At 46.7% G+C, this 72,089-nt stretch overlaps 1 protein-coding gene and 1 pseudogene across 2 annotated transcripts; both read right to left on the reverse strand.

Moving 5' to 3' along the window:
* Nucleotides 1–782: 782 nt before the first annotated feature.
* Nucleotides 783–57,626, reverse strand: LOC147109565 (polypeptide N-acetylgalactosaminyltransferase 11-like). 2 transcript variants are annotated; one of them, XM_086003626.1, is made up of 12 exons: nucleotides 57,430–57,626; nucleotides 51,656–51,962; nucleotides 50,705–50,828; nucleotides 43,400–43,566; nucleotides 42,994–43,125; nucleotides 41,454–41,547; nucleotides 41,090–41,207; nucleotides 40,542–40,694; nucleotides 32,899–33,123; nucleotides 18,643–18,747; nucleotides 7,868–8,005; nucleotides 783–2,008 (listed from the first exon to the last, which is right to left on the reverse strand). In XM_086003626.1, exons 2-12 carry the CDS (start codon nucleotides 51,924–51,926, stop codon nucleotides 1,877–1,879), a joined length of 1,659 nt encoding a protein of 552 aa, XP_085859752.1. In that variant the 5' UTR covers nucleotides 51,927–51,962; nucleotides 57,430–57,626; the 3' UTR covers nucleotides 783–1,876. The 2 variants fall into 2 exon arrangements, with proteins under 2 accessions (XP_085859752.1, XP_085859751.1); XM_086003625.1 differs by having other exon boundaries at nucleotides 41,454–41,703; nucleotides 57,430–57,622.
* On the reverse strand, nucleotides 8,013–8,781 carry LOC147109566 (DNA-directed RNA polymerase III subunit RPC10 pseudogene; annotated as a pseudogene).
* Nucleotides 57,627–72,089: the final 14,463 nt, after the last annotated feature.

Below are 72,089 nucleotides of genomic sequence, written 5' to 3' on the forward strand. Positions count from 1 at the left end.
AGAGCACAGTTAAGAGTCACTTTGGTATGGCACTGGAGTTACAAACCGCAAGAACGGCAGGTTTCCTTCCACAAAAGGACATTAGTGAACCAGTTGTTAATTTACAGCAATCCAGCAGCTTCATGCTCTCTTTTACTGATACCAATTTTTTTATTTCCAAAAAACTGAATTCAAATTCTCAAACTGCTAGGGTGTTCTTTGGATTATTAGCTTCTGGATTACTACCAGTAATATAACCACTACACTACTGTACCTCTGTGACTAGCACACCACTGGAGCAGAAAATTCAAGAAAGGTTTGTGAATGAAACAGTTCTTAAAAGTCTGTTGAACCAGCTTTAAGCACTTTATGGGGGAATTTCCTCTGGTCATTCAATTAGTGGCATCACAGCAGCAACATTTCTTACATTTTCTAGTGAAATCGTATAAGCAGAAGAACAGGTTTACAATTTTGTTAGAAATAGTGACCTGAGGCAATCCTCCTGTTTTTATTAAGTCATTATTGCACGGTGAACAGAGGAAATCCTCCTCCTGCATTTACCAAGTCACTAAGACAAAGGGAACAGAGGAACTCCTCTTGCCGTGTTAGAAAAGAACTTACAGGGCAGTAACATTAGAAACATCACTGGTATTTAAACATCAGTGACTGAAGCTTTCCACAAATGCAGTGCGGTTTCTCCCCCCATTTTGAGAATCCGGCTGAGCTAACATATAATTTGGGTACAAATTGATGCTGCCACGCTCACTGCTCTTGAAGCAGACACCACTTTCAAACAATGTAACTGCAGCATAAGCTATCTTTATTACTATCTAGTACAAATGTAGTTTTAACTTAAATCTTTATATACATCCAATTCAATATTAAAATAAGTCAACCCTTTAACAGGGTTTTCACAACAATCTATTAAGAAATTCAATGTTGCAAACCTGCAACCAAAATATTGCTCCCCAGTTTTCATGAGCTGTTCCACCAAATGATACCATAAATAGTAATGAAGAAAATCAGAAATTCAACATGTCACATCAGAATTGGTACAGTCCATTCAGAAAAAGGGAAGCAAGTGCAATTTGGACATTTTTAATTAGTAATTTCTTTTGAGAATTTTAAGTTAATTTGTACCAAGTTGAAACATGATTCCCTCCCCCCCCCCCCTTTTCCTTTATGCATGCTTTGGTACAGCCACTCTGTGCTATCTCGCCCAAAATGCCATTTATTCTTCATGCATTAGTCCAGATGAGGAGTTTTGGCAGACTATTCAACTGTGGGAGGTATCATAGTCAAATCCGATCCTGTCATTGGGCGACCTCCACAAGCACACACACTTTCCAACTGGTTAGGAGTCAGTGAAGCAGGAACCTTGACTGATTTTTCCCATCTCTAGCCCAGAGGAAAGAGGCTGAGTGTAACCCCCCCTACTGCCACCAAGCATGAGATCACCAAACTCAGCACAGACTAGGCATCAAACCTAGAACCTGGTCTGCAGGACTTACCTCACTAGGCAGTGCATATACCACCCGAATCACTGGGGGAAACTCATTTTAAACTACGGATACATGATGTGCCTCTAAATTACCATCATACTCGGGGCAGAGTAAATTGGACCTTTTTCAAAATAAAAACATAAATAACTCTTTATTCCATATTTTTCACAAAATTAAAACTTTTCATCTCAATAATTGTAAAAGAGTCTAATGGAGAAAATAGTCAAAATACTTTGATAAAATTACTATTTACCTAATTAAAAGTGGGTAGTTCTACCAACATCTCTATTTCAAACATTAATTGCTATCCTTTCTATGCCTACACATCTTAGGAATCAGTCTCAAGAAGTTGTTTAAACTGCTCCACATGAAGCATTTTAGTCTGTTGCTCAATATCAGTTGTCCAGCTTCCACTGCTGCGATCTGGAACCATCACAAATTGCCATGGCAACATAGCCTTTAGGACTATCCGGATCTATCACCTTCAGGCACTGTCCAGCCGATACCTGATATAAAGAATTGCTTACCTATAAAAACAAAACAAAGATTACAGTGTAAACTTTAGTTTTAAATAGACAGCAAGTCTTTTCAGACCAGGGCATTTGGTCTGCAGCATCCTGAAAGTGTCTCTGGGACTTCTCACATATTCCTGCTGTGAAAATAGATCTAATTCATATTACCATTGGTATGTAAAATGGCAGTAACATGGTCCTGCATTCTTCTGCAAAAATTATTGTACTGTTATAAAACTTCAATAAATATTAACAACTTGCATTTACATAGCACCAGTAACATACAAAAACATTTCAAGACACTTCAGCCGGAAGGAAATATTAGAGGTGGTGACCTAAAGTTTGGTCAAAGGGGCTTTAAAACAGGTCATAAAGAGGAGAAATAGGTGAAGGGGTTTAGGGAGGGAGTTCCAGGGCTTGGAACCTAGGTAGCTGAAGTTACAGCTGTTAATGGATGGGCAAAGGGAGAGGGATGTATAATAGGCCAGAGGAACAGAGAGTTCTGGGGGTGGGGGGAGGAGGGGGCATGGGGGTTGAGGTCAGAGATAGGTAGGGACAAGGCCATGAAGGAATTTAAGCACGAGGATGAGAATTTTAAATTGGGGGCATTGGGAGACCCAGAGCTTGGGGAATCCGAAGGCAACAGTGTGGTGGGGGAGGGAATGGTCAGAAAAACCATTGCTGGAGATGCTCAAATCAATCAAATCAAATCAACTTTTATTGTCATTGTTAGTGCACAAGTGCAGTACAACGAAATGTAGGCTTGCGGCTCCCGAGAGTGTACAATTTGGATTAGGACACTTAAACATTCAACATACATTTATACATTTGGCTTGCAGTATATTAGCATAAATATGACCATAATAAAGTGCATTGGCAGATGTGCAGGCTTTAGTGTTTATTTGTGGAGTTCAGTTGGATGACAGCCTTGGGAAAGAAGCTGTTCCTAAATCTGGTCGTACGGGTGCGAATGCATCTGTAGCGTCTTCCAGATGGTAGGAGGGCGAACAGACTGTGGCTGGGGTGGGTAGGGTCTTTGATGATGGACCGTGCCCTCCGTAGGCAGCGTTTCTGATATATATGCTCTATGGTCGGTAGCCGGGTGCCGGTAATGCGTTGGGCAGTTTTGACTACCCGCTGCAGGGCTTTCCGGTCATGGGAGCTACAGCTGCCATACCATACCGTGATGCAGTTTGTCAGGATGCTCTCTATAGTGCAGCGGTAGAAGTTAGAGAGGATCAGGGGTGACAGATTACATCCCTTCAGCCTCCTCAAGAAATATAGGCGCTGCTGGGCCTTCTTCACCAGAGAGGAGGTGTTGAGGGACCAGGAGAGGTCTTCCGTGATGTGGACTCCGAGGAACTTAAAGCTGGCCACCCTTTGCTCTGTCAATGACTGGAACCAAGTGAGGGCAGTCGCACTGAGCTGGACAATGGAAGCGAGGCGTTGGAGGAGGATGGTTTGGTCAACTGTTTCAAAGACTACAAACACAGAGGGTGTTATTTGTGACTTTGATTAGGGCCGTTTTGGTGTAATGGCAGGGTCAAAAACCTGGTTGTAGAGATTCAAACATGACGTTACAGGAAAGATACGCATGGATTTGGGAGGCAACAGTACGTTCAAGGAACAAGAACAGAAAATGCTGTAAACACTCAGCGGGTCAGGCAGCATCAGGAGAGAGGAATGTTTCAGGTCAATGGCCAGAACTGGAAGATGTTACAGGTGAACAACTTATAGGAAAGTAAGACTAATGTTTCAGGTCAATGGCCAGAACTGGAAGATGTTACAGGTGAACAACTTATAGGAAAGTAAGACTAATGTTTCAGGTCAATGGCCAGAGCTGGAAGATGTTACAGGTGAACAACTTAGAAAGAGCAACAGAGCCACTTAAAAGGATGTGGGGACAAAAACCGGACCTGGGATTAGGTGGAGTACAGGAGATGGTTTAAATGACAGAAGTGATAATGGTGGAAGACAAAAGGAGGCAATAATGAGAGAAATAAATCATGCATGCGAGATACAGAAGATGCGTAAATGGTTTATAGCAGAGGGGGAGGGCATCTTGGAAAATCTGGCAAAGCGGATAAGGCTCCAGTAGCTCAGGACTAGTGGAAGGAAAAGGCAGGTGGACACCCATCCCAAGCACCAGCCCAGAACTTCCCTATTCCCAGAAGCACTGGTGTACCATCATACATTAATAGCACCTGCTTTCCGAGAGTGTGGGCTGTGGTTAAGATCTGAAGTTGTTAAAGTCAATGTTAAGGCCAGAGGCTGTAAAGTGCCTGGTTGAGAGATGAGATGCTGCCCCTTGAGCTTCCATTGAGCTTCACTGGAACAGTACAAGAGACCAAGGACAGAGAAGTCAGAGTGGGAGCGTGACGGAGAATTAAAGTGGTAAGTGACTGGAGGCTCGGGATTGCACTTGTGGGTGAAATGGAGGTGTTCAGCAAAGCGATCATCCAATTCCCCAATGTAGAGAATATCGCATCGTGAGCAGCGAATACAGTATACTATGTTAGGAGTAGAAGTAAAACTCTGTCTCACCCTGACATAGCGTTTGGGGCCCTGAATGGTGGCATGAGTGGAGGTGAAAGGGCAGGTGTTGCATCTCCTGCTCTTGCATGGGAAGGTGCCAGGGCAAGGAAAGCAGGCGTTAGGGATAATCGAGGACTGGACCACAATGTCACAGAGGGAGCAGTCCTTTCAGAATGCCGACAGGCAAACGAAGGAGAAGATGTGTCTAGTGGTGGGGTCGAATTGGAGGTAAAGGAAATGGTGGAAAATGATCCATCAAATGTGGACTCTGGTTGGGTAGAAGGTGAGGATAGGGGAATCCTATCATGGTTCTGGGAGGGAGAAGGGCAGAAGTTTGGGAAATGGGACAGATAAGGTGGGAGTGCCCTTTCTACCAAGTGGCGGGGGATCCTCAACCGAGAAAATAAGAGGACATTTCGGAAGCTAAGGTGTGGAAGGTGGAATTGTCAAAGTAGATGTGATGGAGATGGAGAAACTGGAAAAAGGGAATGGAGTTCTTACAGAAAATGGGGTGGGAAGAAATATAATGGAGGTCGCTGTGGGAGTTGGTGGACTTGTAGAAAATATTAGTAGGCAGTTTATCCCCAGAAATAGAGATAGAGAAGTCATAGAAGAGAAGGGAAGAGTCAGGGATTGACCACATGAAGGTGAGGGAGGGATGGAAGTTAGAAGCAAAACTAATTAAATTTTCCAGATCAAAGTGAGAACAGGGAGCAGTACCAACAACACAGTTATCTATGTACTGGAAGAAGAGATCAGGGAGGAGACCCGAGTAATATTGGAACAAAGAATGGTCAACATATCCTACAAAAAAGTAGGCATAGCTCAGACCCAAAGTGACTCCTTTTATTTCGAGGAAGTGAGTGGAGTTAAAGGAAAAGTTGTTCAATGCGAGAGCAAGTTCAGCCAGGTAAAGAAGGGTGGTGGCGATGGAAATTGGTTTAGCTGCTGTTCAAGGAAGAAATGGAGGGTCCTCAGCAATGTTCCCTTTAAGCTGTGAGGCTGCGCAGCGCTCTGGAGGTCCCGCAAAGCCGGCTCACCAGCTTTTAAACAGAAAAACCGCGCATGCGCGGAATTTTGAATTGGCTGAGCAGCCCATTAAAGGGGCCGTGTGGCCCAAAAAAATTAGAGGGAACATTGGTCCTCAGGCTGTCCTGGTGGAGATGGAGGTGTGGAGTAACTGATCATCCAGTGAAAAGGAGATGGTCAGGGCCAAGTAACTGGAATCTGTTAAAGCGGCAGAGGGCGCCAGAAGAGTCGTGCATGTAGGTGGATAGGCACTGGACAAGGGGAGAAAATATGGAATGGAGATCAGAGGAAATAAATTCTGTGGGGCAGCAACAGGCTGTACGGAGTTGGGGGACTCAAAGATTGGAGGTCATGGGGTGGGGGGAGGGGGGTTAGAAGATCTCCAGGGATGATGATGGCTTGCTGTTCAGTAATGGGGCCATGGTCCAGGGAGAGGTAGGAGAAGTTGTCAGAGAGTTGGCATTCAGCCAGCGCTAGATTCATTCAAGGACTGTGAAGAAATGGAGGCTGGATATGGGCGGTAGTTTGCAAGGGTTATGGGGAGATGGGAGATAAACCAGAGAAAGGTGCAGGTTCAGGGCCAGAGCAGGGAGGAACCGGGGAAGGGGATTATTTGCCTTCATAGGCAAGGGGAAGGGAAGCAGCAGAGGACAAGTGAGAGGGACTGAACAAGGTAAAGTGCTTAAAGGAGGTGCAGGTACCAGAAGGAGAGACCAAGGTGTTATGTGGTAATAAGGGCCACACCACCAGTGCGCCAGTTTGGGCAGGGCAGATGGTGTAAAGTATAGCCAGGTATGGAGGCGCCAATAAAGGGCAAGATGTCACCACCTGTGAGCCAAGTTTCTGTCAAAGCCAGGATGTCAATGCAATCATCCACTATTAGGTCATGGATGGCAAGTGCCTTGTTCACAAGTGAATGGACATTCTGGAGGGAAATGCGGAGAGGGGCGGTGATTGTTGATCCACTGGCAGAGCCTGGGAGACAGTGGCATGTGAGCTGAGCAAGATGGGAAGGACAAGATGGTAAGATTAACCTGGCAAACTGGGTGGGAAAGTCAGCAAGAGAGGCTTGTGGGCTGCTGCTTGTAAGGAAACGGTGATGGTTACCTCAATAAACATAAGAAACAAGAAATAGGAGCAGGAGTAGGCCATATGACCCCTCGAGCCTGCTCCAGCATTCAGTAAGATCATGGCTGATCCTCGACCTCAACTCCACCTTCCCACCCGATCCCCATATCCCTCGATTCCTTTAGAGTCCAAAAAGCTATCTATCTCAGCCTTGAATATACTCAATGACTGAGCATCCACAGCCCTCTGGGGCAGAGAATTCCAAAGATTCACAGCCCTCTGAGTGAAGAAATTTTTCCTCATCTCAGTCCTAAACCCCCCCCTTATTCTAAGACTGTGACCCCTGGTTCTAGACTCTCCAGCCAGGGGAATCATCCTCCCAGCATCTACCCTGTTATGCCTCTTAAGAATTTTGTATGTTTCAATGAGATCACCTCTCATTCTTCTAAACTCTAGAGAATATAGGCCTAGTCTACTCAGTCTCTCCTCGCTGGACAACCCTCTCATCCCAGGAATCAGTCTGGTGAACCTCTGTTGCACCCCCTCCAAGGCAAGTATATCCTTCCTTAGGTACGAAGACCAAAACTGTGCGCAGTACTCCAGGTGTGGTCTCACCAAGGCCCTGTACAATTGCAGCAAGACTTCCTTACTCTTGTACTCCAACCCCCTTGCAATAAAGGCCAACATATCATTTGCCTTCCTAATTGCTTGCTGTACCTGCAGGTTAACTTTCTGTGTTTCCTGTACAAGGACACCCAGGTCCCTCTGAACACCAACATTTAATAGTTTCTCACCATTTAAAAAATATTGTTTTTCTATTCTTCCGACCAAAATGACTAACCTCACATTTCCCCACATTATACGCCCATCTGCCACCTTCCTGCCCACTCACTATATCCCTTTGCAGACTCTTTGAGTCCTCCTTGTAGCTTACTTTCCCATCTAGCTTTGTATCATCAGCAAACGTGGGTTCATTACACTCGGTCCCTTTCATCGACCTGAAACGTTAACTCTGTTTCTCTCTCAACAGATGTTGCCTGACCTGCTGAGTATTTCCAGCATTTTCGGTTTCTATTTCTAGTATTCAATGGTGGGAATCAAATACACTGTGCCATTGCATAGTTAGTTCAGTTACACTTTTTGTTAACACAAGAAACTATGAAGCCATTATATGGAAATAAGTCTGTGCAGACATCATACTGGTAAAATGTAAAAAGCTTTCAGGTCAAGAACTAATCTTACCCCTAGAGTCCACTGTTGTGACCCTCCACTGCCGTGACATTTCATAAGACGAGGAGAGTCTGATGAATGGGTTTCAGACATGTCCAAACAAAGAAGGTTGGCCAGAATCAGATCATGTTCTTCATTGTAAATCCAAACCTGTAAGCACCATCAACGAGGATTGATGGAAAGCAAAAAACACACAATATCTCTGTATAATGTCAGCCAGACTTTTAACAGTAACATGATAGCAGGTGATCAAGGAGACTAAAATAAATGAGCATAGGGTGTTCTGACCAGACAAATAACAAACAGCTGAGAAACTTACACAGTAGTGATGGAAGTAGCAAGTTCTTATGCAATGATTTCATTACACTCAGTTGATAATCAATAGATTCTAGCACACTGAACTTGATAAAATAAATTCTGTCATTATATTGGGTATGTGTCTAGTTTATCAGCTCAAACTCAACAATATTTGAACTAAAGGGAGACATTTAAGCAGTGGAAGCAATCAGGGAAGAGTCAAATGGCTGAGCCCTCATGTCAGATGTTTGAGGGATGATGTCAATGCCCACTCCCTGGGTTGCAGCACTTTTAAAATGTGGCCGCCCTAGGTTCATTGGCAGATCTAATCTATCACTGCATGAAATATGCCTGTGTACACATTTCTGTTCTAGATTAAACATTTTCTCCAGCAGCAGCTCCACCCAAATTCTTCCAGTTTGGGATATATTTTGTTTGTTGCTTTGCAGGTGTTTCTAGATATCGGCCTTGCTTGTTTGCACATAGGAGCAGGTGTGGCATGCAAAGCAGTTACATTTGTGCCCATCCTCCACTATCAGGACTTTGCTGCAGGCGGGAAAGAAAATCAGCAACGTTTCAGCTGTGACCTCAGTTCCTCCCGGATACGGCGGTCTCGAGTCTGGCGCCAGTTACTGACTGGTGACCTTAAGTGCTGGTTGCAACATCTTTTAAAGAAAAGGATATGCTGTTTTATAATGGCAGGAGTGTTATACCATGTAACGCAGTGCACTATACAAAAATTAGAGTGTTTATTCCTTCATAGCCTTGGTAAGGGACACAAAGGGACAGTCTTGGATAGCTAACTATTGCTCAAGTGGAGCTGTATTTAACTAGGACCATTCCTTTTGTCACAGGTCTATAAATAGGCCCACGCTGAGGTCAATTAAAGGCTTACTGTTGTTACTAGATTGGTAGCTGCTTCCAAATCTATAGTTTACAGAGAAGCTAGATTATCAAGGTCAGAAGAAAGCAGCAAGAAATGGTTGGCTTTTTTCCTCGAGATTACTCAGACATGATTTGTTGTTGTTTCATGAATATTGAGACAATCAGATGCATTGTGTAGCATACACTTTGTAAGTATTGTATAACACTTTCAAAGTGAGTTAGATGTGCTAGAACAGAACTTTTAATGTATGTAGGAATTAGAACTGGCTGATCTTAGCTGGGAGAGCAGTTGAGCACTACAATCGCTCCTGATTTCTGTTCAGTGACCCCTCCGAGAAAGGGAAAGAAAGAGAGATGAGACAGAACAAGAAGGATTGAGAGAGAAAAAACAGGACTGGGGTTGGCTGTGATTAGGCGCCTAGTCAAATTATCTGCCAACACTTATTGTCTAGGTTTGTAAATTGAACTGTACATGAGCACGAGTCAGGTGAAACATAGGAGCAGGAGCAGGCCATTCAGCCCTTCGAGCCTGCTCCGCCATTCAGTATGATCATGGCTGATCCTCTATCTCAATACCATATTCCCGCTCTCTCCCCAAACCCCTTGATGCCTTTTGTGTCTAAAAATCTATCTATCTCCTTCTTAAATATATTCAGTGATTGGCCTCCACAGCCTTCTGTGGTAGAGAATTCCACAGGTTCACCACCCTCTGAGTGAAGAAATTTCTCATCTCAGTCCTAAATGTCCTACCCCGTATCCTGAGACTGTGACCCCTCGTTCGAGACCCCCCAGCCAGGGGAAACATCCTCCCTGCATCCAGTCTGTCTAGCCCTGTCAGAATTTTATACTTTCAATGAGATCCCCTCTCATTCTTCTAAACTCTAGTGAAGAATATAGGCCCAGTCGACCCAATCTCTCCTCATACGACAGCCCTGCCATCCCAGGAATCAGTCTGGTGAACCTTCGCTGCACTCCCTCTATGGCAAGTATATCCTTTCTTAGGTAAGGAGACAAAAACTGCACACAGTACTCCAGGTGTGGTCTCACCAAGGCCCTGTGTAACTGTAGTAAGACATCCTTGCTGCTGTACTCAAATCCTCTTGCAATGAATGCCAACATACCATTTGCCTTCCTAACTGCTTGCTACACCTGCATGTTTGATGCATTGCTGATCATCTTCCAACATTCGATGGAATCTGGAACAGTACCCATAGATTGGAGGGTAGCTAATGTTACCCCACTATTCAAAAAAGGTGGTAGAAAGAAAACGGGGAATTACAGACCGGTAAGCCTGACATCGGTAGTGGGGAAAATGCTAGAGTCCATTATAAAAGATGTAATAACAGAGCACTTGGAAAACAGTGACGGCATCGGACAAAGTCAACATGGATTTACAAAAGGTAAATCGTGCTTGACTAATCTACTGGAATTTTTTGAGGATGTAACTGGTAAAATAGATAAGGGAGAACCAGTGGATGTGGTGTATTTGAACTTTCAGAAGGCTTTTGATAAGGTCCTGCATAAGAGATTAGCATGTAAAGTTAAGGCACATGGGATTGGGGGCAAGGTATTGACTTGGATAGAGAACTGGTTGGCAGACAGAAAGCAAAGAGTTGGAATAAACGGGTCTTTTTCCGAGTGGCAGGCAGTGACTAGTGGGGTACCGCAGGGATCGGTCCTTGGACCCCAGCTATTCACAATATATATTAATGATCTAGACAAGGGAACTAGATGTAATGTCTCCAAATTTGCAGACGACACAAAGCTGGGTGGGCGTGTGTGCTGTGAGGAGGATGCCGAGAAACTCCATGATGATTTGGATAGGTTGGGTGATTGGGCAAAAACATGGCAGATGCAATATAACGTGGATAAATGTGAGGTTATCCACTTTGGTGGCAAAAACAGGAAGGCAGATTATTATCTGAATGGCAATAGATTGGGAGAAGGGTAAGTGCAACAAGACCTGGGTGTCCTTGTGCACCAGTCGCTGAAGGTAAGCATGCAGGTGCAGCAGGCGGTTAAGAAGGCAAATGGTATGTTGGCCTTCGTAGCGAGGGTTTGAGTACAGGAACAAGGATGTCTTGCTGCAGTTGTACAGGGCCTTGGTGAGGCCACATCTTGAGTATTGTGTGCAGTTTTGGTCGCCTTATCTGAGGAAGGATGTTCTTGCCATGGAAGGAGTCCAGCGAAGATTCACCAGGCTGATACCTGGGATGGCAGGAATGACGTATGAGGAGAGATTGGGACGATTGGGCTTATACTCGCTGGAGTTTAGAAGAATGAGAGGGGATCTTATTGAAACTTATAAAATTCTGACAGGACTGGACAGACTAGATGCAGGAAGGATGTTCCCGATAGTCGGGGAGTCCAGAGCCAGGGGTCAGTCTAAGGATAAGGGGTAGGCCATTTAGGTCAGAAATGAGGAGGAATTTCTTCACCCAGAGTGGTGAACCTGTGGAATTCTCTACCACAGAAGGCAGTAGAGGCCAATTCATTAAATATATTCAAGAAGGAGTTGGATATATTTCTTATGGCTAAAGGGATCAAGGGGTATGGGGAGAAAGCAGGGACCGGGTACTGAAATTGGATGATCAGCCATGATCGCATTGAATGGCGGAGCAGGCTCGAGGGGCCGAATGGCCTACTCCTGCTCCTATCTTCTATGTTTCTATGTTTGCTTTCAGTGACTGGTGTACAAGGACACCCAGGTCCCTCTGTACTTCAACATTTTCCAATCTACAGTATCACCATTTAAATAATACTCTGCCTTTCTGTTTTTCCTACCGAAGTGGATAACTTCACATTTATCCACGTTATACTGCATCCGTCATGTATTTGCCCACTCACTCAACTTGTCTAAATCGTCTTGAAGCCTCTTTGCATCCTCCTCACAACTCACAATCCCACCTAGTTTCGTGTCATCAGCAAACTTGGAAATATTACATTTGTTTCCCTCATCCAACTCATTGATATATATAGTGAATAGCTGGGGCCCAAGCACTGATCCCTGCGGTATCCGAGTCACCGCCTGCCACCCCGAAAAAGACCCATTTATTCCTACACTCTGTTTCTTGTCTGTTAACCAATTTTCAATCCATGCCAGTATATTACCCCCAATCCCATGTGCTTTAATTTTGCACACTAACCTCTTATGTGGGACTTCTGAAAAGGCCTTCTGAAAATCCAAATACACCACATCCACTGGTTCTCCCTTATCTATTCTACCAGTTACATCCTCAAAAAACTCCAGTAGGTTTGTCAAACACGATTTCCCTTTCATAAATCCATGTTGACTTTGTCTAATCCCGTTGATATTTTCTAAGTGTCCTGTTATCACATCCTCTATAATACTCTAGCATTTTCCCTACTACTGATGTTAGGCTAACCGGTCTGTTGTTCAGTTTTCTCTCTCCCTCCTTTTTTAAATAGCAGGGTTACATTTGCCATCCTCCAATCTGCAGGATCTGTTCCATAATCTATAGAATTTTGGAAGATGACAACCAATGTATCCACTATTTCCATGGCTACCTCTTTTAGTACTCTGGGATGCAGATTATCAGGCTCTGGGGATTTATCGGCTTTCAGTCCCATTAATTTCTCCAGCACTATTTTTTTACTAATACTAATTTCCTTTAATTCCTGCTTCTCAGTAGACCCTTGCTTCCCTAGCATTTCTGGGAAGTTATTTGTGTCCTCTTCCGTGAAGACAGAACCAAAGTATTTGTTTAATTACTCTGCCATTTCCTTTATAAATTTGTTCCCCATTATAAATTCTCCCGTTTCTGACTGTAAGGGACCTACATTTGTCTTCACTAATCTTTTTCTTTTTACATACTTGTAGAAGCTTTTACAATCCACTTTTATGTTCCTTGCAAGTTTACTCTCATACTCGTATTTTCCCCTCTTAATCAATCTCTTGGTCCTTTTTTGCTGAACTCTAAACTGCTCCCAATCCTCAGGTTTGCTACTTTTTCTGGCAACTTTATATGACTCCTCTTTGGATCTAATACTATCCTTAATTTCTTTTGTTAGCCATGGTTGGGCCGCTTTTCCTTTTGTGCTTTTGCGCCAGAAAGAAATATATAACTGTTGCAATTCATGCATTCGTTCCTTAAATGTTAGCCATTGCCTATCCACCGTCATGCCTTTTAATGAAGCTCCCCAATCTATCATAGCCAACTCACTCCTCATACCTTCATAGTTTCCTTTGTTTAGATTTAGGACCCTAGTTTCGGATTGGACTTCTTCACTTTCCATCTTAATAAAGAATTCTATCATGTTATGGTCACTCTTCCCTAAAGGACCCCGCACAAAAAGATTATTAATTAACCCCTTCTCATTGCACAATACCCAATCCAGGATTGTGTTCCCTGTTCCCTAATACAAAAGCAAAATACAGAGGATGCTGGAAATCTGAAATAAAAACAGAAAATGCTGGAAATACTCAGCAGGTCAGGCAGCATCTGTGGAGAGAGAAACAGAGTTAACGTTTCAGGTCGATGACCCTTCGTCAGAACTGGAAAAAACTGGAGATGGAACAGTGGAGATTAAGCAAGTGCAGGGGCAGGGAAAGGGGGGAGGGGAGGAAAGAACAAAAGGGAAGGTCTGTGATAGGATGAAAGGCAGGAGAGATTAAGAGACATTAAGAGAGATTAAGAGATGGTGCAAGGCATAAGGAGATGGTAATGGGACAAGTTAAGAAACAAAAGATGGCTCTGGATGAAGTGTAAATGGCACTGGCAGAATGAAAGACAGCTGCCACATGGGAGAGAGAAATGCATCTCTAATTTCCTGTTTGACACCATCCCCTTACATTACCACTACTGTTTGGAGGCCTATAGACAACTCCCATTGAAGAGAGGGGGGGAAAGAAAATTGGATGGAAAACACAATTAGGTACTCAGGCTTAATTTGACAAAAGCAAACTACAGATTGATTTTTACCAAAAGGCTTGGAGACTTTGAACATTGAGAAAATTGTACTCCAAAGTTAAGTAACCTAGAATTCAAAAATTCATACCGAACCCAGGCCAATCCCTCATCTTGTAAAGAAATCACCTGGGTTATGATGCGCTATCAATTACTGAGAAAGACTGGAAGTTAAGAGAGTAACAAACAGGCTTTTATTAGCTAAAGAACGAAGGCATGCCTCTAGTGGTCGACCGGTCCTGAATGCCTGGGGAACTGCAGAGCAGCCGCCTTTATACCAGGGCATATGGGTGGAGCCAGGGGCGGAGCCAGCTGAGGCATGCACAGACAGGTACAACAATGGGCAAGAGTGAACAACAGTGAAGTGAACAACAGTGGAGTGAACAACAGTGAACAACAGTGGTATACCACATTCACCCCTTGCTTAAAAAAATGAGTCCGACGGGGTGAAGTGTATTAAAAGTTCGTATAATTAAGTCTTTCTGGGGGTCTTGTATGCCGTCGTGATCGTCGTGGCGACGGCTGAGGTGGTGCAGCTTCCGACGACGAGTCCCGCGTGGGCCGGAGCACTGGCATGTCGTCCTCATGGGTGTTGAGTTGGTTGGTGATCAATGACGGGTCACGGGGCCACGGCGTGCCGTCTACAGGGGTTAGGTATGGGTCCGTTGCCGCCGGTGCATTGTGGGTAGCGGTGAAGGGCAATGGTAGTGGGTAGTGGGTGATGTTGGTTTCAGGGGCCCCCGAGGGTGCGAGGTCTCGTATGGAGACTGTGTCCTCCCGCCCGTCCGGGTACGCAACGTAGGCATACTGAGGGTTGGCGTGGAGGAGGTTGACCCTCTCAACCAGGGGGGCCGTTTTATGGGTCCTCACGTGCTTCCGAAGTAGGACGGGCCCTGGAGACATCAGCCATGGTGGTAGCAAGGTCCCCGATGTGGACTTCCTAGGGAAGACGAACATTTTTTCGTGAGGGATGGCGTTAGTGGCAGTACAGAGCAGTGACCGAATGGAGTGGAGCGCATCGGGGAGGACATCCTGCCAGCGGGAGGTTGGAAGGCCCTTAGATTTTAAGGCTAGCAGGGCGGCCTTCCAAACTGTCGCGTTCTCTCTTTCTACCTGTCCGTTCCCCCGGGGGTTGTAGCTGGTGGTCCTGCTCGTGGCAATACCTCTCACAAGCAGGTACTGGCGGAGTTCGTCGCTCATAAACGATGAGCCCCGGTCGCTATGGATATAGCTGGGGAAACCGAACAAGGCGAAGAGGTCGTTCAGGCATTTAATGACCGTAGCACTGGTCATGTCTGGGCAGGGGATGACAAACGGAAAACGGGAGTACTCGTTGATGATAGTGAGGAAGTACACGTTGCGGTCAGAGGAGGGGAGGGGCCCTTTAAAATCGACGCTCAGGCGCTCAAAGGGGCGAGTGGCTTTTATCAGGTGTGTTCTGTCTGGCCTATAAAAGTGCGGTTTGCACTCGGCACAGACTTGGCAGTTCCTGGTCATGGTCCTGACCTCCTCGATGGAGTAAGGCAGGTTGCGGGCCTTGATGAAATGGAAGAACCTGGTGACCCCCGGGTGGCAGAGGTCATTGTGGAGGGCCCGCAGTCTATCAACCTGTGCGTTGGCACATGTACCTCGCGATAGAGCATCCGGGGGCTCATTGAGTTTCCCGGGCCGGTACAAGATATCGTAATTGTAGATGGAAAGTTCAATTCTCCACCTCAAAATCTTGTCGTTTTTGATTTTGCCCCTCTGCTTGTTATTAAACATAAAAGCAACTGAACGCTGGTCAGTGAGTAGGGTGAATCATTTTCCGGCCAGGTAATGCCTCCAATGTCGCACAGCTTCCACAATGGCCTGGGCCTCCTTTTCGACAGAGGAGTGTCTGATTTCGGAGCCTTGGAGGGTTCGTGAAAAGAAGGCCACGGGCCTTCCCGCCTGGTTAAGGGTAGCGGCCAGGGCAAAGTCGGACGCATCGCTCTCCATCTGGAAGGGGATGGACTCGTCCACCGCGTGCATGGTGGCTTTAGCAATGTCCTCTTTGATACGGTGGAAGGCTAAGCCGGCCTCTGCCGCCAGGGGAAAAGAGGTGGACTTGATAAGTGGACGGGCTTTGTCCGCATAATTAGGGACCCACTGGGCGTAGTAGGAGAAAAACCCCAGGGATCTCTTCAGGGCCTTGAGGCAGTGGGGCAGGGGAAGGTCCATAAGGGGACGCATCCGGTCGGGGTCGGGGCCGATGACTCCGTGGTCCACAACACAGCCAAGGATAGCGAGGCGGGTTGTGCGGAATATGCACTTCTCCTTGTTATACGTAAGGTTTAGGAGTTGGGCAGTGCGGAGGAATTTGTCGAGGTTGGCGTCATGGTCCTGCGGGTCATGGCCGCAAATGGTCACATTGTCCAGGTAGGGAAAAGTGGCCTGCAACGCATTCTGGTCGACCATCCGGTCCATCTCCCTTTGGAAAACGGAGACCCCGTTGGTGACGCCGAAGGGAACCCGAAGGAAGTGGTAGAGGCGGCCGTTTGCCTCGAAGGCAGTGTACTGGCGGTCCTCATAGCGGATAGGGAGTTGGTGATATGCTGACTTAAGGTCAATGGTGGAGAATATGCGGTATTGTGCGATCTGATTGACCATATCAGATATGCGGGGGAGGGGGTATGCGTCCAGTTGGGTATATCGATTAATTGTTTGGCTGTAGTCAATGACCAGGCGCTGCTTCTCGCTGGTCTTGACGACCACAACCTGGGCTCGCCAGGGGCTGGTGCTAGCTTCAATAATCCCCTCCTTCAGGAGCCGCTCCACCTCAGATTTAATAAAAACTCTGTCACCAGCGCTGTATCGCCTGCTTTTGGTGGTGATGGGCTTACAGTCGCGGGCGAGGTTAGCGAACAACGGGGGGGGCGGGGGTGACTTTAAGCGCGGAGAGGCTGCAGAACGTGTGCGGCGGGCAATTTGAAAACTGCTGGTTGCAGACTGTGAGTGGGGGAAGGGGTCCACCGTACGCCATCGTGACACTCTTAAGGTGGCACTGAAAATCCAACCCCAGTAGAACGGCAGCGCAGAGATGGGGCAGGACAAGCAGTTTAAAGTTTCTGTACTCTGTGCCCCTCACCGAAAGGGTCACCACGCAGTAGCCGCCGACGTCCGCTGAATGGGACTTGGAGGCCATAGAGACCCGGTGGCGCGCTGGCAGGACCGGGAGAGAGTAACGCCGCACCGTGTCGGGGTGGATAAAGCTCTCCGTGCTCCCGCAGTCGAAAAGGCAGGTCGTGGCGTGGCCGTTTACCTTAATGTCCATCATGGACCTGGCTAGTTGGTGAGGTCTAGATTGGTCCAGTGTAACGGAGGCCAGCGTAGGGTCAGGCGTGTCGCTGCAGTCATCAGGTGAGGCGGTGGGTGAGTCGGGGGCCCGTTGCAAAAATGGCGGCCGGAACGGATCACCCATGGTCGAAGGCGTCCAAGATGGCGGCGCCCATGATCCACACGCGGCTGGAGGCGTCCAAGATGGCGTCGTCCAAGATGGCGGCCCGCTCGGCCCACACGCGGCACTGCTGGAGTTTGGGGTAGGTTTGGCCTTGCAGACGCTGGCGTAGTGCCCTTTCTTCCCACAACCAGAGCAAGTAGCGTTTTTCGCCGGGCAGCGCGCTCTGGGGTGTTTGGCTTGGCCACAGAAGTAACACTTCGGGCCCCGGGACATCGCTGCAGAAGTTGGGCCGTTCGGGGGTGGCGCGGCGCAGGGTGGCGGTCCTACCTTGTCCCAGGATGGCGGCGCCCGCGCCATCCACAATGCGGCCGCGCGGTCAGGGGAGTAGGCGTCCATATTCCGGTGGGCCACATCTAGCGAGAGTGCGAGGGCCGTGGCCTTCTTCAGGTCGAGTTCGCCCTGCTCCAACAGTCTCTGCCGGGTGTAGTTGGACCTGAGGCCCGCGACGAAGGCGTCCCGGACAAGTTCCTCCGTGTACACCGCGGCCGACACCTCTTTACATTTGCAGGCCCGGCCGAGCACCTTCAGCGCCCGTAGGTATACCTCCATCGATTCCCCGGGTTGCTGTTTGCGGGACCCCAGGAGGTGTCTGGCGTAAACCTCATTTACCGGGCGTGCGTACTGTTCTTTAAGGAGGTCGAGAGCACCCTTGTAGGTAGTCGCATCTTGGATGAGCGAATAAGCTTGGTGGTTCACCTTGGAGGTCAGAATTTTTAGTTTGTCGCCATCGTTTTGAACAGTTTCGACGGAGGCTTCTATGTAAAATTCGAAGCATCGCAGCCAGTGTGCGAACTTGGTCGATGAATCCGCCTCTTGAGGGTCTAGTTCCAGACGTGCTGGTTTGAGGATTTGCTCCATCGAAAAAAAGTTTAGCTAATAAAATTGATGTGCTATCAATTACTGAGAAAGACTGGAAGTTAAGAGAGTAACAAACAGGCTTTTATTAGCTAAAGAACGAAGGCATGCCTCTAGTGGTCGACCGGTCCTGAATGCCTGGGGAACTGCAGAGCAGCCGCCTTTATACCAGGGCATATGGGTGGAGCCAGGGGCGGAGCCAGCTGAGGCATGCACAGACAGGTACAACAATGGGCAAGAGTGAACAACAGTGAAGTGAACAACAGTGGAGTGAACAACAGTGAACAACAGTGGTTTACCACAGGTTACCAGTGAAATAAAAACTCAGAACAGTTACTCACCTGATTTGAATCTGTCCAATCACATTCTTTAACCACCACTACTCCTCCTTTTTGATCAGGATATTTCTGGGCAGCCAGGCATTTGCTTGTCTGTAGATTGTACAGCTGCAGAGATCGAAAACAATAAAAGGTACTGTACCCTAACTTTGAGCCTTACCCCAGGAAAAATAATTAATAACTCACATATAGACAATACTCCAATTTAAACTGTTTTGGATTAAAGTGTGGCCTATATTCAAGTAAATACAGTAGTTCTTAAGTAACTTGCATCTCCCTAGAACAAGACCTTCCACTATAACTGCCTCATTATCTAGACTATAAAGAGATTCAGTACCGCCTCATATAGAGAAATTCATTCTATCATATTTTAACAGAAATGTACTATCAGGTAAAGTTCAAATTATGTAATTCTCCCGCACCAATTAGGTAAGCATTTGTATAGTGAACCACAGTACGTTGGGAAACAGGACATGCAATACAGTTAGAGTTTTCAAGTCTCAATTAAGCCAATAATAAGAATGCTTTATACAGTAACTATCTGGAGTGCCCGGCGGTGCCGAGGGTTTTTTGAGGGCATGTTGTTATGAAAAAAGTAGAAATAATTTTTATCTATATATATCAATGAGTCTGTCCGTCTGTGTGGGGGAAGGAGAGAGGGGGGGGGGGAAGGAGAGAGAGAGAGAGAGGGGGGGAAGGAGAGAGAGAGTGGGAAGGAGAGAGGGGGGGGAAGGAGAGAGAGAGAGAGAGAGGGGGAAGGAGAGAGAGTGGGAAGGAGAGAGAGAGAGAGGAGAGGGAAGGGGAGGGAGAGAGAGGGAAGGAGAGAGGGGGGAAGGAGAGAGGGAGATGGGGAAGGAGAGAGCGAGATGGGGAAGGAGAGAGGGGGGGAAGGAGAGAGAGAGAGAGAGGGGAAAGGAGAGAGAGAGAGAGAGGGGGAAGGAGAGAGAGGGGGGGAAGGAGAGAGAGAGCCGCCGCTCCTCCGGTCGATGTGTTGCGGGCCGACCCCTGATGAGCGCCCGATCCGCTGAGCCGGAGCCCTCGCCGCTGCTCCCCTGCTCGCTGTCTCTCAGGCCGCGTGGTTCTCTGTTTTCCCGCGCAGCCGGCCAGAGAGAAGAAAAACAAAAGAGATGAAGAGAGACGTGACTGAGTGAACGATCTAATTTAAAGCAGCCTCTCCCCCGCTAAAATGTGAGAGCCGGAGGGAGATTTTGCGGGTGAAGAAGGGCGGCCGCCATTTAATTTCCCACCCGGGGAAGGGCTTGGAAAATTGAGCCCGGCCACGGTGGCCGTGCGCGGCCTAGCGCTTCAGGCCCGGCCAGGCTCTTCGGCCGCAACTTACCTCAGCTGAGCTCCCGCTTCGGGAGAGAGAGACAGAGGGGGGTGAAGGAGAGAGAGGGAGTGGGGGAAGGAGAGAGAGAGGGGAAGAGGAGAGAGAGAGAGAGGGGGCGGGAGGACTTCGAGGCAGGCCGCGGTGACCGTGCGCGGCCTAGCGCGTCAGGCCCGGCCGGGCTCTCGGGCCGCGACTCACCTCAGCTGAGCTCCCACTTCGGGAGAGAGAGAGAGGGGGGGAAGGAGAGAGAGAGAGAAATTCCTGAATCAATACTAATGAATCAACAATTTCCTCACCTCCATTACCATTTTTTTAGCTTCAGGCCCGGCCGGTCTTTAATGGTCGCCACTCACCTCAGCTCAGCTCCCGCTCGGCAGGTTGAAGGATTAGGCCCCGCCCACAAACGCCATGAAACGCCCCCCAATTGGTCAACCATCACGTCACTCAATGCTAAAGAGCGGTAGGATTGGTCAACCGCTAATGAGCAGATTTTGTCCGTTTTTTGAAAGTTTTTTGTATACTGTCCGAACAATTTTTGTCTGACCAAAAAGTAAATACGCCTATGAGACTCCCCTAATCATAAGCTTTCTTTTGATATAACATATGTGTAGTTACGCTCTATATATTTTGAGTGATGCCCCAGACAGGCAGACAGACAGAATGATCCTTTTATATATATAAGGGAAAAATGAAATGTGAAGAGAGCATGGTGGTAAACTGTGTGTACTTCCTAGTAGTTGCTTTATACCACAGCACCGATACAGGCCTGGAAACTTGCCCTTTCTGTCCAGAAATGGTGTATGGCACAAAGAGTAGGAATATTCTAAACCTCTTGTGATGAAGTCCAGCATTTTAGCCTGTGCTTAAATCCAGCAGGAAATAACCTAATTTCTTTCTCTTTTTCATTATTCTTTCCAGTATGACACTGAAATGTGCATGTCAGGCAAAATACATCATCTGAAATCTGAAGGAAATGTCTAAAAAAGTTTATTTACATTAAAAAAAATTGATACCATTTCATTACTTAATGAAGGACCTGATGAGAGGACTCTCTCTTTAAAGATTTTCAGCCTCTAATTATCGATTACAGAAAAGTGTGGGTAGTATGCATCAGTCTTGATAAACACCTCCAAGGCACAAAAGTAAAATAAGAGGCCTTAGTTTGACATTCTGCCTTTGAGTCATCACAAGGACAGAGAATGTGCAACAGAAGTTTGCTCAAGCAGCAGATTCTGAAGCAGACTGGCAGAGAGCTATTTTAGAACAACAGTTAGTGGAATTCACCAGAACAAGTGAAAAAATGTAATGAAACAACAGTGGAAAATTATCTAGGTCCTAGCACTGCAAAAAGGTATACCAGCCACATTTCACAGGATCTCCGCCTTCAGGTCAAGCACGGGCAAGGAAACCTCCTGCTGATTACCACCGACCGCCCTCCTTCAGCTGATGAATCAGTACTCCTCCATGCTGAACACCACTTGGAATAAGCACTGAGGGTAGCAAGGGCACAGAATTACTCTGGGTGGGGGACTTCAATGTCCACCACCAAGAGTGGCTCGGTAGCACCACTACTGACCGAGCTGGCCGAGTCCTGAAGGACATAGCTTCCAGACTAGGACTGCGGCAGGTGGTGAAAGAACCAACATGACAGAAAAATCTACTTGACCTCGTCCTCACCAATCTATCTGTCGCAGGTGCAACTGTCCATGACAGTATTGGTAGCAGTGACCACCGCACAGTCCTTGTGCAGACGAGATCTCGTCTTCACACTGAGGACACCCTCCATCGTGTTGTGTGGCACTACCACCGTGCTAAATGGGACAGATTCAGAACAGATCTAGCAGCTCAAAACTGGGCATTCATGAGGTGCTGTGGGCCATCAGCAGCAGCAGAAATGTATTCCACCACAATCTGTAACCTCATGGCTCGGCATATCCCTCACTCTACCATTACCATCAAGCCAGGGGACCAACCTTGGTTCAATGAGGAGTGCAGAAGAGCATGACAGGAGCTTACCTAAAAATGAGGTGCCAACCTGGGGAAGCTGCAACACAGGACTACATGCATGCTAAATAGCAGAAGCAGCATGCTAGACAGAGCTAAGCGATCCCACAATCAACGGATCAGATCAAAGCTCTGCGGTCCTGCCACATCAGTCGTTAATGGTGGTGGACAATTAAACAACAGGGGGGGGGGGGAGGAGGAGGCTCCATGAATATCTACATCCTCAATGATGGCAGAGCCCAGCATGTGAGTGCAAAAGACAAGGCTGAAGCATTTGCAACCATCGTCAGCCAGAAGTGCCGAGTGGATGATCCATATCAGCCTCATGAGGTCCCCACCATCACAGAAGCCAGTCTTCAGCCAATTCGATTCACTCCACGAGATATCAAGAAGCGGCTGATCGCACTGGATACAGCAAATGCTATGGGCCCCGACATCATTCCGGCTATCGTGCTGAAGACTTGTGCTCCAGAACTAGCCACGCCTCTAGCCAAGCTGTTCCAGTACAACTACAGCACTGGCATCTAGCCGGCAATGTGGAAAACTACCCAGGCATGTCCTGTCCACAAAAAGCAAGACAAATCCAATCCGGTGAATTAACGCCCCATCAGTCTACTCTCAATCATCAGCAAAGTGTTGGAAGGTGCTATCAAGCAGCACTTACTCACCAATAACCCGCTCACCGATGTTCAATTTGTGTTCTGCCAGGACCTTGGCTCCAGGCCTCATTACAGCCTTGGTCCAAACATGGACAAAAAAGCTGAATTCCAGAGGTGAGAGTGACTGCCGTTAACATCAGGGCAGCATTTGACCAAGTGTGGCATCAAGGAGCCGGAGTAAAATTGAAGTCAATGGGAATCAGGGGGGAAACTCTCCACTGGCTGGAGTCATACCTAGCACAAAGGAAGATGGTTGTCGTTGTTAGAAGTCAATCATCTCAGCCCCAGAACATCGCTGCAGGAGTTCCGCAGGGCAGTGTCCTGGGTCCAACCATCTTCAGCTGCTTCATCAATGACCTTCCCTCCATCATAAGGTCAGAAATAGGGATGTTCGCTGGTGATTGCACAGTGTTCAGTTCCATTCGCAACTCCTCAGATAATGAAGCAGTCCATGCCCGAATGCAGCAAGACCTGGACGACATTCAGGCTTGGTCTGATAAGTGGCAAGTAACATTCCCGCCACACAAATGCCAGGCAATGATTATCTCCAACAAGCGAGAGTATAACCACCGCCCCTTGACATTCAACAGCATTACCATCACCAAATCCCCCACCATCAATATCCTGGGGAGTCACCATTGACTAGAAACTTAACTAGACCAACCACATAAACACTGTGGCAACAAGAGCAGGTCAGAGGCTAGGTATTCTGCGGCGAGTGTCTCACCTCCTGACTCCCCAAAGCCTTTCAACCATCTACAAAGGCACAAGTCAGGAGTGTGATGGAATACTCTCCACTTGCCTGGACGAGTGCAGCTCCAACAAGACTCAAGAAGCTTGACACCATCCAAAACAAAGCAGCCCGCTTGATTGGCACCCCATCCACCACCTTAACCATTCACTCCCTTCACACCGGTGCAATGTGTCTGCAGTGTGTACCATCTACAAGATGCACTACAGCAACTCGCCAAGGCTTCTTCGGCAGCACCTCCCAAACCCGCAACCTCTACCAGCTAGAAGGACAAGGGCAACAGGCGCATGAGAACACCACCAGCTGCAAGTTCCCCTCCAAGTTACACACCATCCTGACTTGGAAATGTATCGCCGTTCCGTCATCGTCGCTGGGTCAAAATCCTGGAATTCCCTCCCCAACAGCACTGGGAGTACCTTCACCACAAAGACTGCAGCGTTTCAAGAAGGCGCCTCACCATCATCTTCTCAAGGGCAATTAGGGATGGGCAATAAATGCTGGCCTTGCCAGCAACGCCCAAATCCCAGGAACATATAAAAAAGGTTCAGGCTCAATTTGCAAGCAATGAGTTAAGTGATGTGCAATTGGAGGGGTGCTCAGGGAGGTCAATCATCGCTTTGCCTCGGACTCTGAAATCGACTGCAACCATTAACTTCTTGACTGGGGGTTCTTCCCGATAACAGCCTAATTTTAGTAGCGCTAGCTAGGGTATTATGCCCACTTATAGCCATGTGTTCACTGAAGCACTGTTCTGGAAATTCAGCAGGTTCATTTGTTTCAACAATTCAAACACATAGAAATAGTATTAGGCTCCTTCTGCACATATCAGAGAATCATAGAATAATACAGCACAGAAGGAGGATATTCAGCCCAACGAGTCTGCACCTGCTCTTTCAAAGTCCAATCCAGTTAGTTCCACTCCCTGGCTCTTTCCCATATCCCTGCAATTTTTTCTCCTTCAAATATTTATCAAATTCCTTTCCGAAAGCTACTATTGAATCTGTTTCCACTAACCTATCGGGCAGTGCATTCCAAATCCTAACTACTCATTGCATTAAAATGTTTCTCATGTCGCTTCTAGTTCTTTTGCCAATCACCTTAAATATATGCCCTCTGGTTATCGACTCTTCAGCCATTGGAAACAGTTTCTCTTCATTTATTTACTCTATCTAAAGCCTTCATGATTTTTAACACCTCTATCAAATCTCCTCTAAGCCTTCTCTGCTGTAAGAAGAACCCCATCTTCTCCACGTAACAGTAATCTCTCATCCCTGGAACCATTCTAGTAAATCTCTTCTGTATCCTCCAAAATCTTCATCTCCTTCCTAAAGTGTGGTGCCCAGAATTGGACACAGTACCCCAGCTCGGGCCGAACTAGTGTTTTATACAGGTATAGCATAACTTCTTGGCTTTTGTACTCTTATGTCTCTATTTATCAAGCCCAGGATCCCCAATGCTTTAATAACTAATTTGTTAACTTGTCCTACCACCGTCAAAGATTTGTGCACAAACCCTCCAGGTTTCTCTATTTTTGTACACCATTTAAAATTGTACCATTTGGCATGTATTGTCTCTCCTCATTTTTCCTGCCAAAATGTATCACCTCCCACTTTTCTGCATTGAATTTCACCTGCCATGTATTTGCCCATTCCACCAGCCTGTCTTATTATCTTCCTCACTGTTTACTATACTTCCAAGTTTTGTATCATCTGAAAATTTCAAAATTGTGCCTTGTATCCCCAAGTTCAAGTCATTACTGTATATCACAAACAACAGTGGTCGTAGTAATGAACCCTGGGGAACACCACATGGCCGGGAAGGGATTTTTATTTTGATTCATGTTTTGAATTTGCTATAATGGTTAGATTCAGCATACACAGGGTTAATTTCCAGAGATACACAAGCCATTTAGAATGTTGATTGTGTTGCTATGGTTTCTAATCAATCAGAAGCACAAGGGTTAACAAGCAAATGGTCATGTCAAATGCCTTCAGCTATCAATATAGATAGTTTCATAGAAACATAGATACATAGAAGATAGGAGCAGGAGTAGATCATTCGGCCCCTCGAGCCTGCTCCGCCATTCAATGAGATCATGGCTGATCATCCAAATTCAGTACCCTGTTCCTACCTTCTCTCCATATCCCTTGATCCCTTTAGCCTTAAGAAATATATCTAATTCCTTCTTGAATATATTTAATGAATTAGAAACATAGGAGCAGGAGTCCGCCATTCGAGCCTGCTCCGCCATTCAGTATGATCATGGCTAATCCTCTATCTCACTACCATATTCCCGCTCTCTCCCCAAACCCCTTGATGCCTTTTGTGTCTAGAAATCTATCTATCTCCTTCTTAAATATATTCAGTGACTCGGCCTCCACAGCCTTCTGTGGTAGAGAATTCCACAGGTTCACCACCCTCTGAGTGAAGAGATTTCTCCTCATCTCAGTCCTGGGACTAGGGACAGGGTCACTGGCAAGGCTTGGAAGCTAAGCAGAGCCAGGCCTGGTTAATACCTGGAGGAATGACCATTAGGATAAGACCAGGTGCAGAAGGTCATGGAAGAGAGCCCCGAGGAGGGGCAGTTGGTGAGAAGGTCACGGAAGGCGCCCCGGGAGGGGCGGCTGGTGAGCAGGCCTGGGCGTTGGGTTGAAGATTGTCGGACAGGAGGAATGGTGGAAATGGAATGGCGGCGTGCACAGACGCAGCGGCTTTGCTTCTCCCAGGACGGTGCTATTTACGTTTAATGTTATTTGTACTGGACTCATGGGAGCTTGCAAGATCACATTTCGTTGTTCATGTGCTTGTGCAATAATAAAGTTGAATTATTATTATTAAATGTCCTACCCCGTATCCTGAGACCCCCCCAGCCATGGGGAACATCCTCCCTGCATCCAGTCTGTCTAGCCCTGTCAGAATTTTATACTTTCAATGAGATCCCCTCTCATTCTTCTAAACTCTAGTGAAGAATATAGGCCCAGTCGACCCAATCTCTCCTCATACGACAGCCCTGCCATCCCAGGAATCAGTCTGGTGAACCTTCGCTGCACTCCCTCTATGGCAAGTATATCCTTTCTTAGGTAAGGAGACCAAAACTGCACACAGTACTCCAGGTGTGGTCTCACCAAGGCCCTGTGTAACTGTAGTAAGACATCCTTGCTCCTGTACTCAAATCCTCTTGCAATGAATACCAACATACCTCTACTGCCTTCTGTGGTAGAGAATTCCACAGGTTCACCACTCTCTGGGTGAAGAAATTCCTCATCTCTGTCCTAAATGGCTTACCCCTTATCCTTAGACTGTGACCCCTGGTTCTGGACTCCCTGACCATCAGGAACATCCTTCCTGCATCTAGTCTGTCTAGTCCTGTTAGAATTTTATAAGTTTCAAGGAGATCCCCTCATTCTTCTAAACTCTAGCGAGTATAAGCTCAATCGACCCAATCTCTCCTCGTACGTCATGCCTGCCATCCCAGGTATCAGCCTGATGAATCTTCGCTGCACTCCCTCCATGGCAAGAACATCCTTCCTCAGATAAGGCGACCAAAACGGCACACAATACTCAAGATGTGGCCTCACCAAGGCCCTGTACAACTGCAGCAAGACATCCTGTTCCTGTACTCCAACCCTCTCGCTACGAAGGCCAACATACCATTTGCCTTCTTAACCGCCTGCTGCACCTGCATGCTTACCTTCAGCGACTGGTGCACAAGGACACCCAGGTCTCGTTGCACTTCCCCTTCTCCCAATCTATTGCCATTCAGATAATAATCTGTCTTCCTGTTTTTGCCACCAAAGTGGATAACCTCGCATTTATCCACGTTATATTGCATCTGCCACGTTTCTGCCCAATCACCCAACCTGTCCAAAACATACTGGGGTTTCTCGGCATCCTCCTCACAGCACACACGCCCACCCAGCTTTGTGTCGTCTGCAAACTTGGAGATATTACATCTAGTTCCCTCGTCTAGATCATCAATATATATTGTGAATAGCTGGGGTCCAAGGACCGATCCCTGCGGTACCCCACTAGTCACTGCCTGCCACTCGGAAAAAGACCCGTTTCTTCCAACTCTTTGCTTCCTGTCTGCCAACCAGTTCTCTATCCAAGTCAGTACCTTACCCCCAATCCCATGTGCCTTAACTTTACACGCTAATCTCTTATGCAGGACCTTATCGAAAGCCTTTTGAAAGTCCAAATACACCACATCCACTGGTTCTCCCTTATCTACTTTTACCAGTTACATCCTCAAAAAATTTCAGTAATTAGTCAAGCACGATTTACCTTTTGTAAATCCATGTTGACTTTGTCCGATCCCGTTACTGTTTTCCAAGTGCTCTGCTATTACATCTTTTATAATGGACTCTAGCATTTTCCCCACTACCGATGTCAGGCTTACCAGTCTGTAATTCCCCGTTTTCTCTCTACCACCTTTTTTGAATAGTGGGGTAACATTAGCTACCCTCCAATCCATGGGTACTGTTCCAGAGTCTATCAAATGTTGGAAGATGACCAGCAATGCATCTACTATTTCTAGGGCCACTTCCTTAAGTACCCTAGGATGTAGATTATCAGGCCCTGGGGATTTATCGGTCTTCAATCCCGTCAATTTCCCTAACACCATTTCCCACAAATACTGATTTCTTTCAGCTCCTCCTTTTCATCAGACCCTATGTTCCGCGACATCTCTGGGAGGTTATTTGTGTCCTCCTTTGTGAAGACAGAACCAAAATATGTATTTAATTGGTCTGCCATTTCTTTGTTCCCAATTCCCCCGATTCTGACTGCAAGGGACCTACGCTTGACTTCACCAATCTTTTTCTCTTCACATATCTATAAAAGCTTTGAGTCAGTTTTTATGTTCCCTGAAAGCTTACTCATACTCTATTTTCCCCCTCTTAATTAATCCCTTTGTCCTCCTTTGTTGAATCCTAAACTGCTCCCAATCCTCAGGTTTACTGCTTTTTCTGGCCAATTTATAGGTCCTCGCCTTGGATCTTATGCTATCCCTAATTTCCCTTGTTAGCCATAGTTGAGTCACCTTTTTTGTTTTATTTTTATGCCAAACTGGGATGAACAAATTCTGTAGTTCATCCATGCGGTCTTTGAATGTTTGCCATGGCCTATCCACAGTCAACCCTTTGAGTGTCATTCCCCAATCAATCCTACCCAACCCGCGCCTCATACCATCATAGTTTCCTTTATTTAAATTCAGGACCCTAGTCTCTGAGTCAACTACTTCACTCTCCATCTTAATGAAGAATTCTATCATATTATAATCGCTCTGACCCAAGGGGCCTCGTACAACAAGATTGCTAATTAATCCTTTCTCATTACATAATACCCAGTCTAAGATGGCCTGATCTCTAGTTGATTCCTCGACATATTGGTCCAGGAAACTATCCCATATACACTCCAAGAATTCCTCCGCCACAGTATTGTTACTAATTTGGTTAGCCCAATCTATATGTAGATTAAAATCACCCATGATAACTGCTGTGCCCTTATTGCACGCTTCTCTAATTTCCCTTTTAATGCCATCCCCAACCTCCGCATTACTGTTTGGAGGTCTATATACCACTCCCACTAACGTTTTCTGCCCCTTGGTATTTCTCAGTTCTACCCATACAGATTCCATATCATCAGAGCTAATATCCTTCCTTACAATTGTGTTAATCCCCTCTTTAACCAGCAATGCTACCCCACCTCCTTTTCGCCTATCTTTCCTGAATATTGAATACCCCTGGATGTTGAGTTCCCAGCCTTGGCCACCCTGGAGCCATGTTTCCGTAATCCCAATCATATCATATTCGTTTACCTCTATTTGCGCAGCTAATTCACCCACCTTGTTACGAACGCTCCTCACATTAAGACACAAAGCCTTCAGGCTTGTTTTTTTAATGCTCTTAGACCTTTTAGAATTATTATTTCCTTTGCTTTCAGTCAATGTGGGTGAGAATACCTATTGGAGTACAAGTAAAAAAAAGGCTGCATGTCCACACACAGATCTAGTACCTAGTATATACAGATCAATTCAGTATGCGTCGTACATAAACAGAGGCTCCAGAATGTCGCAATAAACCCATATGGCTTGTAACCTAAAGTGGGAGATCAATTAGCTTGGGCAAAGGTAGCATGAAAAGTTAGATTCCACCTAGAATTGCAGTAGGGACATGTGGTTTATTACTTTTAAATGGTGTGAGGTAGAGTGGGAAATCTCTGGTTTATGATTGGGCCTAGTTTCACTTGTGTGTTTTTCAGTCTGTCTCCCAACTAGACAAAGAATTGTATCCATCCACTGGCACTGAAGTTACTCCAGGAGGATTGTCTATTGTTACAAGAGATTAGAGGCAATGCCAATGAACAATCTGTTTCTCTCTCCATGGATGCTGCCTGATTTGGAGTGTTTCCAGTATTTTCTGTTATGCCCACAGAACAATATTGGAGTTGAAGGTATGTCACATAAGTGGTGTCAGACACATTTTCCACCTTATATAAACATGCAGCAACTGCTGGCTACCATCCATTAAACAATACCAATTAATGATAACAAATGCACTTTATTGTCCAACATTTAAATGTTCTAGCAGTTATGTCCCTGTTTTAAACAGTGTGATTCTCTTCATCGAGTGCATACTTGTGCCACTTCTGCAGTGAATCTGATTACAGCAGCAGATGATATGGAAGCACCAATTGTAGGGGCCCCAGCAAAAAATATATATTGGCTACAGGCATGATGAAGAGGGGTAAGTATTTAAACCATGTCTAATGCAGGGGTGAGGTTTGGTGTAACAATCATGTCACAAACAGTTTGCTGACCAGCTACAATTTTAATTGAAAATATTCTGAATATCATCACAGGTCAGCCTAAAACCAGAGAGACACCCATCTCTGCTGACAAACCATCTCTTAGTAATAACCATAATTCCTCGCCTGTATCATACAGCAGTGCCCAATGAGTTGCTTGCAAGTCAGGTAAAGCCAGCATGCATTAGTTACTAAGCATACTACGGCAGACACAATGTTGAATGATAATTACTTAGCAACTGATGGATGCTGAATGTGTTTGACTTCTGCACGGTAGACTCCATCCTATTCATCATATATAATTAGAGAAATTGTGCCCTGACATGCATTTAATCTTCAACTCATTACATCCTAGAACTGAATAGCAGCATTGCATCTATCCTCTTCCTGCCCCATCAGGTGTCTTCAGGATACACTCCTCTTGCACCCAAGGACTATGAGGCCAGCAATTCCAATGCACCTGCTTATAACAGAAGTGATATTCCTCATCTGTTAAGTGAGCATTCACAAGGTGACATTAAAACAGTGCAGAATAATACAGATTTACTGACAGGAGGTTCACCAAATGCAGAGACTGAATTTAACATCAGTCATTTAAAATTATATGGTTAAACAATATTCACTAAGCTGGAACATACCATATTTATTAGCACCATCTCCCATAGTGGGCTTTACAACACATTTCAGTTATTTTTATACAATAAGGGATGAGATTCTGTTAGTGCTATGGGTTCAACTCTAGCAGTTCTGCTGGCTTATGATTTAGACATTTTCTTCCTTTCATTCTGATGAAATGTTTCATGAACAATGTCCACTGCTGTAAATTCATAAAAATGGACACTCTCCTACCTACAACCTTGCACATCACTAGCTCCTGTTCAATAAGCTGGAGCTGCCTTCATTATTCAATTTTTTTTTTTTGATCAGTTCTGGTGGCAAAATGACTGCTCCATTACTTGAGGATCCAGGGTCTCACTTGCTGCTTGTGGAGGTGATCAGTAGTGACTATTGCAGGTTGCTGCTGATACACGCAAGCATGAATTAAAAGCTAATGGAGCTGAAAAGGGGTGCAAATTAGGCCCATCGTACTTCAGAGTTATTGGCAAAAAGCTTGCCTTTGTCTGAAGAATGGGCAACCCTGGGTAATGAGAAAGCATTATCATTTTACCAGTCCAAAATGAACATTGTGGTGTTTAATTTCTGATTTTATATTCCAACTTTGGGCAACAGTCCAAACATGGTCCTGCTAGGGTAAAATGTATAGTGCCAAGAGGGAATAAGCTTGAAGGACTGAACAACCCCCCCACCAAGGGAACGAGGTTGCTCCCATCAATACAGGAAAATAAATGAGGCCCAACACTACCAAACTTAGCCTGAAATACACTCTTACCCACCCGCTTCATGGGCAAAACCACTTTTTTTTTTTTTTTTGAAGTGAAAGAAAAATTCATGCGATGCAATTTAAAGAAAGTAAGTTGTACCATTAGCTCCTCCTCCCAAGGAGGCTTTTTTAAAATGAAAAAGTTACATACTCGAATATATGAAAACAAAGCAGCTATATTTACATTTAGAATCTTGGGAGATGTTGAATAAGAATTATGGGATGTGTAGTGGTTGGGTTGGGATTTCCATGGTAACCAGGTCAGAATCAGCCGCCGAGGTGAAGTACCTCCCGAGTGGAACCAGGTTCTGTTAAAGATGGATTCTCTTAGGGGAACCTCAATGAAAGAGGTAAAAATATCCTTTTATAGATTTGCAACAGAGAAAAAAAAATGTTCAAACACTGGGACAGGGAGAAACAACACCTCTCAAATGAATGTATCCCTCAAAGACTGTTCCCATTTAACATGTGTTTTGGCACAAGCAATGTTCCTGCGATGACTACCCTTCCAGAATATCCATGCCCATAAAAACTTTTAATTGGACTTCATTTGCTCCATTCTTCTCACTAGACCTTGTAATCCAAGCAATTCCTTTTCAACAGAAGCACAATTTCCCCCTGAAAAAAGTGCACACAATTGAAATTTCTTACTGCATTGGTAGGGGAATATTTTGATAGCTAACACACCAACATATTAGGCACCCTACCAAATGCAAACCATGGCATCAACTGACAGGCACACAAGCCTAGCTAAAAGAAAAAATTGCAAACCTCCACTCAGGCAAGGCATAAATGTACAAATCCAATATGGACAGGAAGAAAAAAAAGAGCAAATGGAGAATAACTTTTTTTAAATTGATAAATTAGATGCACAGAAAAAAAGTTTGTTTTCCACTCCCTCACCATTTGTACGTTTTGTTGCAAATCTATTTTAACCATTTAAAATCGTGCAGTGACTTGAAAACCTTTTAAACTTTAAAGTTGTTCATAGAGAAAGTCAACAATATTTTTTCAGTACTTTTACACATTCTCATTCCCGAGTAAAATCTTAACTTCTTCCCTACATTTTCCCCCCCTTCAGGTTAACCTGAAAAGCATGTGAGCAAACACCAAAAAAAAGCTGAATATCCTGGATCTCTCCTCCCGTCTTTCCCTAGTTACACGCCATTTCCGCAGAAAAACATTTTATTGGGGAGGGGGTGGGGGAGCAGAGAGAATAGAAAAGGAAGGGGGGGGGGGGGGAAAGAGAAGCAGGAGAGGGATGGAAGCCTTTGAAAAAGTTCAGAGTCTTATATACAATTTATAGTACCGGTCTGTGGAATCTTACCCTTCCCCGCTGCAGTATTTTAGATCGTTTGGGACTTTTGTTAATAAATAGTGGCTGTTGTATTTTAGCTTTTCCATTTAGTCCATTAACTTCCATCTCCGGATAGACATTGTCCAGATACCACTTGAAAGATGTGCAGTTCAGCTTCTTTCTCAGCTCCAAACGCTCACTAACGTCACCGTAACTTTGTTGCCTCAACTCGGGCCTTAAAGATAAGTATTGTTCCTGAAATTCAAAGAATTTCTGTATTTTAGAACTAAACAACAGCAACAGCAGGAGGTTTAAACAATTAAGTCCAGGTTAGATGTATGTATCCAGAGACCTTCAATTCATTTCACGCCTTCCCCAAGACCTATGAACAGTAACCGCACAATTAAATTAATTTTACTTGGTGTTTGAGACATCGGCGTTTGAAATAAGGCACTATATAAATACAAGTTATTATTTCTTTCTCTGCTTCTATTTATTTATGGCCTAAGGCTTTTGCCTCAGATTATTTTATATAGAAAAAGCGCTTACGAACTGGCTTCCTTACTCCAGTTCACATCACAAAACTAACTATCCCTCATCACAGCCATGAGGTGCTCTCGCAATTATTCCGGTTGAGTACGATGAACGAGAGATAAATAAAAATAATCACAATCGCTCCCAAGTTGTGCAATGTATACCTGTGGAAAAGATAGTGACTAATGAGGATGCAAAAATTCTAAAATATCACATACACACACCAAGCAAACACTACAAGTGCAGGAGTTCCAACTGAGAAGTTGCCCACTGTGGAAAAAGTTGGGCATACCTGCAAAACATTTTATAAGCAGAAATCTTGGATTTCACACCAAAGCAAGAGTTCCTCTCCCATTTCCAGCAAAATACCTTAAAAGCCAAAGCATGAACTTCAGCTCTAGGATACCAAGCCAACTGAAAGTAGTCTGTCACAAACTGAAAAAAGCTGTAGCTGGGATGCTCTAATGGTTTAGAAAGTCACTGCCTCAGTCACCTGGACTTGGAAGCTGCTAGGCTTGATCCCAGCTAGTGCCACATCAGCTGAGCTCACCTGTGACAGCAGTAGGGGTGGCACAAGTCATCCAGTATTGGTTGTTATGGGGAAGACAAAGGGGTTCCTGCTTTTAATCTCTAGTGACCGACCCCCTGCTAAAAATGCATGTGTCTGGATTTTGGGTAAGGATAGGGTCAGGCCAGGCTGTAATGTAATCTATAGCCTCAATCAAGGCTCAGACACAAGTGATGACTTGTGAGTTAACAGGGGATGACCGTCATCTATCGATTCACAGTCCAGTAAAGGAGTTAATACCTTGTAAGCAGAGATGGAAGATCAAAAAAATCTACAGCCATAAAATGCATGCGCTGATTGCTAACATTATCCAATTTGAAGTTTAATGTTTAAGAAAGTTCCACCCAACATGCAAATATTATTCTATCAACACATTCTCTAAATTTCCAATTAGTGGATATGGAGATACCAGTTATGGTGGTGTGGTGAATGAAGCCAACATATCCATTGTTATCTCAGATTATGGATGACAGGTTTTAAAAGAGGAACATGTGGGCTACTGATTTGCCCCATAATTCTAAGTGCAAGCAAGCAATACCTTGTACACTGAGCATTGCTCAGTCACCTGTGGTTGTTTTGTTAAACATTAGTACTGCTGGTTAGAAGTAGCCTGGGACCAGAGACACTGTCGAACTTCTCACCCTATACTCCATTGGCTGTAAAGCACTTTGAGACGTTCGGTGGTCTTGAAAGGTGCAATATAAATGCAAGTCTTTCTTTCTTTCTAGGATCATAAAGTCTTGTTCAAACATCATGTACAGGTTATGTGATGGAAGCAGAACTCTAGCCTGTGTCAGATTCAGAACATTTGCATATCTTTAACAATGATATAACTTTAGATAGAAAGGGGTATTGTAAATTAGAGATTGTTGGGCAGCAGACAAAAATTCAGTATCTATCAAGAAAGCTTTACTCTAGCTGAAGTAAAATGAATGCATTGTTTTAGGTCTCAAAAGTGTGAGGCCCTGATAATAGGGAACCAAACAGTTCATTATGTCTGCAAGTACTTTGTCAAACCATCTTTAGTGATGATATCTGCCTTGAAGTCACAAAGTTGAATGAGCCATAGGTTGTTCCTGTAATCTTTAGTGCCCTGCTTTACAAGACCCATTCCACATAAAACAGACATGAGGAATTTCATGGACTATTGTTCAGATTTATTTAGGGACATTTCATACATCATGTAGGTCAAATATTTTACTGCTAGCCTCTTGCTAGATTTCTACTTCCATGTAATTATCATAATAAATAAATCCAAATATTAGTTTTCTCCTGAGCACAACCATCTGAGTGCTATTTAGCACCTTTTGGCATGGGAAGGAAGTGGTGATGTGTGGTGTGTAATTCATTGGTATAGGATAATTCTGTGACACACTACTCCATTCATGATACAAAGGATAAAAATTTAAATTCATAGCATACTCCGTATATTCAAAGAACCTTTTTGTTGCAGACAAGTTTAAAGTTAGGAAGAGAACCCAAAACTGAAAGTGAGCAAGTTTACCTATAATCTACTGCCCTCATATTATGTTAGCAACAAAGAAGAAAGTTTCTTCGGAAAAGCACACTAGTTCAAAAATCTAATAAATGGATTTACTGGGTCAGTAACAATGTATGAACACACATTTTGATTGCTTAGCTCGCTGACAGTAGTTGTAATGTAGGGCAGAATATAAATCAGGAAATTAGAGGCACATGTAACAAGAGTAATACGGTAATCATGAGGGACTTTAATCTACATAGACTGGGCAAACCAAATTTGCAGTACAGGTAGACTATCCTTTATCCGAAAACCTCGGGACCAGCCGTGTTTCGGTTTTCGGAAAATTTCGGATTTCGGAAGGTGAGCGAAAACACTTCGGTTTTCAGAGTAATTCGGTTTTCGGGAGTGCGGATAAAGGATACACTATCCCTTATCCGAAAGGGTGGGGGTCGGCGGTCGGGGGTGGGGGTCGGCAGGGGGGTCGGGGTCGTGCACACGACTTACGCTGAGCGAAAACACTTCGGTTTTCAGATTAATTCGGTTTTTGGAGTGCGGATAAAGGCTGGTACACTATATCTTATCCGAAAGGGGTCGGCGGGGGGGGGGGGTCTCGTGCGCACGACTTATGCTGAACGATTTCGGTTTTCAGAAGTGCAGAAAAATGCTACACTATCCCTTATCCGGCTAGGCCTGCAATCTCCTACCCAGGAGGGAACTCAGTGACACTCTGCCCTGCTCAGCGTAAGTCGTGCGCCACTCTGGTCATGTCGTGCGCACGACTTACGCTGACCGAAAAAACCTTCGGTTTTTAGAGGGTTTCGGAAGTTCGGATAAAGGGTAGTCTACCTGTAATAGTGTGGAGGACGAATTCATGGAATGTATGCAAGATAGTTTTCTAGATCAGTATGCTGAACAAACTAACTAGGGAACAGACTATTTTAGATCTAGTATTGTGCAACTAGAAAGAGTTAATTAATAACCTTGTAGTAAAGGGGCCTTTAGGGAAGAATGACCAATATGATAGAATTTTATAATGAGTTTGAAAGTGATTTAGTTAAATCCAAAACGAGGGTCTTAAATCTAAACAAAGCAAACTACGTAGGTATGAGGGGTGAGTTGGCCAAGGTAGATTGGGAAACTTCATTAAAAGGTGTGATGGTAGAGAAGCAATGGCTAGCATTTAAAGAATACATAATTTACAACAAATATACATTCCTTTAAGGCACAAAAACCCCCACAGGAAAAGTGGTCCAACTGTGGCTAACAAGAGAAGTTAAAGATAGCATTAGATCAAAGGAAGAGGCTTATAATGTTGCCAAAAAGTGTAGCAAGCCTGAGAATTGGGAGGACCAAGAAATTGATAAAGAAAGATAAAATAGAATGAGAGTAAACTACCGTGAGACATAAAAACAGACCGTAAAAGGTTCTATGGTTATGTAAAAAGGAAAAGATTAGTGAAAGTAAATGTGGGTCCCTTATAGGCTGAGACAGGAGAAATTATAATGGGGAATAAGGAAATGGCAGAGAAATTAAACAAAAACTGTCTTAACGGAAGACGATGCAAAAAATTCACAGAAATAGTGGAGAACCAAGGGTCTAGCGAGAATGAGGAACTGAAAGAAATTAGTATTAGTAAAAAAAAGTACTGGAGAAATTAATGGGACTGAAAGCCGATAAATCCCCTGGACCTGATGGCCTACATCCTAGGGTTTTGAAAGAGGTGGATACAGAGAGTGAATGCATTGGCTGTCATTTTCCAAAATTCCATAGATTCTAGAACAGTTCCTGCGGATTAGAAGGTAGTAACTGTAACCCCACTATTTAAGAAAGGAGAGAGAAAACAGGGAACTACAGACCAGTTAGCTTGACATCCGTAGTAAGGAAAATGCTAGAATCTATTAAGGATGTGGTAACAGGGCACTTAGAAAACAATAGGAAAAAAAGTCAACACGGATTTATGAAAGGGAAATAGTGTATGTGGTGTATTTGGATTTTGAGAAGGCATTCGATAAGTTACCACACAAAATTAGGGCTCATGGAATGGGGGGTAATATACTAGCAAGGATTGAGGATTGGTTAATGGACAGAAAACAGAGAGTAGGAATAAACACGTCATTTTCGGGTTGGCAGACTGTAACTAGTGGGGTACCGCAAGGATCAGTGATTGGGCCTCAGCTATTCACAATCTATATCAATGATTTGGATGAGGGGACCAAATGTAATACAGGAAACTTTCGTTTAAACGGAGGTTAAATCTCCGGAATGCTCTATCCACCGGCAAAATTCAGGAGTTGGTTCAGGTAACTTTTTTTTTTTTTTTACTTTGCGTTGCTTTTTTTCTCCATTTGTGGCTCTGCAAGCGTCTAGCTGAAGCTGTTGCTTAGCTACAGAGATGCTTGCAAGCTGCGCCGACTGTTTTGAGGCTGTCAACAGGGTTTGTTGCTTCAGACGGAGCTCTGAGCTCCATATGTTTTAACATTAGTGCTGGTTTCTCCGGCAGTGTTGATCGACCGGCACCAGCTCGGTCCCGTCAGTGCCAGATACCAGAAAGTTTCCTGTATATCCAAGTTTGCTGATGATACAAAGCTAGGTGGGAAAGTAAGTTGTGAGGAGGATGCAATGAGGCTTCAAGGGGATATAGACCAGCTAAGGTGAGTGGGCAAGAACATGGCAAATGGAATACAGGAAACTTTCAATTAACCGGCCCCTAAATAACCGGAACGCGCTATCCACCGGCAAAATTCAGGAGTCGGTTCAGGTAACTTTTTTTTACTTTTAGTTACTTTTTTTTTTTTACTCCATTTGTTGCTGTGCAAGGGTGTAGCTGAAGCTGTTGCTAAGCTACAGAGACTCTTGCAACTTGTGCTGATTGTTTTGAAGCGCAACAGGGTTTGTTGCTTTATACGGAGCTGAGCTCCGTATCTTTTACTATAGCGTTCGGTTATCCAGAATTGTTGATGAACCGGCAACACGTCGGTCCCGTCTGTGCCGGATACCAGAAAGTTTCCTGTATAATGTGGAGAAATGTGAAGTTATCCACTTTGGTAGGAAAAAATAGAAAAGCAGAATATTTTTTAAATGGTGAGAGATCAGGAAATGTTGGTGTTCAGAGGGACCTGGGTGTCCTTGTACACGAATCACTAAATGTTAATTGCTTGCTGTACCTGCATGTTATGAAAGCAAATGGTATTTGCTTTATTACAAGAGGATTTGAGTATAAGAGTAAAGACATCTTACTGCAATTATATAGGGCCCTGGTGAGACCACACCTGGAGTATTATGTACAGTTTTGGTCTCCTTACCGAAGGAAGGATATACTTGCTATAGATGGAGTGCAACGAAGGGTCACTAGACTGATTCCTGGGATAGGAGGAATTATCCTGAGGGCAGATTGAGTGGGCTAGGTTATGTTCTTCCTCTTTAAATTGACATTTTCCATTGTTTGCCACTAACTATATTCTCTAGAGTTTAGAAGAATGAGAGGTGATCTCATTGAAACATACAAAATTCTTACAGGACTTGACAGGGTAGATGCAAGGAGGATGTTTTCCCCTGGCTGGGGAGTCTAGAACCAGGGGTCAGTGTCTCAGAATAAGGGGGCAGCCATTTAGGACAGAGATAAGGAGAAATTTCATCACTCAGAGGGGGGGGTGAATTTTTGGAATTCTCTACCCCCAGAGCGCTGTGGAGGCTCAGTCATTGAGTATATTCAAGAGCGAGATTGATATTAAGGGAATCAAGCGATATGGGGGATAGTGCAGGAAAGTGGAGTTGAGGTAGAAGATAACCCATGATCTTATTGAATAGCAGAGCAGGCTCGAGGGGCCAAATGGCCTACTCCTGCTCCTATTTCTTATGTTTTTGCTTTGAGTTTTAGAAAAAAGGAAAATAGACTGACAGCACAGAATAAAGTTGAATTGGCTTTCGCTGCACGCTTTTTCTCTACGCCACTTTATTCCTGACCACCTAAATCCACTTCCTGGCCCCTATGCTAGCTATATCGTAAACGGGTTCCTCTCCTCAGGCACTATCCTTCCTGCTTTCGAAACTGCCATCACCACTGTTGCCCACCACCCCCCCCTTCAAAATAACCCTTTCATACCCACCAATTACCAACCCACAGCATTCCATGTGGTTGCCCACCATCCCCCCCTTCAAAATAACCCTTTCATACCCACCAATTACCAACCCACAGCATTCCATGTGGTTGATTAAATCATTCACTTCCATTGTCAAGTTGAGAGATGGCCCTCACATTGTTCCAGCAGTCCCAATTAATTCAACATAGCCGATGCACTTCTAACAATGGCTTTTCTTCCCTCCTTCACATTACAAGAATCTATCCGTGGCCTACTCGACTTACATGTTCCTGTGGACCACATCACTGGTTCCAAGGTCAGCTTACACATGAATGCTAATGACACCAGATCTACCTCCGAACCCATCCCTCATCTGTTTCTGTGCAGTCAGTTTGCCTGTCCACCATCCAGTCCTGAATGAGTCATAACCTTCTCCAGCTCAACATTGTTTGGTCTTCCCAATCTTAGCCTCTGCCACATCCAAACTCAACTACTTCAATGTTTTCCTTGCTGGCCTCCTATCCTTCATAAATTCTAGCTTGTCCAAAATGCTGCCCAACACTTACCTTGTGCCAAGTCCTGGCTTGTCATTGCTGATTGGCATCTGTACCCAAACACATTCAATTGAAAATCCTTGTCCTTAGGTTTAAACCCCTCCATGGCTACCACTGCAATCTCATTCAGCCCTACATTTTCCCTCCACAAACACTCCATTGCTCTGACCCCTTGCCCACCATTGGTGGAACAGTCTATGCTCTGGCATTCTATGCCTGAACTTCTTTCAAAACCTTATCAAAAACTCACCTTTTTAGCCAAACTTTCAGCCACCCTTCCTGGGTTAGTGTCAATTCTCCTTACACCTACCTGTGAAGTATCCTTTTTTAAAAAAAAATAAAAAGACGCTATATGATGCAAGTTGTCGTCATCAACTGACTTGTACACTGCAGCAATTTATGCAATGTATCCTGTATCTTACTGACCAATGAAACATCTCCTTGTAAATGCATACCTTATATTCATCCATCCATACATGCGAAAGACGCAGAGAGTTGTATGCCATGGTATCCATTCCACCTGGTGAACCGTATGGGCGCCATTTGCGGAAAATATGTCCAACACGAGAACATGGAACTATTTTCAACTGCCCACCACACATCCAAATCTGAGCCAAATAATGAGAGAGACTATAAGGGAAAAGTTATTCAACAACTCAATTTTTTACACTAGATATTTGGAGATGTTATAAACTTTCTAAAACAGTTTGAGAGCCAGTTACTACCAGATATCAAGTAACCTTTGAACATTTATGTTCCATCAACATATGCCTAGTTAATTTTCATAAGTTAATGATAAATCCATAAATATGTTTACCAATCTGACCAACAAGCAAAAGAAAAATATCAGGAACAGACCCCACGTGGAATAGATTTCTAAATTATTTGATGCAAGTCCCAAGTATAGGTCACACAACACCAAAGAAAATTTGAGAATCAATTAGTAATTTAACTGTGTAATAAAACAATTCTTAGAGATATTAGGAGGTGGGGAGAAAGTTACCCTAAAGGAAATTTCCAGGTTTTCCCCTCCCCAAATATCCATGCCACTGTCATACTGCCCAAGTTTATTGAAGTAATCCCGGTCCATTGCAAACAGTCCTCCTGCCATCGTAGGTGATCTGAATAACAGAACACAAAGAACATTCTGAAGTGTAATCACATTGAAACTAACCTGCAACAATCCAAAATTTTATATCTGCACAAAATAATTTTTCCAGTTTAATGTCTACCCAGCTGTGAGCAAGTTTATTTTCAATTTTTTTTTGGCATCTGATAATTCATATACTCCATTACACAGCTTCCCCTTTCTTTAAACCCACTCCCACACACACACAAAAATTGAAGTAAAATAACAGGATTAGTACTTGAATGGTTCAGTTGCTCCTTCTGGTCCAGTCAGCAGGGAGGCAGGCACAGGATCCCACTTGAAGTGCAGTCCCCAATTAAACCCTCCTTTCACTATTGGAGAAGAGCTGTAGATTAGTGTGTCAGCATTGATGATATCAATTAGTGGGCAGACTACAGTGCTGTGATCCTCCTTAATTGGAGCCAGGAGAGGCTGTAACCACATCTCATTTACTTCACAATGACTGTCAATGAAAACCAGCACATCACCTGGAAAATAATAATAAATGATGGATTTTGATCAATATTATAGCCAAGTTAAGCAAAATGGAGCCTCAAGGTAAATTTAAAACACTACTTCAAGCTAAACTATGATGAGGGGAGCAGGTTCAAACGATGGTAAAGTAAATTTAGGCTTGGTGTGTGGAAAGATATCCACTCAACAAGTGATTAACGTACAGATGGATTTTTGTGCGGGGAGGGGTTTACCGTAGGTCCATTGTCACATGCATGTCCGTAGCCTTGTAGGTTACAGCACTTCAAGTGCATATCCAAGTACTTTTTAAATGTGACAAGGGTTTCTGCCTCTACCACCCTCTCAGGCAGCGAGTTCCAGACCCCCACCACCCTCTGGGTGAAAAAAGTTCTCAACTCCCCTCTAATCCTTGTACAATGCAGATATTTTACTAATTCACACGAGCATTCTCCTCGATTCGAGCAACAACCTCTACCACACAAGTTACACACACTGGCTGCCGGCAATTCTTTTTTTAAACACTGAACAAGTTGGGAAAGTGATCAGGTGCTCACACAGTAAATAGTGTTCTTGTTTTGATGAAAAACCCTAGGATTTAATGGGTTAATTACACCATCTGGCTTCATAGCTGCTGATATGCGGTGGGATTGGATGGAGGCTGACTGTGAGCTGAGGTCGCTTAAGGAGTTATGGCGGCCATCAGGGAATATCTATTTCAGGTAAAACTACATTACTTTTCTGCATCTTTGAACTGGAACGAACACGCACAGGTTGCAGCTCAACAGGTTGCCAGGAAGGGTGGTTGAGGCCAGGACACTGATCTCATTTAAGAAACAGCTAGTTGCTATAATGAATGCTCGTATGATAAGGAAGTGCTTTATATATGGACTCTGGAAGGAGCTAGCTTGATGAGCAGAATGGCCAGGTCTTGCTTAGCACGTTCTGATGCAAGGCCGTTCATCCAAACCTCTCAACAAGCTTGGTGGGGCTTCTGCCAACTGCATAAATTACTGTGGTTTATAACATTATTGAATTTTACAATCTTGCAAAATGCTCACCTACCTTTTATCACATTATGGTACAATCACTAATTAAAAATCAACCACATTAAAAAGCTGAAAGAAAGATGCCATGAATCCTGAACAAAAGATTGACCGAGTTACTCAGACACTAAAAAGGCCACTTGAAACAAAAATGGTTATTTCCAAGTTTTGCTAAGCTCCACCCCTACCCATTTGACAAAAAAAATCACCTACAATGTAATATAGACCAAACTGAAAGAGATTTGGAGCTGAATCTGGTACCTGTTGCATGAGACGATCCAACCATTCTACCACGTATTAATCCTTCTCGCATTACATTCCTTATTAGTTTCACTTTCACTTTTTTAAGTTGGTTATTGGCAATGTACTTCTCTAGCTCATCTTTCAACTCAACTGAAAAAGGAAAACAAAGCATCAGTTGGGAGGAGGAACAGGCAAAAGAAACTTAACTTTAAGACTCATTTTTAAATAGTGCGGGGAGGGGGGGGGGGTTAGAAAACAAAAATATTTAATGTGGATTTTACAAGTTTAGAGTAGGATATATAGAAGCCAACATGACATTTGATTTTATCACCTGACAATGCCTAGCATTGCAAGGGACAAAAATAAATTAATTTCTTTGCAAAAGGGGATATGGGTGAAGATGGAAAAAAAAACATTTACTCACTGAAATCACTCCTGTCATCCACTAGGATAATTTCATGCAATAGGTACGCAGGAGTGCGATCCAGGATGCTGTGAACAGTCCGAAGCAGTGTCGATAATGCTTCGTTATAAAAGCAGATAATAATGCTAGCAGATGGTAAATTGACAGGATAGCTCTTTTCTTTGCATCTGTGAAAAAGCAAAGCTTATATCAAACCGTAACATTTTTCCCCAGCATCAACAAAATAATTTGTTGAACAAAATTGGGAACCATTTTCTCAAAACTTGATCCTCTAATGTAAATGCAATGATGCATCAACATAGAATGCATTAGCAGCAGCCACTGGACATTTCTGTATCCATAAAATAACGAATTATGTTCAGGTGTATAGTTTTAACTTTGACAATTACAGGGATCTATTGCACAGATTAATCAGAAACCAAGAGGCTTTATAACAGTTATAAAGTCATTTAACTGAACCCCCCTCAAGCACACAATAATCATTTACTGACTTCTAAAGATTCTTTGAATCTAAACTAATGCTAGCAATTGTGACTTTGAATTGGTCACCTACTCCTTAACTCACCAGAATTACTCTAAGCCAGCCACCAAGCAGAACAATAGATCAAGATGGCCTTGTCCTTCCACCACAGAATATGTAGGGTGTGGGGGACTACGGTCTCCCGCGTAAAGAAATAGGCAACACAGCGAGCTCCAAGAAATAGGTCTTTACTCAACTCTCACAATACAGTACTGAATTCGTGAAGCCCGCGAACCTGTGATGACTCACGGATTGGTCACCTGCTGGACCCTGATAGAAGGAAAACCAATCAGCAGCAGGCAAGTCTGAACGTGCCTTATTCCTCTCAGCTTGCAACTGTCTTGCGGGGGGAGGGGAATACAGCAGTTAAAAGGGGATTATACAGGTTTATCTACATACACAGTGTTTCCCCAATGTGGCAACGCCACATACGCCCCCCCCAGAATCCTCGTTAACTGTAAAAGTCAGTCTCTGCGGAGGTTTGACCAAGCGGCCGTAGCAGCCATCTGGCGTGTGAGGAGGGCTGTCTGGGAGGTCGGCCGGTTGGTTCGTCGGCTGGTCTGGCTGCTGGTCTGCCGGTGGGCTGACTGGATGGGCTGCCGGCCAGGAAGTAAGATTCTGGCGTGTCTTGGTCCTCTTGTGGGGCCGCCAACGCGGGAGGTCTGCCCCGCCGTGGGGGAAGAGCCGGCCAAAACGGGAAGCTGAGGTCCAGGTGCGCCGGTTTGAGGCGGTCTACTGAAATAAGGTCCGGCTTCCCGCCGACATCGATAAGAAAAGCTTTGTCCCCCGTCTCCAATACTGGGAAGGGGCCGGTGTATGGTGCCTGCAGTGGGCCTCCGTGCGCCGGGACGCGCACAAAGACGAACTCCGCATGTTGTAAGTCTCGAGGCACGTAGGACGGCTGCAGGCCGTGTTGCGAAGTGGGCACTGGACAGAATTGCTGGGCTGCGTCCTGGTGCAGGGAAAGCTGTCTGGCTGCCGACCACGGCTCCGTTGTCAAGGGGAGGAAGTCGCCTGGTACTCTGAGCGGTTGGCCGTAGACCATCTCAGCCACAGAAGCGCGGAGGTCCTCTTTGGGCGCGGTACGCAATCCCAGGAGAACCCAGGGTAGTTTGTCGATCCAGCTGGTGTCGGCCAGGCTGGCGTGGAGGGAGGCTTTCAAAGAACGATGAAAGCGCTCGCAGAGCCCGTTGGCCTGCGGGTGGTAGGCTGTTGTCCTGTGCAACTTGGTGCCGAGGCCGGCGATGATGGTATTCCACAAGTGGGAGGTGAACTGGGGGCCTCTGTCCGAGGATATGTCGGTCGGCACGCCGAACCGGGCCACCCATGTCGAGACAAATGCTCGCGCGACGTCGGTCGTGGTGGTGGTGGAGGCGAGGGGAACCACCTCGGGCCATCTGGTGGTGCGGTCGATGATCGTGAGGTGTGTAAAACCGTGCGACGGCGGCAAGGGGCCTACCAGATCGACGTGGACGTGGTCGAAACGCCTCTCGGGCACCGGGAAACACTCCAATGGCGCCTTGGTGTGCTGCTGGACCTTAGCGCGCTGACACGGCACGCATGTGTTGGTCCAGTCTCTCTCATCCTTGTGGAGTCCAGGCCAGACGAACTTGGCGGACATAAGTTTCTGAGACGCACGCATCCCTGGATGTGAAAGGCCGTGGATGATGTCGAAAACTCGCTTGCGCCAGGCGGATGGAACGACCGGCCTAGGCGAGGGGATTGAGACGTCGCACAGGAGGGTTGTGCTGGCTGCGTGGAAGTGGATGTCGGCCAGGGTGAGGCTGGTAGTTGACGTCCTGAGGGCCTGGATCTCCGCATCGGCAGCCTGGTCTCTTGCCATGCTGGCGTAGCCGACGCCCAGGTGCACTGCGTGGAGCGAGGGTCTTGAGAGGCAGTCGGCCACCAAATTGTCCTTGCTGGCGACGTGGCGGATGTCAGTGGTGAACTCAGAGATGAAGTTGAGTTGGCGCTGTTGGCGCGCGGACCAGGGTTCGGTTACTTTAGCCATGGCGAAAGTGAGCGGCTTGTGATCCACGAACGCGGTGAACGGCCGGCCTTCCAGAAGGAAACGGAAGTGCCGGATTGCCAGGAACAGGGCCAGAAGCTCTCTGTCGAACGTGCTGTAGGCCTGCTCGTTCTTGCGCAGCTGTCGGCTGAAAAATGCCAGTGGCTGCCACGCGCCTTCGACCCACTTGCTGGACGGCGCCGACGGCGTAATCAGAGGCGTCCGTGGTGAGGACGGTCTTGGCGCCCGGGATGGGGTGGGCCAGTAGTGTGGCGTTGGCCAAGGCGCTTTTGGTCTGGTGGAAGGCTGTCGCCATCTCGCTGGACCAGGTGAGTTGCTTTTTGCCCGTTTTGCCCCTGGTGGCTTCGTAGAGGGGGCGCATGAGTGCGGCGGCCTTGGGCACGAACCGGTGATAGAAATTGACCATCCCCAAAAATTCCTGCAGCGCCTTAACCGAGGTGGGCTGGGGAAAGTCCGCCACCGCCTGCACCTTGGAAGGTAAGGGAATGGCTCCCCTTGGCGAGATTCTGTGGCCGAGAAAGTCAATTTGGGCTGCTCCGAACTGGCATTTGGCCGGGTTGACGATTAGCCCGTGTTGGTTGAGGCGCTGGAAAAGGGAGCGCAAATGCGTGATGTGCTCGGCCTTGCTGGTACTGGCCACGAGGATATCGTCCAGATAGACGAACAGGAAGCTCAGGTCCCAGAGGATGGAGTCCACGAGCCGTTGGAAGGCCTGTGCGGCGTTCTTAAGCCCGAAGGGCATGCGCAGGAACTCGAACAGTCCGAAGGGGGTGATGACCACCGTCTTCTGGACGTCTGCGTGGTGGACGGGGACCTGATGGTAGCCGCGAATCAGGTCGACCTTAGAAAAGACGGACTTTCCTGCTGGGTGTGCCGAGAAGTCTTGGATGTGCCGAGAAGTCTTGGATGTGCGGAATGGGGTATCTATCGGGCGTGGTGGCGTCGTGCGCCGCAGGGGCGCCAGCCACCGCCCGGCTTGGGCACAATGTGGAGGGGGGACGACCAAGGGCTGTTCGAGCGGCGGATGATGCCCAGTTTTTCCATCGTGGCGAATTCTTCCTGGGTCACCGCCATCTTGGCTGGGTCCAGGCGTCTGGCTCGAGCGAACACTGGTGGTCCCGTAGTGGCGATGTGGTGCTCGACCCCATGCTTGGCTGCCGCGGCTGAGAAGGTCGGTTGTGTGAGCCTTGGGAAATCTGCGAGTAGGCGGGCGTAGTCGTCATGCGCCGGGGCGGAGCAGGACCCGACGAGGGCCGGGCTGTTGCTCTGCTGGCAGGCCAGTGAAGCGAAAGTTGCTGCGTCGATCAGGCGCCTGTCGCAGACGTCGACCAGGAGTCCGTGGGCGCAAAGAAAAATCGGCGCCCAGCAAGGGATGTGCCACCGAGGCCGTCACGAAATCCCACGTAAATCGCTGGCCGTTGAAACAAACCTCGGCCCGTCGCTTTCCGAAAGTAGCGAAGGCTGCGCCATTTGCCGCCACGAGGGGTGGGCCGCTGCGGCCTGCCTGGATGTCGAGCTGGGAGGCAGGAATTATGCTGCATTGGGCTCCGGTATCGCAAAGGAATCTGCGCCCTGAAAGAGAGTCGGTTATGTACGGCAGTTTACCTGCAGTGCCGATGGCCGTCGAGCGGGCCTAGGCGGCGGCGCGGGGCTGGTGCGTTGGGCCGGGCGGCCATCTTGGTTTGATCGAAAGAGCAGGGTGCTCTGCAGCATTGGGCCTTGTGGCCGAAACGCGCGTGGTAGTAGCATCGTTCTGCGGCCTGGCGTGGCGGCGCGCGCTCGGTGGTGTCGGGGAGCCTCGCGGCTGCACAGCCGAGTTGGGCGACGGTGAAAACTTTGTCCGCGGCGGCTGCCAGTTGTATGCAGTCTGTGATCGGGGACCCCGCGAGGGCAGTCTGTACCTGCTGAGGAAGCAGGCTGAGGAAAAGGGCCCGAAACAAAAAGCACTGCGGTTCAGAGCCCAGGAGCGCAAGCATCCGGCTCATCAACTGGGTCGGGGTAAAATCGCCGAGGCCTGGTAGTGAGAGAAGCCTGCGGGCCCTCTCCTCCTTGGACAGGCCGTAAGCCTGCAGCAAGCGGCCCTTAATGGTTGAGTACTTGCCGGTCTGGCGGCGGTAGAGCTTGCTAGTGCTGAGACTACGTGGAGGTACCTTTCTTCATCGTCTTGAACCCTGCGAAGGGTGAATTGGGCCTCCGAGTGCGCGAACCAAGCTGGTGCTTGGTGTTCCCAGAAGGTGGGGAGCTTCAAGGACGCGGCGCCGGCCGACATCAGGCTGCTGCTGGTTGCCATCGGGTCGTTGCTGGCCTCTGTAGGGCTGCGTGAGTCGGGGGCTTCGGCCGCCGACATTCGGGGTCACCAATGTGGGGGACTACGGTCTCCCGCGTAAAGAAATAGGCAACACAGCGAGCTCCAAGAAATAGGTCTTTACTCCAACTCTCACAATACAGTACTGAATTCGTGAAGCCCGCGAACCTGTGATGACTCACGGATTGGTCACCTGCTGGACCCTGATAGAAGGAAAACCAATCAGCAGCAGGCAAGTCTGAACGTGCCTTATTCCTCTCAGCTTGCAACTGTCTTGCGGGGGGGGGGGGGGGGGGGGGAGGGGAATACAGCAGTTAAAAGGGGATTATACAGGTTTATCTACATACACAGTGTTTCCCCAATGTGGCAACGCCACAAGGGCATCTTAAACAGCACTCCAGGGCAACACAAGTAGGATAAGATGTGCAATTTTGAACTCCGTTTAACTGGTGATTAAATTTGTAAGCCCCATTACCAATGACACTACACGTAAAGCACCATCACAGCATATTTCAGTTAAATATGGATTTATGAGCCTATATTTAAAGTATTTTTGCACTGCAATATACAAAAAAATGCAGTCAATACACTATTCCGCTAGACTATCAAGATTAATCAGGTTTTGAAAACTGAAATTAAGATAAAGACAATTCTTGAAACAACCATTACGATGAGTGGTATGGTGACAGAACTTGAAGTCCATACAGAACAACGTACATACCTCAGCCATATACCACCATGGAAAGACTCTCCAAGCATTAGTACTAATATGGAGAGAGAACTGGTTGGCAGACAGGAAGCAAAGAGTTGGAATAAACGGGTCTTTTTCCGAGTGGCAGGCAGTAACTAGTGGGGTACTGCAGGGATCGGTGCTAGGACCCTAGAGATATATCTCTCTCTCTCGGGAACTAGATGTAATATATCCAAGTTTGCAGACGACACAAAGCTGGGTGGGCATGTGTGCTGAGTAGGATGCAGAGAAACTCCAGTATGATTTGGACAGGTTGGGTGATTATACTGCATTTGCCATGCATCTGCCCAATGTGGATAAATGCGAGGTTATCCACTTCGGTGGCAAAAACAGGAAGACAGATTATCTGAACGGCAATAGATCGGGAAAAGGGGAAGTGCAACGAGACCTGGGTGTCCTTATGCACCAGTCGCTGAAGGTAAGCATGCAGGTGCAGCAGGCGGTTAAGGCGGCAAATGGTATGTTGGCCTTCATAGCAAGAGGATTCGAGTACAGGAACAAGGATGTCTTGCTGCAGTTGTACAGGGCCTTGGTGAGACCACACCTTGAGTATTGTGTGCAGCTTTGGTCACCTTATCTGAGGAAGGATGTTCTTGCCATGGAGGGAGTGCAGCAAAGATTCACCAGACTGATACCTGGGATGGCAGGAATGATGTATGAGAGATTGGGTCGATTAGGCTTATATTCACTAGAGTTTAGAAGAATGAGAGGGGATCTAATTGAAACTTATTAAAATTCTAACAGGACTACAGACTAAATGCAGGAAGGATATTCCCGATGGCGGGGGAATCCAGAACCAGGGGTCACAGTCTAAGGAAGCCATTTAGGACTGAGATGAGGAGGAATTTCTTCACCCAGAGCATGGTGAACCTGTGGAATTCTCTACCACACAAGGCAGTTGAGGCCAATTCATTAAATATATTCAAGAAGGAGTTAGATATATTTCTTAAGGCTAAAGGGATCAAGGGGTATGGGGAGAAAGCAGGGACAGGGTACTGAATTTGGATGATCAGCCATGATCTCAGTAAATGGCGGAACAGGCGCGAGGGGCCAAATGGCCTACTCCTGCTCCTATCTTCTATGTTTCTATACTTGCAGTGGGCTATGCATCAGTTGAGATTTTAAAAAAGGTTTTCAATTGCATCCTATTGTATTAAATGTATCGTCATATACAATGGACTTCCAGGATCTGCCCTCCAATCATCTTTCATGATTATCCACTAGAATTTTTAAACAGAACAAAGCTTTGTACAAGGTAGCATCTCAGTGCACAGACCTCCAACACAACCTCCTCCTGACATAAAAATCAACCAGGAGACATCAAATTTAGTTAATATTATTCATATTGTACTTGCCTCCATTCTCATGCCAAGGATTGCTATATCATATATGGACCAACACAAATGGATTCTCAACTATCTGCAAATTGCCAATATCCACCAGAGGCATCCCTCCAATATGGCAGGATAATGGAGGTTCCACTGTACAGCAAGGTATGGTGTGGTAGAACAAACACCTCCAATACTTCCTTCATTAATGCAACAAAGTCAAATCAATCTTTTAATGAATTCAGTACGTAATATTTACTACTAATTTAAAAAAAATAATTGATGCTCTCTTGCATTGGGGTTAACTTGAGTCTACTCAATGCAGGGTTCACTTTAGGCATTTCACTAAAAAAAAAAAAGTGCAGGACTTGCTTTGAGTCTCTGGTATCAGGAATATCCCGATGATAACCCAAGCGATTACTGATGAGCATGTTGAATGCATGTTTCTGGTATCCCATATCCCGAACCTCCTGATCAGCTTCATTGAAAATTCTTCCTGAAAAGAAAGGTTTGAATTTACTAGTGTTGCAAAAATATCACATTGTGTTTGAATTTCATATCTAGCATATTTAAATACTCTGACTCGGACATAAATTCTTTATGAACTTTGCAATTTGCTTCAGATTCTTAAAAATATATCGGTAATTTTGATACAAAGCTTATTAATTCACATGGGCAACACCTTTTGAGGACACTTATATTCAACCTTAAAGCATATGTGGGATGCCTCTGGTGGATATTGGCATAACATACTCTGCTTCAGCACACAGGCCACTACTTCTAATTGCTTCAGGAGCAGTCACGATCCGCCAAGACGATACCACATTCCAAAAGTATCAGCCTCAGAGGCTATGCCTTCATCAGGATCCCGCTAGCAACACCAAAATTAGTCGGATATGGTTTGTTCCATGTCCCATGATAGCTCTCCCCCACCCACTGTGGTTTCCATTGTCCATGAAAAACCAGATAAAATGGGTCCATTTACACAATTCTCTCAACTTCACATAAAATGTCCAAGCATTTAAGCTGTATGTGGATATAACAAGTTATACAAACAATACTATCTTACTCGAGATTAAAAGCAAAAACTAGGATTTGGCAAAATGGTCAGTTATGTGATTAGATTGTATTTGCATAAATATAGATGCAATCAGTAGAATTAAGAGGAAGGTGAAACAAAGATTGTTCACTTAAAAAATATAGGAGTGTGTTTTGGCTGTGACATGAGATCATGCAGATTATTGAAAGATGATATTGTTTTATTGGGTTAACACCCCTGCAACCATTACAGTCAAAGAATTCTGTCCAAAAAAGCCCACTCACCCAGCTCAGGAGAGAGATCCATTTTCTTGAATTCTTTATGAATGGGTTTCATAAACTGATCACCTTGTTGCTGAAATTCAGGAAGCCATTTAGGATTGTGTGTTATTGGAGGCTGCAATTTCTGCGCAACCCATGGATTCCCCTGGAAGGGCACATTACTGAAGGTATATTTTTCCCAATTTAAATTGAAATAGATGAAAAGGAGAAACGTCCAAATAAATGAAGAAAAAAGGCATCCATAGCAGAAATAGTGGAACCTGATACTACCCATGATACCCTAGCATTGTCAGAGGCCCATTCTTCTGCTCTGAAAAAGACAAAACAAAAAAAAATTGGTCACTCAGAATGAAACAATCAGCAATTGTCACATCCACTGATAAATATGGATAGAGTAAAGAAAGTAGAAGCTATAGCAACGTGTCCAAAATCCCCATGTGAAAGCCATTAGCAGAGAAGGTTTGTTGATCAAGCAAAGAGACTAGAGAAGCTGGGATTGTTATCCCTAAAGTAGAGAAAGTTAAGGGGAGATTTAATAGAGGTGTTCAAAATTAAGGGGTTTTGATAAGAGTAAAGGGAGAAAGAAACTGTTTCCAGTGGCAGAAGGGTCAGTAACCAGAAGAGAGAGATTTACAATAATTGGCAAAAGAACCAGGAGAGATGAGGAAAATATTTTTGTCCCCACAGCAAGTTATGATTATCTGGAATGCACTTCCTGACAGGGCGGTGGAAGCAGAAGCAGATTCAATCGTAACTTTCAAAAAGGGAATTGGATATATACTTGAGCAAAAATTGCAGGGCTCTGGGGAAAGAGCAGGGAGTGGGACTAATTGGATAGCTCTTTCAGAGCCGGCACAGGCATGGTGGACTGAACGGCCTCCTTCCATGCTGTATGATTCAATGATTCCAAGTGTTATGGTAGAATAGAAATTTCACAGATTACCCTTCAGGAAAGTTGAAAACTTGCTAATTTTTACAGCTTAAATGACATTGCAAATTAGAAAAAAGGTAGACATATTTGAATTCAGATAAAAACAATTCAACAGTGCAAAATTTCCAAAGCAAACCTTTCAACTATTAAATGCCAGTACTGTAGATAATCTATATTCTATAAAAGATAATCTATATTTACTAATATTACATAACATGTGAATGTACAACCAAATGTTTTAAATAGGGCAATATTTCAACAAGATTCTTTAAAAAAAATTACATGGGGACATGAAAGATTCCATGGCACTATTCACACACAGAATCCCCAGTGCAGATAGAGGCCATTTCGGCCCATCGAGCCTGCACTGACACATATCCCACCCTATCCCCGTAACCCCATGTATTTAATCCCCTAACACTAAGGGTCAATTTATCATACCCAAATCAACCTAACCCTTTGGACTGTGGGAGGAAACCGGAGCACCCGGAGGAAACCCACGCAGACACGGAGAATCACCAAATCACACCTTGGTCTGTCCCCCTACTCCTCCAGCACCTTCTCCTCCTTTGAACTTCTCACCTCTCACTTAAAATTCTTGTTCTCTACCGCCCACCCAAGTACCATAAAAATGTTATTACCAATATATCTTCACTGCTCTCCTCCCTCAGCCTCTGCACCGAACGACTTCTCATCCTCGGTGATTTCAACCTCCATCTCAGTTCATCATGCTCTCTCTCCTCCGAGTTCACTGGCCTCCTCTCCGCCCTTAATCTCTTCCTTCACGTTAACTCCCCAGCCCATATTCACGGCCACCCCCTCGACCTTGCCATCTCATGCTCTCGCTACTCCCATCATGTCAATCGCAGATAAGGCCATCTCTGACCACTTCCTTGTATCGCTCTCCACTCACACGCTTCCCCCACCCCACCCCCCTATCCCTACTTCCTTCTGTGTCCGCCCCTGGAAAAAACTCTCTCCCAACTCTCTTACAACTGCACTTACGAAATCCCAACTGTCCAGCCTTTGGCCCTCCATTCACCATGACATTTCTGCAGCTAATGATCTGGTCAACCACACCCTCAGCACCACCTTTGATGCCCTAGTCCCTATTAAAACAATTACTCACTCACCCTGGCCGTTCCCCCGGTACGGCCCTCATCTTTGCTCCCTCAAGTCCAAGGGACGCAGACTTGAACGGATCTGGTGGACAACTGGTTTAGCCATTCACCGCCAGATCTGGCTGGACCGCATAAAGCATGATCTGGTTTTGCTCTCGTCTGCCAAAATTGCTCACTATTCCAAAATCATTCTGGAATGCAAAGATAAACCCTGGCTCCTATTCTCTACTGCTAACCGTCTTCTTAAACCCCTCTCCCTTGTCTTCTCCACCCTCACCTCCGACAACAAGTGTGAGGAGCTCATGGACTTCTTTGTCTCCAAGATTGAGACCATCAGTTCAGCTGCGTCTGCCACTTCCCTTCCTTCCCCTAGCCCAAACTTACTGCAAGGTTCCCCCCTGAACTCTCAACTTTCTCCAGTTTCTCTCCGATCTCTCCTCATGATCTCTCCGCACTGATCTTGTCCATGAGACCCACTTCTTGCTCCCTCGACCCTATTCCCACCAAACTGCTGACCACCCAACTTCCTTTTCTGGCTCCCATGTTAGCTGACATTGTTAACAGTTCACTCTCCTCAGGTACTACCCCCCTCTCCCTCAAATCTGCCGTCATTACCCCTCTCCTCAAAAATCCAATCCTTGACCCCTCCGTCCTTGCAAACTACCGCCCCATCTCCAACCTGCCTTTCCTCTCCAAAGTCCTTGAACGTGTTGTTACCTCCCAAATCTGCGCCCATCTTTTCCGCAATTCCATGTTTGAATCCCTCCAATCAGGTTTATGCCCTTGCCACAGTACTGAAACTGCTCACATCAAAGTCACAAATGACATCCTTTGTGACTGTGACAAAGGTAAACTATCCCTCCTCGTCCTCCTTGACTTGTCTGCAGCCTTTGACACGGTTGACCACTCCATCCTTCTTCAACGCCTCTCCACTATTGTCCAGCTGGGTGGGACTGCACTCGCCTGGTTCCAATCTTATTTATCTAATCGTAGCCAAAGAATCACCTGCAACAGCTTCTCTTCCCACTCCATTACCTCTGGTGTCCTCCAAAGATCTATCCTTGGCCCCCTCCTATTTCTCATCTACATGTTGCCCCTTGGTGACATCATCCGAAAACACCGTCAGTTTTCACATGTACGCTGATGACACCCAGCTTTACGTCACTACCACTTCTCATGACCCCTTCACAATCTCTAAATTGTCAGACTGCTTGTCCAACATCCATGTTCTGGATGACATTTTCTCCAATTAAATGTTGGGAAGACCAAAGCTATTGTTTTCGGTCCCAAGCCACTGACTCCATCCCTCTCCCTAACATCTGTCCGAGGCTGAACCACACTATTCGCAACCTTGGTGTCATATTTGACCCTGAAATGAGCTTCTGACCACATAGTCGCAGCATAACTAAGACCACCTATTTCCACATCTGTAACATCACCTGTCTCCGCCCTTGCCTCAGCTCATCCATGCCTTTGTTACCTCTAGACTTGACTATTCCAACGCACTCCTGGCTGGCCTCCCACATTCTACCCTACGTAAACTTGAGGTGATTCAAAACTCACCTGCCCGGGTCCTAACTCACACCAAGTACCGTTCACCCCTCACCCTGTGCTTGCTGACCTACACTGGCGCCCAGTTAAGCAATGCCTCGACTTCAAAATTCTCATCTTTGTTCTCAAATCCCTCCATGGCCTCGCCCCCTCCCTATCTCTGTAATCTCCTTCAGCCCCACAACCACCCCCCCACCCCCCAAGATATCTGCGCTCCTCTAATTGTGCCCTCTTGAGCATCCCCAATTATAATCGCTCAACTATTGGTGGCTGTGCCTTCTGTTGTCTAAGCCCTAAACAAAAAAGAAACCCTCAATTAACAGCACTAAAGCAGATTATCTAATCATTTCTCAGTGCCATTGATAGGAACCTGCTGTGCACAAATGCACTGCCACCTTTGCCAATTTTGGAACAGAAACTGTATTGGAAGAGTGATTCTTGGCTAGGAAGCATTTTGGGATTAATAAAAGGTTAAGATGGAGAACAGGTACTGTATCAAACTTCTAGGCATCCACCAAATTCCTGCCTGTCTTTTAGTCAAATTGCATCAATTTCTTACTTGCCAAATAGATGACATATCTATTTTGTTAATAGTCTAACATAGCAAATATTCAAGCCTTCTAAATACTCATCCCCAATAACATACATGTAGAATAAATGTATTAGTTTACTTTTACAGCCATTAAACCATCAACACAACATCGACATGATATTGTAGCAAAATACTGCAGATGCTGGAAATCTGAAATAACAGAAAATGCTGGAAATACTCAAATCGGCATGATATTAGTTAATTCCCTCAAACTTGCATAAAGTTGGCAGGTCTGCTTAAACTCAACTGATTACAACACTGGGGGGGGGGGGGGGGGGGGGGAGGGCGGGGGGCAAAGAGTAGGAAGGCCGACAGACTGCCAACCCACCAGTCCATTTTATAAAAAATAACAGAAAATGCTGGAAAAACTCAGCAGGCCAGGTAACATCCGTGGAGAGAAATTAGAGTCAACGTTTTGGGTGAACCCTTTTTCAAAACTGGAAAGGAAATAAAATAGATCGAAGGCAGGGCTGCGATAGAACAAAAGAAGTAAAGAGATATTAAGAGGTATTCAAAACCAGACGAGATGCTAATAGAACAGTGGAGACAAAAGACGGCTCAGATTAGGTGTGAAGTGTACTGGCAGAGAGACAGCTGCCATGTGGGAGAGAGAAAAAAAGGAAGAGGGGGGGTGGAAACCCAAAACAAAGGGGTGGAAAAAAAATAAGTAAAAATGTAATGGGCGCCGAGGTTATGATCTGAAATTGTTGAACTCGATATTGAGTCCGGAAGGCTGCAAAGTGCCTAATCGGAAGATGAAGTGCTGTTCCTCGAGTTTACATTGAGCTTCCATGGAACAATGCAAGAGGCCAAGGACGGTGAGGTCCGAGTGGGAATGGAGCTGTGAATTAAAATGACAGGCGACCAGAAGCTCGGGGTCACCCTTACGGACTGAACGGAGGTGTTCCGCAAAGCGGTCACCCAATCTGCGTTTGGTCTCCCCATTTTATAACACGTTCAAAATTTTGGGAGGGGTGGGGGAGAAAGAAAGACATGGACTGGCGGGGTCATCACCACCTCAACAAAACTCAGCAGCATCCCTGGAAAGCGGACAGCTGAGGTTGCGATACGAGGTTAGCGAGACTGAAGGACCTCGACTGGCAGGCAGGCCGGCCAACACTCAGCCCGGTGAAGTGACAACCACCGTGCTGGTCTGCTTCAGTGAACACCAGTGGGGTGGGGGGGGGGGGGGCTGTCTAAACCAACGAGCAGCCTCGCCCTCTAAATGATGAGGGATGCTCTCTGTGTCGCTCCCAATTAAACGGCGGGGGGAGGGGTCGAACAGCACCGCGACCGCACGCTTGCCCAGGGGCAGAAGCCGTGTTTACCATAAAGCGCCTCGGCCCGCTCTCACCCAGCCGCCTCGCACCGTCTCGGCTCTTTATACCCCCCCTGACAGAGCTTGCACTGCGCACGCGCCGGCCGGCCGACCGACCGCTCAACGGAAACCACTCGCGCCATCAACCGCCCGCCCGCCGGCCAGCGCGACGCCATTTATCAGAATGCACGTTCTTTCGTGAGAACCGCAACCTCCACTCCGCATGCTCCGTGTCACCACTCCTCCTCCCCCTCCCGCTCTTACCTCGCCGGACCCAACGGGTGCCGGATCGACCGAGCTGTGGCTCCGTGTGCTTTTTCCTTTCCCGCTTCCTCCCCCCCCTCCCGACCTTCCGTCAGTCAGCCTGTCCGCGCGAGACTGCGATCAAAAAAGCGCTGCATTCTGGGTCACCGAGTCAGTGAGTGACGCTCGGGCGAGGCGGGGCTCCCGCCGTACGTCATCGATCAGCTGGGCGCGTGCTGGTGCTGGTTTCGTGAGTGACGCTCGGATGAGGCGGGGCTTCAGTGATACGTCATCAACCAGCTGGGCATGTGCTTTTAAAAGTGACCACAAAAAAATGCTGCCTCTATCCACAATGTTGCAATCACAGCAACCAGTCATTCATCCTGGTTTTAAACGACAACCTGTCTTACTGCAAGAGAAAGAGGACAGGATCAATTGGGGGGGGGGGATTTTATATTGAGTTACATGGAGTCTACAGCACAGAAACAGACCATTGGGCCCAACTGGCCTACGCTGCTGTTTATGCACCACACGAGCCTCCTCCAGCCCCTCTTCATCTAACCTCATCATCATATCCTATTCTTTTCTCCCTCGTGTGCTCATCCAGCTTCCGCTTAAATGCATCAATCCTATTTGCCTCAACAGCTCCTGTGGCAGCAACTTCCACATTCTTACCTCTCTTCTGGGTAAAGAGGTTTCTCCTGAATTCCCTATTGGTTTGATTGGTGACTGTCTTAGCACAGAGCATAACCACAGATCGCAATGTGAACAGAGTGGGTTGTAAACAGAGTGGGAAGTTGAGAATTTTGTGAGAGTAGGTCAAACAGAAATTTAGTCTTAATATTTAGGGGGAAAAATTCAGTTGATTACAGTAAAGCAACTAGCACCCAGGCGCGGCGATGATTGCGCTGCTAGCGAAATTGACCAGACATGTTGCGGTGGTGCTAAACACTACCGCCACAGTCTCCTGCGCCCACAGATCATGATGTCAGTCGAACGTGCAACACCCTGGTAACGCCCCGGACCGGATATTGAGTGGCGCCCCCTGCCTTTCCGCCTGCCGCCAGCAACAACAGGTAAAGGGGAGCGTTTTGCAGTCAGGGACTGGGGAGCGCTATTTGAAGACGGCCTCTTCCTGCCTTTTTTTGTCAGCGACATTTTTGCACCACGCATTCTGAGAGAGAGAGACTTCTGGAGAGATCCAACGCTGTGTGAAGGAGTTTTGGGTACTGAGCATCACTTTACAGGTTCATTTTGATTTGACCTTCCTTGCATCGATATAGAAGAGACTGTGCGGGCTGCACTGATTCAGGGCATCGTCCTGCACCTGCAGAATCAGAGACGCAGAGAGAGAGTGGCAAACATGGCCAGAGGGAGGAGGGCCAACAGGCCTCTGCACAGGAGACTTTACCCTCCAAGGGTATTCCGGGAGCAATTCCCCTACATTCATTTGTCTCAGGAGCAGTGTTTGCACAGGCTGCGCTTCAGCAAGGAGGTGGGCACTGAGCTCTGCCACCTGCTGCAACCATCTGCAGCCTCAACTCAGGACCAGGATGTCTCTGTCGGTGGCAGTGAAGGTGACAGTAGCTCTGAATTTCTATGCCAGCAGCTCCTTTCAAGCATCTACTGGGGACATCGCCAATATCTCCCAGTTCGCTGTCCATTGCTGTATCTGGGAGGTGACAAATGCCCTGTATAAAAGGAGACACCACTACATCTCTTTCCCCACGACCCGGGCCAAACCGCCTGAACGCGCATGTGGCTTTGCTAGGATAGCGGGCTTCACCATGGTGCAGGGCGCCATTGACTGCACGCATGTAGCATTGCAGGCACCGCATGAAAATGCAGAGGTTTTTCAAAACCGCAAGGGGTTCCACTCCTTAAATGTACAGTTGGTCTGTGACCACAGACAGCTCATACTCACCATCAATGCCTGCTATCCTGGCAGCAGCCACAATGCTTTCATCCTGCGCCAGATTGGTGTGCCAGACCTTTTCCAGGCACCGTATCACCCAAGTGGATGGTTCCTCGGGGACAAGAGTTATCCACTCTGCACCTGGCTGATGACACCGCTCCATAACCCCAACACCCCTGCTGAGCTGCGGTATAATGAGAGCCATATCGCCACCAGGAACATAATTGAGCAGACGATTGGTGTGCTCAAGCAACAGTTCCGCTGTCTGGACCACTCAGGAGGAGCCCTGCAGTACTCTCCTGAGCGAGTCTCCCTCTTCATAGTTGTGTGCTGCATGCTTCACAACCTGGCAATCCTGAGGACCCAGCCAATGCCACCAGAGATTGGTGCACCACCTGAGGAGGAAGAGGAGGAGGAGTATGAAGAGGATGATCAGCAGCAGCACCAACGTGGGAAGGAGCCGCACAATGTTGCCACTGCAAGGGTCATCCATCAATGGCTGATAACAAACCACTTCTAGGCCCCTACTCAGAAGATGGCTTCTGGCATGGAGAACAACATCATGGAAAGCAACCCACAACCCCTATAGCCGGCCAAAGCTGCAATGATTCCTGTTATGTCCGTGTATCTTAATGTTGTGTCCTTCAATAATCAGACAACAGACTGCAGGGAACGATTCAACAGGTGTTTACTGAATGAGGGTCACTCTAGAACTAACTATACAGATCACTACTCAGGGTTTATATACAGGTGTGGTCACTGCCGGTACTACACTATACAGGAGCTGTATAAAGTAGTTCTCTCCCTTAAGGTATATATACATTACATATACATTACAATTCCTCCCCTTTTAGATTAACAGTACCATAATACTCATTTAACAATTAACATTTTTAATATACAATATTATATGAAAATAGTCCATTCATATATTCAGTCTCTGGGGAGGCTTCCTGATTCTTTCTGGATAACGCCTTTCCCGAGTGTCTCGCTCTTGGTGCGGAGGCGATTCTAGCACCCTGTCGTCAGTTGATTCATCAGCTTCCAATGCTATTGTTTCTGAGGTAGATGCGACCTGTATGTCGGGTTCCTCACCAGGTATGTATGGCCGAGACATGGGGTTGACTCGTTCCTGTGACTCTAGGATCTGGTCAGCATGGCGTCTCACAATGTCCTCCCCAACATCCACTGTGTACATTAGTGGCCCCTGCCGTGTGCATATCGTTCCTGGTTGCCATTTCTCTGTTCGGTAGTCGCGGGCCAAGACTGGTTACCCTACATTGAAGCTCCTTGTCGGCTTCTCATTGATGTGCTGGAATTGCTTACTCTCAACATCTCTTCGTACATTTGGTCTGAGCAAATCCAGACAAGATCTCAACCTTCAGTTAAAGAACATCATGGCCGGGGCCTGGTTGGTGACTGCATGTGTCGCATTTCTGTAGGCTAACAGGAAATTGTCCACCTTATGCTGCAGTGGAATGTCGTCATCGCACATGGCCTTTACTGCTTTTTTAAAGGTCTGTACGAACCTCTCAGCCAATCCATTTGTGGCTGGATGATACGGGGCGGATGTGTAATGCCTTACCCCATTCCTTTTCATAAATCTTCGAAACTCTTCGGACACAAACTGTGGTCCGTTATCAGAGCAAATCTGCTCTGGCAAGCCGTTCCTGGCAAAAATGGTCCGTAGGACTGCAATAGTTTTCTCCGTGGTGGTGGAGGACATTTTGATCACCTCAGACCATTTTGAGTACGCATCCACGGCTATTAAAAGCATTGAGTCCATGAATGGACCAGCAAAATCAATATGCACCCATTGCCATGGAGATGAGGGCCACTCCCATGGGTGTAGAGGGGCATTTGGTGGTGCATTTTGGACCTTCTGGCATCCTGAGCAGCTCTTTGTCAGGTCCTCGATTTGCTGATCGATCCCCGGCCACCACACATAAGCCCTAGCAAGGTTTTTCATTTTCACCCCTCCCAGATGACCTTCGTGAAGCTCATTGAGCAGTCTCTCCCTTAACTCGGGTGGAATTATCACTCGGGATCCACACATCAAGGTCCCCTGGCATACTGACAGCTGTTCTCTTCTGGATGAGAATGCTGGCAACAGTGAGTCGCCATGTGCTGGCCATCCCTTCACTGTCAAATCATATACCCGAGACAGTGTCGGGTCATTTCGGGTCTCCTTCTCTATACCAGCGTTAGTTACTGGCAAGCATTCAATTATAGTCAGTCGAATGAAATATTTCGACAGGATCCACTGCTGGTGCTTCCTCCGCAGTAGGCAGTGGCAGGCGTGATAGCCCATCAGCGTTTCCATGCTGTTTCGTGCCCTTATACTCGATTTCATATTGGTGCGCCCCTAGAAAAAGGGACCATCTTTGTAGCCGTTGCGCAGTCATCACCGGAACGCCCTTCTTTGGATTAAAGATGGAGACAAGTGGTTGGTGGTCAGTCAGCAAGGTGAACTTCTGCCCGTGCAGATAGTGATTGAACTTTTTCACTCCCCACACTAGGCTGAGGGCCTCCCTGTCAATCTGGGGATAGTTACGCTCGGCTGAGGTTAGTGATCGTGACGCAAAGGCTATTGGCCTCTCTGAGCCATCCGAGAATTTGTGCGACAGCACTGCTCCAATGCCGTAGGGTGACGCATCACATGCCAACCGAATTGGTAATGCCGGGTTGTAATGGGCCAATACCTCTTTCGATGTGATTAGTGTTTTGCTCTTCTGGAAAGCTCGTCTACATTCGTCACTCCACTTCCATGGCACCCCAGTTTGCAGTAGGGTGTTCAGTGGGTGTAGTATTGTAGACAAATTTTGCAAGAACTTATGGTAGTAGTTTACCAGCCCGAGGAACGACCTCAGTTGTGACACATTTTCTGGTGCTGGAGCCTTGACTACTGCCTCAATCTTCTCTGGGGACTTATGTAACCCCTCTTTATTGATAACATGGCCACAATACGAGATCTGTTTTCTAAAAAACTTGCATTTGGGGCGGTTAGCTCGGAGCCCATATTCCTGCAATCTAGTGAGCACCTGCTCCAGGTTGGCAAGGTGATCACTGTCATTTTCGCCCGTGACCAGGATGTCGTCCAAATAACACTGGGTCCCTGGGATCCCTTGCAGGACTTGTTCCATTGCCCTCTGCCAAATAGCCGGAGCTGATGCTACCCCGAATACCAGCCAGTTGTATTGGTAGAGACCTTTATGGGTGTTGATTGTGAGGTTTTTTTTGATGCTTCTTCTACCTCCATTTGCAGATACGCCTGGGCCAGATCAATCTTAGTGAAGCGTTTCCCTCCAGATAGCGAGGCGAAAATATCTTCAATCCGTGGAAGTGGATATTGTACGGTGTGAAGGACGGGTTCACTGTTACCTTAAAGTCCGCACAGATGCGAACCTTCCTTGGTTCCCCAGGCGTGCTGCTCAACGACTTTTTCATCACAGGAACGATGGGTGTAGCCCACTCGCTCCAGTCTACCTTGGACAGTACACCTGAACGTTCCAGACTCTCCAGCTCTGCTTCGACGGCTGGGCAGATCGCGTAAGGTACCAGTCTGGCCTTAAAAAATTTTGGGCTTGCGTTTTCTTCAATTTTAATCATCGCTGTCATGCCTTTTAGTGTTCCGAGTCCTTGCTGGAACACTTCTTTCGCGTCAGTTAGGATCTTTGACAGTCGCCCAGGTGTGACGTCGTCATCCTTTTTGTCAGCCACAGTCAGTGCCTGTATGGAATGCCAATCTAGCTGTATCTTCCAGATCCATTCACGTCCTAGTAGTGGTGGTCCTCCATCTGGCAATACATATAGGTCCATTTTTGGTGTTTCCTTGCCGTTATATATAACGTTCACCCTTATTTTTCCTTTGGGGTAGACTTTTTGCCCCGTGTACGTCTTCAAGACAATCTTTGTATCTCTCAAGGATATATGTGAGAATAGCCGCTTGTAGTCCCTTCGGTTTATGACTGTTAGGGCTGATCCTGTGTCCAATTCCATTTTCACTTGGACTCCTGCTACCTTGAGCGTGACCCAGATAGTTTGGTGATCCTCCATTTTGATCACATTATGTAGTTTCAGACAACCCAGCTCCTTGCTTCCGGAGTCTGTATCGCTCTTCTGTTTGTCTGAACTACTCTCCGTCACCTTATGTACCTTCTTGTACTTCTCCTGTGGAGATTTCTTGCTGCTGGTTTTCTTTCCCGACCTGCAGACTCTTGCTATGTGTCCTACTTTTCCACACTGTCTGCACACTTTGTCCTTGAACCAGCAATCATTATGGTCGTGTGTTGTTCCGCTGCAGCGATAGCACTTCACTGTTCCGTATGACATTTCATTTGTGCCATATTCTTGCGGTCTCCGTTGTATCTCTGCAGCGCCCCATGCTGCTGCTTCATGTGATACTGCAATGCTGAAAGCCTTGTCCAGCGTAAGATCCTTTTCTGATAGAAGCCGTTTCTGGGTTCCTTCACTTTGAATCCCACACACAAACTTGTCCCTTAAAGTATCTGCTAGTCCCGTTCCAAACTGGCAGTGTTTCGATAGCTTGCGCAGTTCCGTTAAATACTCAGCATTACTTTCATCTTTATGCTGGTTCCTTTTGTGAAACTTAAATCTTTCTGCTATCAGCAGCGGTGTGGGGTTTAAGTGGTCCTGTAGGATTGACACTATGTTTTCAAAATCCTTTTCTACTGGCTTCTCTGGGGTTACTAGGTTTCGTAGTAAGCCATACATTTTTGCACCCATTGAATTCAACAATACTGTAAAGTCTGTGGGTTGTGCAGTTAATAAATACACAGACTTCAGAAGTAACAAACAAAACAGGTCTTTACTATTCGAAGGTCCGGGCGAATCTGCCCAATAACTCCTGGCACAACACTTATATACTGGTGTGGTCACTATCGGTATTACAGTATACAGAAGCCAAACAAATAGTGCCACACCTAAAGTAGTTCCCTTAAAGATAGACGGGTACATACACTACAATCCTCCCTTTTTAGCTTATTACTTACAGAGTCCCCGTTAAACATACATATCTTCAACTTCCTATAAAACAAATTACAGATATAATCTCGGTGGAGTCAATGTCATATAAAACAATTTACAAATATAATCTCGGTGGAAACAGTTCACAGGTTCAGTCTCTGCGGAAACAGTTCATAGATTCAGTCTCTGATCTTGACTCGTTCCGAACAACATTTCTTTGGTGTAGCCGGATTACCTGGCTAGCGTGACTCCTCCATAGCCTTTTTCTTGACGTAACAGCTTGAACCTTCGTCCTGTTGAACCAGCAGTGCGGACTTTTACAACCAACTGGCTGTCTTGACATTTTCCAGTTTTTCAACTAATTTAGCTCCTTTCGTAATGTCCCGCCTGGAATGGTAGAAGTGCTAATATTTTAGACAGTTATTATCTTCTGCTTCTTCTTTTTCTTTTCTGCCTTTTTGAAACTCTCGGAGCTCCTTTCTCGGCTGCCAGCTGTAGCGCCACCAACTCTCTATGTTCCTTAGACCTTAAGTACTTCCTCCGGATTTCAGCACTTTGAGAGTTTTCATCACAAGCTGGGCAGACCACATCCTCGTAATATTCAGTGTCACTCAACAGGTCATGGTAATATTCGGGTTCGTCCTGAGTTAGGCCAGCGAGAGAGACTTCTTCTTCCTCCTCACCCGTCTGGACGTTAGCTGACAGTGGTTCCTTCCCTAAACATCTTTCTTGAAAAGCCTTCTTCAGGCATTCATATTCATCCCGCTCTTCCTGGGTTATCTGCCATTCCTTCACGACGGACCTCATTTGTGAGTTCAATACCTTCCTTTCCATCGGGGATTGCGTTATCAGGCTATTTAACCCTTCTACTGAAGTAACGGTTTCCACATTCTTCTGTTCACCTTGACGTGATTTAACGTACTTTTGGCATCCTTGTAAAATTTGTGTTGCCACCTCAGCTATCTCTGTGACTTTTGAGAGCTCCGAACTCGTTCCCCCTGAAGATTGAAGCTCGTGTTCAGATTGTTCCCCTTGCAGAGTCTTGTCCTTCAGCATATGAAGGAGTTGGCTGACCGTTAACTCTTCCCTGGGAACACGGTGGATCAGAGTCTTCTCCATTTCCTCCACCTCTTTCTCCAATACTTCCACCTTACGTTCCTCTTGAACTTTGGCTTTCAGCGCTCGGAAAAGTTGCGCCCTGATGCTCTCTAGTTCATGTTCAGGGACCATTCTTACAGTGTCCTGTTCTTCCACTGAAAGGATTCCCAGTTGAATCTGTTCTTCAAGTTGTTGAACCTCGGTCATTGCCGCCTCATATTTGTCTTGGGTGTCCTTCAATGTTTTTATAAGTTCTTGGACATCCTGTCTTTCATGCTCTGCCATGATTTTCACCTCTAATTTCTCATCTATGGATGGATCTCCTACCGATGAGTCTGTCTTGGCCTTGAGCTCATCAAGAATTTCCTGCAGCCTTTGGACTTCTTGCTCATGTTCAACCTTTAGTTGTTCATATGCTTCTACTGAAACTAGCTTTTCGGAGGCTGCCGAGTTAACCCCCTCCAGAATTGTAGCCTGGGCCTGTTCATACTGTTCTTTCAACTTCTCACACTCTGCTTGCAAGGAGTCGTAGAGAAGAACTGGAATAAAATCCTGGCTCCCTGAAGATTCCTCTTCCTTTGGTTCATTCTGTAAATATTCTAGTTCCTGAACAGCATCAGGGGAATGTGATTGGCATTTGACCACGATGGCTCTATGGTCGCTCTCTGCTTGAGCTAGCTGTCTCTGTAGTCTTTCCAGGTTCTCCCATTCGGTGTCCCAGAACCTTTCCATATTTTTCATCTCTTGTACGAGACGGTCACTCAACTGTTCTAATTGTTGTCGTACTTTGACATAAGTTTGCGTCCGAGCTCGGTGTTCTTCCATCATGGATGAATCCTTTGCTTGAACAGGCTCAGAATTCTCTGTCAACCTGGAGTTCTGCTCTGCAGCTTTATTCTTCTTGGTACCATAAGTCCTTCTGCATGTCTTCGTTTTCTTTCCCATCGTCGGCAAGTCCCTTTTAGCCTTGTCTTCCATATTCGACTTGGTCTTATCATCATCCATTTCAGAATCTGAGCTAATAGCTTGCACCGCCTCCCTCATTATGGCTTTTAGGTAATGCCATTCCATGTCTATTTTCTTAACCCACTCCCGTCCTAGAAGTAGTGGTCCTCCCTCAGGTAATACGTACAAGTTCATTCTTGGGTGTTCTTTACCCCTATCTCTCACCTTGACTCTTATTTTCCCCACGGGGTATACGTTATGCCCCGTGTATGTCTGTAATACGAACTTGGTATTTCTTAAAGGTATGTGAGAGAATAGCCGGTGGTAGTCCCTTCGGTTGATGACTGATAGAGCTGATCCAGTGTCCAGCTCCATTCTTACTTGGACTCCAGCTATTTTTAGTATGACCCAGATGGCCTGTAGATCCGTTTCTTTACCCACATTGTGGATTCTCAGCCTACCCAGCTCCTGGTTGTTTGGGTCTGAGTCTGAATTCTGTTTGTCTGAACTCTTCTCAGCCACCTTGTGTACCTTGTTGTACTTTTCTTGTGGTGGCTTCCTTTGATTATTGGTCTTTTTCCCGGACCGGCATACCTTCGCGATGTGACCCAGTTTGCCACATTTCCTACACTCTTGGTTCTTAAACCAGCATTGATTCTGGTCATGCGTTGTCTTCCCACAACGGTAGCATTTTGTTGTGCTTGAAGTAATTTGGTCCACCCCGAGTGCCGCCGCCTTTAGTTGCATTTCCGCCGTTCCTTTCGCTGCGGCTTCGTGCGATGCAGCTATAAGGACAGCCCTGTCCAGTGTGAGGTCGTTCTCTTCCAGTAGTCACTTCTGCGTCCCTTCTTTGGACAATCCGCATACGAACTTGTCCCGCAGCGCTTCTGTCAGATTCCCTCCGAACTGGCAGTATTTCGCTAGCCTACGCAGTTCGACCAAGTATTCCGCATTGCTTTCGTCTTTCTTCTGCGTTCTTGCGTAGAATTTGAATCGTTCAGCCAGCATCAGCGGTGTGGGGTTCAAATGGTCCTTCAGCACAGCCACAATCTCTTCGAAGGTCTGATCCGCTGGTTTATTTGGTGCTATTAGATGCTTCAAGAGCCCGTATGTTTTTGCCCCCATCGAGTTTAGCAATGTTATCGCCTTGTCGTCTTCCTCTATTTTGTTGGCTTCGCAATAGATCTCTATGCGTTCCACGTACGTGGCCCAGTCTTCTATTTCCGAATTAAAGTCGTTAATATTCCCTCGCTTAGGCATTTTTCTTCCCTTGGGAGCAGCACCAGTATTTCTTTAAGTATTCTTATTTATTTGTTTGTTTCTAAGATGGCGGTTTTCCCGCGAAATCGGCGGTTTCCCGCTCTTTCCTTCTCTCCCCGCCCACTTCAATGGCGGTATGTCAATCAAGATGGCGGTTTTCCCGCGAAAATGGCGGTTTCCCGCTCTTCCTTTCTCGCCCCGCCCACTTCAATGGCGGTTTCCCGCTTCTGGCGTCTTCTCCGCCTAATGGCGGCTTCCCGCGTTTCTTCCCGGTGGAAGGGGTACGCTTCCCCCACAGCGGACAGGTCCAGCCGCTGGCTGGCTTCCGCACAGCTCCCCTTACTCGGCTATGTCTTTTCCTCCCGCCCGCACGGCTCTACCGGCGCTGGGTACACCCCGTTAATGGAGGACAGTTCAGCCGCTGGACTGGCTCTCGCGCAGTCTCTCTCTCCGTACCCGGCTCTGTCGCTCTCTCACCCGCACGTTCGGTGCTACCGGCCCTGGGTACCCCGTTGGTGGAGAACAGTTCAGCCGCTGGACTGGCTCTCGCGCAGTCTCTCACCCCATTTTCGGCTGTGTCTCTCACCCACTCCCGCACGTTCGGTTTTGCCGGCTCTGAGTACCCCGTTGGTGGAGAACAGCTCAGCCGCTGGACTGGCTCCTCGCAGTCTCTCTCTCCGCACCCGGCTCTCACCCGCACGGTTCCCGTTCGCCTCCCCAGCCCTCTCGCAGACCGGTGTTTCCCTCCCCGGCTGCGGCTGGGTTTCTCTTCCCGCGCCTACTCGCAGGCTCAGCGCTTCGTGGCTGCGGTCGCTGCCCGGATTTTTCCCGCCGATCGCGGTCCGGCTGTCACCCGACGCCGTTGGACCCGACTTTTGGCCGGCACAGCTCCCCCTCGACCGAGGTCGAGTGCTCTGCCCTTATCCTCCGGATACTTCTACACCTTCCCCTACTCACAGTCTCTTCGGCCGCCTTGTTCCCTGCTGATCGGCTCACTCCGCACCGTGGTAGAAGGGTAGTCAGTGCCTGTTGCTAATGGAAGCTTTTGTTGCTAAAGTCTTCCACCTTTCTCCTGCTGCAGCCTCGTGTTTTCTTCCAGCAGCACGACGAGGGCGGTTGCCTCTCTTCGACGCTCTTCTTGCTTTGGTAATCTTGCCGCAGGGTACGATCGGACTCGTCGCCACTGTAAAGTCTGTGGGTTGTGCAGTTAATAAATACACAGACTTCAGAAGTAACAAACAAAACAGGTCTTTACTATTCGAAGGTCCGGGCGAATCTGCCCAATAACTCCTGGCACAACACTTATATACTGGTGTGGTCACTATCGGTATTACAGTATACAGAAGCCAAACAAATAGTGCCACACCTAAAGTAGTTCCCTTAAAGATAGACGGGTACATACACTACAAATACCAGCGCTTTCTTGTCATCTGGCACTTCATTCGCCTTGCAGTATACTTCTATGCGTTCGACATATGTCATCCAATCTTCGACTTCATTGTCGAACGCTGTGATACTGCCGCTCTTCGGCATTTTTGGGTGTGGTTAGACTGGCTTAAAATGGCGTCTCCTGTGCTTTCCTTTCTTCCCCGCTGCGGCTTAAAATGGCGTCTCCCGCGCTGCTGCCAACGCCACTCTCGGCAGTCCTCGTGGCAAATGGCGACGCCCTGTGGGTTTCGTGCGCTGCTCCTGCGTTGCTGCCAACGCCGCTCTCTGCGGTCCTTGTGGCAATGGCAGCGCCTCATGTTTTCCTGCGCGCCTCTCTCCCCCTTTGGTGCTGCTCGGCCCTTGACCACCGGCTGCGCTCTGCTCTTTCTCGTCTCTCTCCCCTGTTGACGCCGCTCGGTCCTGAACATCGGCTGCGCCCTGTGCGCTCTGCCCTCTCTCTCTCTCCCCCGTCGACGCTGCTCGGCCTTTTTCTGTGCCGCTCGGTCGGGCTCTAGCCCGCCGCTGTCCGGGAAGGGTCTGCGCAGTACCTGTTGCCAGCCTGTTTCGCTGGACCACTGTGACTGGAAAGCCAAGCCTGGCTCTCGACAGCCTCCCCTGCGATGCTCAAATCTCCGCTGGATGACTGGGCGGTTGCCCGTGGTCGACGCCCGTGCTTCTGGACTCGACCTTCTTCCACTGTTCTCCAGGAGCGAATCCCTGGGAGGTGATGCAGAGTTGCAGGTAGGTTCGAATCTGCGTCGTCGCCAATGTTATGTCCGTGTATCTTAATGTTGTGTCCTTCAATAATCAGACAACAGACTGCAGGGAACGATTCAACAGGTGTTTACTGAATGAGGGTTACTCTAGAACTAACTGTACAGATCACTACTCAGGGTTTATATACAGGTGTGGTCACTGCCGGTACTACAGTATACAGGAGCTGTAAAAAGTAGTTCTCTCCCTTAAGGTATAATATATACATTACATATATTACAATTCCAAAGGCCAAAAATGTAAATTTTGAATACAACAACTTTTTTAATTAACAAACTCTGTGTGTGTCATTTATTCATGACAAACAATTAGAAACAAACAACAAATCATGAATTAACAGAACTGGTTCTCACAAGCTGGAGATAATGTCCAAAACAGTAAACAAATGTAATCAGCCGAACCTCGACCCTTACTACAAACATTCCCACCATTTATTTAGACCTCCTACTGTTTGCCCTTCGAGGGTGATCTCCATCCCTTGCGCACTTCCCCCCTTCCCACCTTACTGCTCCTCCGTAATGGGGCCCCAGTGGCTGCAGAAAGGCTGCTGGAAGGCTGCTGAATGTCAGATGCAGAGACTACAGATGCTCTTGAAGGACACCCTTGACCAGCTCTGGGCCTGGAGGCCCTGGCTACAGACTGCACCAACTCTGCATGGGCGGCAGCAGTCTGGGTTGGCTGTGTTGCAGGCGGTGGCAAGTGCAGTGGAGAAGTGACAGTGGTGGGAGCAGGAATACTGTCATCCTGAGAGAGGACAGCACCTTCCTGCTCGACCGACACACTGGCACTCTCACGGGGCAGCACCTCAGCATCCGGAGCAATCTGCTGGAGCACAGATTGCTGGCCTGCTGCGGCGCCGTGAGAGCCCCAGGGAAATGTGTCCGAACCAGCGACGATGGCAGCAGTCAGTGATTGCGTTACATCAATCTGAGACTGCATGAGAGCAGTCTGAGATTGGATCATGGCAGCCAGTGACTGAATTGCAGCACTAAGCCATTGCGTTGCATCGGCCTGTGCTGCAGCGGACTGCTCCACACACCTTGCCAGTCCATCAATGCTTTCGGGCACCCTTGCCATTGCACCCATGAGCTCAGTGTGCAAGTTCAAGGCCTGGGTATTCATTTCCGCGATGATGCACTCCTCCTCTGTGTCTAGTGCAGCAGGACTCACTTGCCTACTCTCCCTCCGGGGAGAAGGCCCTGAGCTTCCCTACCCCCATGGCATTGCTGCAGCCCACTGAGTTCTGGAGCTTCGTCCTCATCAGACCCTTCCCCCTGCTCCCCTCCAGGGAAGGCGTGGTCCCAGTGTGGGTATGGGCTCTCTCGGGAGACGCAGGCGATGAGGCTCCGGCTTCCTCTTCCTCCTCGCCTGGGGTGTCGCTGCCACTGGTTGGTTGAGGGACAGGCTGCTCAGCTGGTGGTTCACCATCTGAAAGCAGGGAGGTACAAGAGTGGCTTTAACGTCAGGACAGGGGGGCAGTAAGGGAGGAAGGACTGGAGACATTTAGTAAGTTGGATTGAAAGTGTAAAAGGCTGGTGTTGTGAGGGGCAAGTGGAATGAGAGAGGAGAGAAAGCTGATGAACTTACCATTACTGTCCCCAAGGGGGTCGACCTTTCCAGCGGCCATGGCACCTATCACCTGGCTGGCAACGATCCTGTGCACGCGCGCCTCCAAATCGCTGAGGGTCTGCACATCAGCCGGCCCTCCACCCGTGCGTTGCTGCTGGCACCTGTTATGAGATAGCTTGGCCTGCAAGAAAAAGGACGCCATCTGAGTGAATGTGTAACCATGTGCTTGCCTGATGTGCCTCCCATAGTTGAATAGCCCTTAATGTATGTAGCCATATGCTTGCCTGATGTGCCTCCCATAGTTGAATAGCCCTTAATGTATGTAGCCATGTGCTTGCCTGATGTGCCTCCCATAGTTGAATAGCCCTTAATGTATGTAGCCATGTGCTTGCCTGATGTGCCTCCCATAGTTGAATAGCCCTTAATGTATGCAAGGTGTGGAATGTGCGTGTGTGTTTTATGAGATGGCCATAGGTCTTGGATGAGTGTTGGGCATTTGGGGTTTTTAAACCCTCTGGGCACAGAGTGAAGTTGAGATGGAGGGATGTAGAGGTATTGAAAAGCAGCCACTCACCCTGACCACCTGAATGAGGTCGTTGAACTTCTTCCGACATTGAGTGTGGGTCCTGGGCACCAGGCTCCTGGAGAAGACGTGCTGAGCCACCTCCCTCCAGACTCGTCTGTATTCGCATGGCAATGGCTTCCA

The sequence above is a fragment of the Somniosus microcephalus genome, chromosome 12 (assembly GCF_052327205.1).
Source record: "Somniosus microcephalus isolate GS21.2 chromosome 12, FLI_Smic_1.0, whole genome shotgun sequence".
NCBI lineage: Eukaryota > Metazoa > Chordata > Chondrichthyes > Squaliformes > Somniosidae > Somniosus > Somniosus microcephalus.

Coding starts and splice junctions, on each gene's coding strand:
- LOC147109565 (XM_086003625.1), bottom strand. CDS start 51,926: ATGGGTAGTATCAGGTTCCACTATTTCTGCTATGGATGCCTTTTTTCT. Junction 43,567..50,704: donor CCTGATACCAGAGACTCAAA/GCAAGTCCTGCA, acceptor GCTTTTTCACAG/ATGCAAAGAAAAGAGCTATC. Junction 18,748..32,898: donor AAATACTGCAGCGGGGAAGG/GTAAGATTCCAC, acceptor CGATCTCTGCAG/CTGTACAATCTACAGACAAG.